The sequence below is a fragment of the Hevea brasiliensis genome, chromosome 4 (genome assembly GCF_030052815.1).
Source record: "Hevea brasiliensis isolate MT/VB/25A 57/8 chromosome 4, ASM3005281v1, whole genome shotgun sequence".
Taxonomy (NCBI): Eukaryota; Viridiplantae; Streptophyta; class Magnoliopsida; order Malpighiales; family Euphorbiaceae; genus Hevea; species Hevea brasiliensis.
In genome coordinates, this window is record NC_079496.1 from 21,820,951 (window position 1) to 21,893,039 (window position 72,089).

A 72,089-nucleotide genomic window follows, 5' to 3' on the forward strand; every position below is an offset into this window, starting at 1 on the left:
AAATGAGCTCTAAAAATTCTAATACTTTTTTCTCGTGGTCCTCAACAATATTATAAAGCTATTGCAAAAAGAATTATAATTTTCTAATAACCTCCGAATATTTTATGGATTTTTATTCTAAACCTGACACTAAATAACTGAAAAAACTTTGGGTTCGGGTTTACCTATGCCAATTCTAACTCTTGAAACGCGTCCGGGGCATCTGCAAATGGTAGGATAGCCTATAACTTTGACCCAGTTTCGAAATGGTTCCAGCAGCTTATTTGCTCGGTCCGAAATTGCAGATCCGGGCACGATCGAATTTCTACAAAATGAAAGTACTTACACAAAGTTCACAATACCAGGGTTAAAATAAAATATTTACATATAAAATAATTATTTGAAAATTAGGGATGTTACAAGTGCCCCACAAGGAACATTGGCCCTAGAAACAAGAAGAATCATAAAAACAGACCCATCAGGAACAAAAGGAATAACACAGGAAGCCACCCGATCAACGAACAATAAGTCAGGAAAAAAGAATGATCGAGACTTGGCGAAAAACTAGAGGAACAGTCAGACGAATCACAATGCCCACAGATTAACTAGGGATTGGTAATAGCATTACAGAAATACCAAAAATAAAATGAGGAAGAAGAAATCAGCTTGGGAGATGAATCTTCGTTGTCTAGACCAATCCAAGCCAAACAGTTCCTAAATAATTTCAAGTTGCCCACTCTCGATAAATATGATGGGACAACAAATCCAAGGAGCCACATAGCAAACTTTCGAACAACCATGATGCTCCAAAACATTAATAATTATCACCTGTGCAAAGTTTTCACAACAACACTGACCAGTTTGGCATAAAAATGGTACCAGTGCCTCAAGCTCGGATCGATCCAGAACTTCCATTAGCTCGCCACCAAATTAAGAATAAATTTGTCTCTTCCATACCTCCTAAAAAGCACTTTTCTGATATTCAAAAAGTAAAACAATATGAGGGAGAATCATTTCGAGATTATTTAGCTCATTTCAACACCGAAGTAATATAAATAGAGAACTTGAACCACGAGACAGCATGTGAAGCCTTGAAAAAGGAAAAAGAAATATAAAAATTTTCAGACTCACTCATTAAAAACCCTGCAACAGACTATTAATAATTAATGCAGAGAGCCAAGAAGTACATAAAGGAAGATGACGAGCGACAAGCCCTCACAGAAGAAAAAAGATCCAGGCAAAACAACGATAAACAGTAAAACAAAGGGAACTATAGTTCGGGTCATTCTTACCCTTTAGATAGAAGCGAAGAGCAGAACAGAACTAGATATCACAATTATACTCCTTTAAATGAGCCCAGATCCTGAGTATTTATGTGGATCCAAAAAAATGGAGAATAGGTCAAATGGCTGAGGAAATTGAACCCGAATACTACCGATAGAAGAGACAAGGGAAAATTTTATAGATTTCATAAAGACCATAGCCACACAACTGATGAATGCAAACAACTCAAGGATGAAATAGAACGACTCATTAGAGTTGGTCAACTCAAAAAATTCACCAGAAACAGCCAGAGTGAAAGAAGAACACCTACCCCTAGAAGTAAAGACACCATTCCAGACACAGATGATAGTCCGATTGGAGTGATCAACGTGATAGCTGGAGGACCAAACAAGGGTAAGATGAGCAATAAAAGGCCAGCCGAACCAAGTAGTAGCAGAGCAATCATCTCCATGGAAAAGAATCAATCAAGTCGAGTTATCACCATAAGATTGAGCGATAATGAGGTACATTAACCTCATACTGATCCTTTAGTTGTTTCGATGTAGATCAACAGGTACATAGTCCAATGAGTACTAATTGACATTGGTACCTCAGTTAATCTCTTGACAAAGAAAGTATTGAAGAAGCTCGAATACAAAATAGAAAATCTGACCTAAGTCATATACCCCTTGGTTAGTTTAGAAGACAAAACAGTTCGGTCTTAAGGACTATGAATCTCGTCATTGTACTGGGAAACGAAGGGCACAAGAAAGAAATATACTCAGAGTTTGCAGCAATTGACATTCCTTTATCCTACAACGTCATCATCGGTTAACCAATCTTAAATGACAATGACATAATAATTAGCATGAAGTGGCTATGCATGAAGCTGCAAGTGCCAGGAGGTATAGCAGTGGTACGAGAAAGCCAAAAATTAGCGCAGAAATGCTATAAAAAATCAATAAAGGTAGTAACAGAAGTGACCTTACCAATTGAATTGCTCAAAAATCCAGAAATCCAAATCTCACCCAAACCAGTTGATTCAATAACAAAAGAAGAGCTAGAGGAAGGAAAGAAAGTGCACCTCGGAACAACACTCAATGGAGCGAGCAGGGAGGCAGTCATCCAGACATTGAAAAATAGGATAACGACCTTTGCATGGAAGACAGAGGACATCAAAGGAGTGGACACAACAATAATAACCCACAGGTTGAACGTCGATTCAGAAGCTAAACCAGTCCAATAAAAAAAGAGGCGCTTCGCATTAGAACGATAATAGGTAATTGAAATAGAAATTAAGAAATTATTGGATGCAGGATTAATCCGTGAAGTAAAATACCTAACTTGGATCGCTAATGTTGTCCTGGTAAAAAAGGCAAATGGAAAATGACAAATGTGTATCAACTACATAGATCTCCCCAAAGAATGTCCAAAGGACCATTATCCATTGTTAAGCATCGAAAAACTTATAGACACAACAACAAGACATGCAGTAGTCTCGCTGGTCGATGCGATATTAGGATATCACCAAATATGGATAGACCTAGAAGACGAAGAAAAAATAACTTTCCTAATAGACTCAGGGGTGTATTGCTACAAAGTGATGCCCTTTGGATTAAAGAATGTTCGAGTAACATATCAGAGGCTCATAGGCTAGATGGTCAGGCAACAGAAGGGAAAAAGAGTTGAGGTCTACATTGACGATATGATCATCAAATCTAAGAAAGAAGAAGATTACGCTAATGACATAACTGAAGCATTTGACGTATTGGACAAAATTAGGATGAAGCTAAATCTAAACAAATGCACGTTCAGAGTAAAGGCGAGGAAATTCCTTGGCTATATGATTTTTAAGTGAGGAATTGAGGCAAATCCAGAGAAGATCCAAGAAATCCTCGATATGCAACCTCCATGCAATATCAAGAAAGTACAATGACTAAATGGATGGATCATCGCATTGGGGAGATTTATAAGCTACTCAGCCAAAAGATGCCTACCCTTCTTCCGAGCACTAAGAACAAGAAGAAACTTCAAATAGGTCGACGAATGCCAGGTAGCTTTTGAAGAAATTAAACAATTTTTATCTTCACCCCCATTACTTAATTCGCTAAAACTGGGTAAGGTTCTTTATCTTTATCTTGCAATTACAAAGGAAATAGTCAGTTCAGTCCTCGTAAAAGAAGAAGAAGGTGAGCAGTGACCTATATATTACACCAGTCAGGTGCTGAAGAGATCAGAACTCAATTGCCCAATGTTGGAAAAGCTCGCCTATGCAGTTCTGTCAGCAGCAACAAAATTGAAGCCATACTTCGAAGCACACACCATAGAGGTCCAGATGAATTACCCACTTAGAAAGATCTTACACATACTGTTGTCCCAAAATAGTCCAAGAGGGGGGTGAATTGGACTTTAATAATTTTTCGGCCCTTGCTTGTAACCTAATGAAAAATTGTGGCTTTGTTCAACTAGGTGCTTTTCAATATAAAATGAAAGTAATATGTGCTTCAACAATGTGTTCCTAAGTTACAATTCAAGTCTCAATCAATGTATATGGCAATATTTGACAAAGCATCCATCATACAATATACAACTAATTTTTCAAGTCACTCAATATGTCCACAAATTTATCAATTCAATCTATTCAACCAACATTCAATATCATGTATATAAGGAAAAATTTAAATTGCACAAAAGTAAAGAGGTCAAGGTTAGAGAGATCAAACACAATGATTTTATAGTGGTTCGGCTTAACTAGCCTACATCCACTCTCTCAAAGAACCCTATTTGAGTCTTCTCTCCACTATTTGCTCTTTTGAAGGCAAGAGACCAAAAGCCCTTTACAACTTTTCAACACCAAGCTTTTACCAAGGTAGCTTGAAACATTCACAAATGTTATCACAAGCACTTTCTCTCTCAAGCTTCAATAGGTGCTTGTACAACCTCTCTTAAATGCAATTTAATGTTTCAACACTCACTCTTACTCAATACAAATCAAACTATAAAGAAGAGATGAGTTGATTTGCCAATGGTAGCTCAAAATCTTTAAATCTCTTGAATAAAAGCAATAAATGAAAAATCAAAGTTGGAGTTCAAATGTAAGCTTTCATCAAGTGTAAATGAAGCAAAGAATGTGTATTTATAGTCCCAAATCATTTTAGACCGTTTGAAACCCTTTTGGAACGTTATACACACTGCCCAAGACAAAATGGCCGTTATTTTGTCCTTTTGTGCGAAGTTGAGCAGCTCTGATAAATTAACAAACTAATGAAATTTTAGGAGCAGTCAGTAAACTGGTTAGTAAACTAACTTTTTTAGCAAACTCATTAGCAAACTAAAAAATTTAGCAAACCAGTTAGCAAACTAAGTCAACAGCTGCATATCTCAACTTGCAATGTCAAATGATTTAGACCTTAAAAAATATTTCAATGGTAGTATCCAAGGTCATGATGAGAAAAAGTAATCAGAAAATAAAATTTCATTTTTGAGCTCCATATGACTCAATTCTCATCCATTCTTTTCACAAAAGACCTAAGACTCAATCTTTAATACTATGCCTTTCATACATTTTCTTTGAGTCTTGGCTTTTATAATTTTTTCTTTTTCTCATTTTGAATTTGTCTTGAAATGCCTTTGAGTATCCTTTCTCCTTATATGCAACTTCAAGAATTCTTTAGTAATAAGACAAAGAATCTACACATCACTTTAAAGTTGGGTTAGATAGATTCTCTTTGAGTTTTGTTATCATCAAAATCAATGCTTATTTTGAGCTACACGGGGTCAACAATCTCCCCCTTTTTGATGATGACAAAACTCAACTGAATCAACAATAAAAAATAAAAGTATGTGAAAGTTTATGTGAGTATGTGAATCCAAGCAGTATAGTATACCGAAAATGCTCCCCCTAAATATATGCACATAATTTCTAAGAAATCTATTTTTTGTACACAAGCTCCCCCTGAGTTTATGCTATAAAGCATATTCACAATTTTCTCAAAAAAAAGTTCCACAAATATCAACACAAGTATGAACACATATCCATCAATACAAGTATCAACACATTCATATCCATCAACACAAGTATCAACACATTCATATCCATCCTATAAACACATATTCACACACATATTCACATATTCATATCCATCCTATTCTCCCCCTTTTTGCCATCAATCAAAAAGGAAACAGGAGAAAATAACCAAAAAGAATCATGTTAGCCTAAATGTGAACGCAGTAAAGGGAATAGTAGCAAACTAAAAACCAATATTAGCAAACAGACTAGGAAACTAAATATGCAAATAGGAAACTAAAAATCCAGATTAGATGGGAATCATTTAAGTCTTTTGCTCCTTCGAGTGGACTTGGAAGGCACCAACTTCTTCCTAGTGATTTTGACAACAGGTGGCTGAGTTCCTTGGTCAGCCACTTGATCACCCTTCTGTGCCTCATCTTCATCAGAAGGTGGTTGAAGAGCAGCAGCTAGGGTTTGGTATGGATTTGACACGGTGGATTTAGTTCTTTTTCTCCCTTTCTTAGCTGCAGGAGCAGCAACTGCAGATAGCTGAGTTGGAGCACTTTCTTGGTGATCCTTGAGAGAAGCTTCCTTGTGCTGTGTAAGGGCTGCAGCAGTTTCAACAACTTTTTCAGATTCTAGAACCTTTTCACCATCCTTTGGTAGCTCACTTTCAGTTTCTACAATCTTTTCACCATCATGCTCAGTAGGTATATCAGCTGCAAGGCCAATTTCAGGTTCAATGACCTGTTCAGTAGCATGTTCAACAGGGGCTTCTACTGCAGGTTCAAGCTCAGGTTCAGCTACATGGTCACTTTCATGTGCCATAGCAGTAGGAGACTCACCAACCTTATTGCTTTCACCCTTGTCAGCAGAGACTTGAGTAGCAGCCTCAACTTTAGTTGGAACACTAGTTTCTTTGGCCTGCTGAAGATCCATAATTAGCCTCTTCAATTCCTCATTTTGAGTAAGCAGGTGACTCACTTTGTAGTCAACCACATCCACATATTTTCTCAGAATGTCAAGGGACTGATTGGTTGAACTAAATTGTTCATTGACAGTAGCTTTTATCCCTTGAATTTCACTCAAAAATTCACTAGCAGAATCAGAACCAACCTTAGCAGAGGAGGAACCACCCTTTTCAAACCTTTTCTTTCTCCCATCAGTGTCTGAGTGTATTTCTCTAAGCACCATCAAATCAGTCCTAGAGCTTTCCTTAGAGACATTCACATTCAGCTCTTTAAACACAGCAGACAAAAGATGTGCATACGGCAGTTTTCCAATCCCATAAGCTTTGCACATGTTCTTGAAAATCAAATAAGCCAAATTCATCCTAACTTTATTCACAATGTGCCACATAATACACATGTCCAAGTGACTCAAATAACCATAGCTTCTAGATTTAGGACAGAAAATGTAGTTCACCAAACTGTGAATGATTTTGATATGTTGAAGTGCTTTTGTGCTAGTGGACTTTTCATTTTTGGCAGTGTTAGCAGGGAACACCTCATTTTCAAACTCAACCAAATTGAATCCTGTTACCCTAGCAACATCCTTATGTGTGGAAATTTTATTTCCATCATTGGGCAATTTCAAAGCCATAGCTATCAGTTCAACAGAAACACCATATGTACTGTTATTCAAAATCACTTCAAATTTGTCCTCATCATCAACTGTTCTCAAGGTCCTGTAAAACTCTTGAACAAGCCTAGGGTAATACTCATTTGCACATTCACACACATCCAACCATCCTTGAAACTCAAAAAGCTCTTTGAATTGAAAGTTTACCTGATTGAAGTACTCCCATTTGATAAATTTGCAATCTAACAGTGCTTTATCCACTGGGCCTGAAGATTTTACGATAAGCATTGTTCGTTGGGTATCAATCCCTGACTTCTGCGGTTTCTTTTTCTGTTCTGGCGTCGATTTAGTGGGTTCGACACCCTTGGATGGATTTGAAGACTCACTAGCTGATTTCGATGCAGGTAAGGTTTTCTTCCCTTTCAATTTTTTTCGCAATGTGGCGACAGGGACATCGTCGGAGGCTGAGGAGGAAGATGAAGCAGCCGCAGCAACAGAGGACTTTCGTTTAGCGCGAGCCATAGAAAATGAAATCTGATAATGGCTTTTCGGTGAATGAAGAGTGGAAGAGGAAAGGAGAGTCGAGATAATTGATGGGTTAGGGTATATTTCGCCGGAAAGAGAGAATGGGTTTGTTTTGGGAGGTGTCGGGAATCGATGCAGAGGAGAGAGAGAGCGTGGGGGTTTCGTGTGGCAGAGGGTTTAAGTCCTCTTGAGTCCCGCGCTTTTCAGTTTCACTGTACTTTCAACTGAACCTGTTTTCTTACCTTTTTTTTATTTTATATTTCAAACAGGTCTATCTATCCCTAAATGCACAAGTAAACATTTCTACATGTCTAACACATCACTGAGAGTATGATATCAAATGTGAAAAGATAAATGCATTGGTGGACACACAAAAAATTTCAAGAACAATCACCTTTCGGTTTGAAATTTGAACAGTACATGATATAGCAAACTAATTTTAGTCACGCAATATTAGCATACAACATAGTAAACTAATTTCATGAGTACACAAACAAGTTAGCTAATATTCTTTAAAGATTTCTTAGCAAACTTATATTACAGCAGATCACTCACATATTAAACAAAATGTAAAACATGAAATTATTATGAATTAAATTTCAAACAAATGGTTCACACATACCAATTTCTCTTCTAATTCTGCAAAATGTTTCTTCATTAAGAGGTTTTGTAAAAATGTCAGCAAGTTGATTTTCAGAGGCAACAAACTCGATTTTGATATTTCCATTTTGAACATGATCTCTAATAAAATGATGTCTGATCTCAATATGTTTAGTTCTTGAATGTTGGACTGGATTTTTGACCAAGTTTATGGCACTTGTGTTGTCACACCTAATTGGAACAAGATTATATTTTAAACCAAAATCTTCCAATTGTTGTCTCATCCATAAAATTTGAGCAACACAACTACCAGCAGCTATATATTCTGCCTCAGCTGTAGATAAAAGCTACTGAAGTTTGTTTCTTACTGTGCTAAGAAACTAGTGCAAGACCAAGAAATTGACAAGTACCTGAAGTACTTTTTCTATCCAGTCTACTTCCAGCAAAATCAGAATCACTATAACCAACAAGATTAAATGATTCACATTTTGGATACCATAAACCAATTGAGTATGTGCCAATGAGATATCTAAAGATCCTTTTAACTGCACTTAAATGGGATTCTTTTGGACATAATTGAAATCTTGCACACAAGCAAACACTAAAGTGTATGTCTGGTCTAGATGCAGTAAGGTACAAAAGAGAGCCAATCATAGCTCTATAAAGCTTTGTATCCACTTCTTTACCTTTTTCATCATTGTCAATTTTGATTGTTGAACTCATAGGAGTGCCCATGCTCTTCAAATCTTCCATTTTAAATTTCTTTAGCATATCCTTGATGTACTTTGATTGATTTATGAAGATGCCATCATTCATTTGCTTAATTTGAAGTCCAAGGAAGAATGTGAGCTCACCCATCATGCTAATTTTAAATTCATTCTGCATAATCTTAGAAAATTTCTCGCAAAGAGATTCGTTAGTGGCACCAAAAATTATATCATCAACATAAATTTGCACAATGAGCATATCATTATGATGCTTCTCAACAAAAAGTGTTGTATCCACTTTGCCTCTTTGAAAATCATTTTGTAAAAGAAATTTACTAAGCCTTTCATACCATGCTTTAGGAGCTTGCTTTAAACCATATAAAGCTTTAGTAAGTTTATAAACATGATTTGGATGCTCATGATTTTCAAAGCCTGGAGGTTGTGCAACATACACTTCTTCATCAATATAACCATTTAAAAATGCACTCTTGACATCCATTTGATAAAGCATAAAATCCTTGTAACATGCAAAGGCACACAACATTCTAATAGCTTCAATTCTAGCAACCGGAGCAAAGGTTTCATCAAAATCAATCCCTTCCTCTTGATTGTAGCCTTGAGCCACTAGTCTAGCTTTGTTTCTAACAACATTGCCTTTTTCATCCATTTTATTTCTAAAAACCCATTTAGTACAAATAATTGAATGATCTTTTGGTTTAGGCACTAAATTCCAAACTTTATTTCTCTCAAATTGATTTAGTTCTTCTTGCATGGCAAGAATCCAACTTTCATCATTTTGAGCATCTTCAAAACATTTAGGTTCAATTTGTGAAACAAAAGCAACATTACCAAAATATCTCCTCAATTGAGCTCTAGTCATCATTCCTCTGAGATGGATCATCAATAATGTCTTCTTAGGGATGCTTTCTATGGAATCTCCATTCTTTAGGCAAATCTTCATGTTGAGGCTCATTTACTTGTAATTCTTCCAAATTTGGCATTTCTTCATTAATTTGATCTTCATTAGCATCATGGACATCTATTGTAGTTTCTCCTTGAGTTTATTCATCTTTGTCATCAATTTGTTCCATTTCTTAACTTGATATTATATTTTCTTTTCCAAAAACCTGCTCATTATTATCATCACAAACATTTTTCCTTCTAATAGAAGGGTTAGTCTTATCAAACAAAACATGAATAGTTTCCTCTATAACCAAAGTTCTTCTATTGAACACTCTATAGGCTTTACTCTTTGTTGAATACCCAAGAAAGATTCCTTCATCGGATTTAGCATCAAATTTCTTCAAGTTATCCTTCTTGTTATTTAAAATGTAGCACTTATAATCAAATGCTTTGAAATATGAGATATTTGGTTTCCTTCCTTTCCATAGCCCATAGGGGGTCTTTTTCAAAATTGGTCTAATCAAAACTCTATTCAACACATAGCGAGATGTATTAACAGCTTCAGCCCAAAAGTATTTTGGCAAATTATTTTCACTCAACATAGTTCTAGTCATTTCTTGCAAAGTCCTATTTTTCTTTTCCACTACCCCATTTTGTTGTGGTGTTCTAGGAGCTGAAAAATTATGATTGATTCCATGTTTATCACAATATTTCTCAAACAAATGATTTTCAAACTCAGTTCCATGGTCACTTCTTATAGATGAGATGCAAAAGCCTTTTTCATTTTGAACCATTTTACTAAAAGAGGTGAATTTTTCAAAAGTTTCATCTTTATGAGCAAGGGAAAATGTCCATGTATATCTTGAATAGTCATCAATAATAACTAAAGCATATGACTTTCCACCAAGACTAGTAGGAGTTACGGGTCCAAATAAATCAAGATGAAGCAATTCTAATGGCCTAGTGGTAGACACAATATTTTTAGATTTAAAAGATGCTCTAGTATGCTTTCCTAGTGCACATGCTCTACATTGAAATTCATTTTCATAATTAATCTTAGGAAGACCATTAACAAGTTCTTTCTTAGATAATTTTTAGAGTGTATGCATGCTTGCATGACCTAGTCTTCTATGCCATAAATAACTAGAGTTATCAAGAGATACTAGACATGTACCATGATTAGTTTTAAAATTATTCATGTCAAGCAAGTAAACATTATTGGATCTATTTGCAATGAACAATGTGTCATTATTTAAGTTATTGATTGTACATAGAGAAGAAGTAAACTTTACCTCAAAACCTTTATCACACAGTTAGCTTACACTTAGCAGGTTGTATTTCAAACCTTCAACAAGCGATACTTCTTCAATACAAGGTTTGGTTTCTATTGTGCCATTTCCAATTATTTTTCCTTTCCCTTTATCTCCAAATTTTACGTATCCTCCATCTTTCATTGTGATTTTTGAAAACTTGTCCTTTTCACCAGTCATGTGCTTTGAACAACCACTATCTATGTACCATTTTTCACTTTCCTTCATCCCTTTGAAACAAACCTGAAATTTAATCATTGAACTTTAGGTACCCAAGCAACTTTGGGTCCTTGGGAGTTAGTGACATTAGGTAAGGTTCCCTTTGGTACCCATACCTTCTTTACCTTAAGATGACCTTTCCTAAGTGCACAAGAACTAATCATATGACCTCTTTTATTGCAATAATAACATGTAACATTAGGCAAGGAGGATGTAGATGCTTTAATGAAATGATTCTTGTACTTGTCATAGTTCATGAAACCATCAAAACCAATTCCATATTTCTCATTTGAAATTCTTTGGTTTCCAAGAAGTACATCTAGAGTTTCTTTTCCTTTTGTAAATTTTGCCAAATCATTTGTCAAAGACTCTACTTTAGCTTCAAGAACTTTATTTTTCTCAATGAGCATTTCACAAGTTTCTTTTAAGGTTTTTAACTCTAAGTCTAGTTTTTTAAACAAAGTAATTTTTCCTTTGTAAAATTTATTTTCTTTATACACATTGGACATGGCAATATTTTGTGATCTTAATGATTCAATCTCTAAATTCATTTTACTGCATTTTCTCTTATAATTTCTATACTCATCATATACTCTAGCAAATGCAAGTTCAAGTTCTTCTACATTAGGAGATTCATAAGATTTTACCTCATTGTCACTTTCTTCTTCCTTTTGTGAACTCTCGACTTTCTCTTCAAGTGCCATCATACAAAGAAGAGCAGTCTCTTTGTCGCTTGATTCATCATTTGAAGATTCTTCACTGTTGCTCCATACTACTTTCATAGCTTTCTTGCTCCTATCTTATTTTCCTTTCTTCTTTTTGAGTAATGGACATTTGGGCTTGATATGTTCAGGTTTGTGACACTCATAACATACAATTTCTTCTTTTGAATCTTTGAAGTGTTTATCCTTGGGAGTATACTTTTTCAAGAATTTCTTGTATTTGCTTCCTCCCTTCTTGAAAGCTCTTTTGAATTTTCTTGCAAGCATAGCCATTTCATCATCATCATCACTTGAAGCATTTGAGTTGTCACTTGAGTCAACTTTGAATGCAACTCCTTTCTTCTTTTCTTCATCCTTATTTGACTTGAGAGCAATGCTTTTCTTCTTCTTTTGCTCATTTTCAACTTCATCTTTCTTGTATACCATCTCATGTGCAATGAGAGATCCAATGAGTTCATCATAAGTGAATGTTTTAAAATCTTTGGTATCTTGGATAACTGTTGTCTTTGCTTCCCAAGACTTTGGAAGTGATCTAAGAATTTTCTTCACAAGTTCAGCTTCCTCAAATCTTTTACCAAGTGCTTTGAGAAGATTTACAAGATCAGTAAATCTTGTACTCATATCCGCAATTGACTCCCCTAGCCTCATTTCAAACAGCTCATAATCTCGAATAAGAAGGTTTGCTTTGGACTCTTTAACAACATCAGTTCCTTCATAAGTCACTTCAAGCTTATCCCAAATTTCCTTAGCAGATTGACATCCTGAAACACGATTGTATTCATTAAGGTCAAGTGAGCAATGCAAAATATTAATAGCTTTAGCATTTATAGAAATTTTCTTCCAATCATTGTCATTATATTCATCTTCAAGTTTTGGAACCTTTGTAGTTCCTGGACCATTCTTTTGAGGAACATGTGGACCATTTTTAATAATTCTCCATGCATCAATATCTACAGATTGTATGAAATTTCTCATTCTTACTTTCCAAAATGAATAATTAGTGCCATTGAAGAGTGGTGGTCTAGTGATTGAGTAGCCTTCAACTAATGATGCGGGTATACCGGCAGAATTACTAGATGAACTAGCCATTGTGGATCACTCTAAGGTTGTAAGACCCTAAGCAAGAGAGACAAGCTCTGATACCAATTTGTTGTCCCAAAATAGTCCAAGAGGGTGGTGAATTGGACTTTAACAATTTTTCGGCCCTTGCTTGTAGCCTAATGAAAAATCGTGGCTTTGTTCAACTAGGTGCTTTTCAATATAAAATGAAAGTAATATGTGCTTCAACAATGTGTTCCTAAGTTGCAATTCAAGTCTCGATCAATGTATATGACAATATTTGACAAAGCATCCATCATACAATATACAACTAATTTTTCAAGTCACTCAATATGTCCACAAATTTATCAGTTCAATCTATTCAACCAACATTCAATATCATGTATATAAGGAAAAATTTAAATTGCACAAAAGTAAAGAGGTCAAGGTTAGAGAGATCAAACACAATGATTTTATAGTGGTTCGGCTTAACTAGCCTACATCCACTCTCTCAAAGAACCCTCTTTGAGTCTTCTCTCTACTATTTGCTCTTTTGAAGGCAAGAGACCAAAAGCCCTTTACAACTTTTCAACACCAAGCTTTTACCAAGGTAGCTTGAAACCTTCACAAATGCTATCACAAGCATTTTCTCTCTCAAGCTTCAATAGGTGCTTGTACAACCTCTCTTAAATGCAATTTAATGTTTCAACACTCACTCTTACTCAATACAAATCAAACTATAAAGAAGAGATGAGTTGATTTGCCAATGGTAGCTTAAAATCTTTAAAGCTCTTGAATGAAAGCAATAAATGAAAAATCAAAGTTGGAGTTCAAATGTAAGCTTTCATCAAGTGTAAATGAAGCAAAGAATGTGTATTTATAGTCCCAAATCATTTTAGACCGTTTGAAACCCTTTTGGAATGTTATACACACTACCCAAGACAAAATGGCCATTATTTTGTCCTTTTGTGCGAAGTTGAGCAGCTCTGATAAATTAGCAAACTAATGAAAGTTTAGGAGCAGTCAGTAAACTGGTTAGTAAACTAACGTTTTTAGCAAACTAATTAGCAAACTAAAACATTTAGCAAACCAGTTAGCAAACTAAGTCAACAGCTGCATATCTCAACTTGCAATGTCAAATGATTTAGACCTTAAAAAATATTTCAATGGTAGTATCCAAGGTCATGATGAGAAAAAGTAATCAGAAAATAAAATTTCATTTTTGAGCTCCATATGACTCAATTCTCAGCCATTCTTTTCACACAAGACTTAAGACTCAATCTTTAATACTATGCCTTTCATACCTTTTCTTTGAGTCTTGGCTTCTATAATTTTGTCCTTTTCTCATTTTGAATTTGTCTTGAAATGTCTTTGAGTATCCTTTCTCCTTAGATGCAACTTCAAGAATTCTTTAGTAATAAGACAAAGAATCTACACATCACTTTAAAGTTGGGTTAGATAGATTCTCTTTGAGTTTTGTTATCATCAAAATCAATGCTCATTTTGAGCTACACGGGGTCAACACATACCAGAAAATCTGAGCGATTGGTGACTTAGTCAGTCAGCTTGGGAGCATGCGACATCAGGTACATGCCAAGAATAACATTAAAGGCACAAGTACTCACCGACTTCATGGCCGAACTAACCCCAATACTCGAAAGGAAGGACAATATCAGAGAGTAATGGAATGTATGGACAGATGGAGGGTTAAGCTCTTCCAGTGTAGGAATTAGAATAACAATGGAAGGACTGTACAAAGTGAAGATGAGATACACGGCAAAACTAACTTTCTGAGCAATAAATAATGTAGTAGAATATGTGGCCATACTCATGGCCTTCTTAATCATCAAAGAGGTAAAAGCCCATAACATTAATCTTTATTATGATTCACAACTAGTTGTAAATCAAGTGCGAGGAAATTTCTAAGGACGAGATTCGAACTTAGGAAAATACAAACTCCGCATCCAAGAAATGTTGGCACCAATCAGGGCTAATGGGGGAGACGTCAACCTCAGCTAAGTACCAAGGGAAGAAAATAAAAAAGCTGATAGTCTGGCCAATGTAGCAACAACGAGCGAACAATATTTCTCACAACCTATCCCATTAGAAGAGATTGCCTTTCCAACCATTGACAGAGAAGAAATTCTTCCCATTAAATTAGGAGAAACATGGATGACACTAATCTTTTATCGCCTCGATCAAGGAACGCTTCCCAGAGGATCAACTTAAAGCCAAGAAAATTGTACAAAGATCGGCAAGATGCAACATTCTGGATGAATGTTTATACAGACAATCCTATCTCAAACCATGATTAATATGCATCAACAAAGAAGGCAGACTATTAGTACCACTAGAAATCCATAAAGGATTGTGTGGCGCCTACGAAGGAAGAAGAATAATCTCTAAGAAAGCATTCAGGCAAAGATATTTCTGGCCCATAGCAGTACAAGACGCCAAAGTGTTAGTCCAAAAATGTTAGAAATGCCAAGCACACAGCAACATCCCTTGATATCCAGTAGAGTTACTTTCAGCCATCAGTAGTCCCTGGCCCTTCTATCAATTGGGTGTAGACATACTCAACCCACTTCCCAAGGCATCAGGATCACGCAAATTCATCATCATTGCCATCGATCACTTAACCAAGTAGCCAGAAGCAAAATCATCATAGCATGTAACAGCCGACTGAGCTATTACCTTCATCATAGAAAACATCTTCTATAGATTTGGAGTTTCCAAAGTCATCATAATAGACAACGGTACACAGTTTGCCAGTGAAAAGTTTAGGAGGATGTGCACTAAGTGGCAAACAGACCTCAGATTCACTTTAACCTATCTCCCTCAAACCAATAGCATGACCGAAGTCACGAATCGAACAATTATTCAAGGACTTAAGAAGCAGTTAGGAGAAGCAAAAGGAGCATAACTGAACCATTTGCCAAATGTCCTGTGGACCTATCGAACCACACTAAGAACGACAATAGGCAAAACATCATTCTCATTCGCATACAAATCAGAACCAGTAATACTAGCGGAGATCAACATTCCATCAACTTGAATAGAACACCCTAAAGAGACTTCACAAGAAGAAAAACTATGGCTAAACTTTTATGCAGTTAAGGAGCTCAGAGAGATAGCTTTTATCCGGATGGCACAATACAAATAAAAAATAATGAACATGCATAACAAGAAAATTAAAAACCAAGCATTCATGGTAGGGGACCCAATGCTTAAGCGAGATGACATCACAGGAGGACTAGCAAAAGCTGGAAAATTAGGATGCAATTGGATCAGACTTTATGTAATTTCTAAAGTTGTACACCTAGGAACCTACAAGTTAGCAGAAACCGGTGGAAGAATACTCCCCCGAACTTGGAATATATGTAACCTTCGGAAATACTATCAATAAAGAAATCTTTTTTTTTTATTCAAAGATCTTGTAAAGGGTACTTAGCCCATCCATGGTGATAGTCCACCAAGCTAAAACAATTTCAAGGGTGCTTAGCCCATTTACAATGATAGTCCACCAAGCTAAAATAGGGCGCTTAGTTCATCCATGGCGATAGTCTGCCAAGCTAAAATAAGGTACTTAGCCTATCCACTATAATAGTCTATCAGGCTAAAACAATCCGTAAGGATAAATAGACGATCCTCAGAGAAAGCCTACCAAAATGAAATAGTTCACCTACAAACCTAAGTACGTTTTGCTTGAAACTATGTGTCTAGGATAATGCGATGGCAGTAAATCTAATGGAAGTAAAACGCAATTATTTAAGTTCCATTTTCATCCACACAATTTGAGTTGACTATATGATCGGATTATAAATAAATTATAATAATCTTATGCCTATAAAATCAACCCGGTCGATGGGTCCGAGTGATAAAAATTCAACATAGAAGAGAATGAGCAAAAGTAACTTCATTTATAAAAATCTTAAAATTCTTTACAAGGTTTTAGGCAAAAGGGCTTACATCATAACCTTTGCCCTTCTGCCCGGCCTCTTTATCTTTTTCCTCTCACTCCCCCCCCCCTCCCCCAAGTTCCTCTACCCAGGAGAAATCATCTCTCAGGTAGCGCTTCTGTAATTAGACGACCGTGTCATTTTGAGACTTGATATAAATATTAGCTATCTGATCATCGATTGTATAAGCTCTCCCTCCAGAACTTCAATCTTCTTATTTAAACTTTCTTGCATAGACGAGTGACTCTTCCAAGTAGTAGCTAGTTCATCTTAGAGAGTAGCAATTTGATCCTTCATTTGTTGCAGCTTACCTTCCAAGTCCTTGGCTCTCTTATTAGAAGTAGCTGCAACTTCTGCTAATAAAGGAAGACCTGTCTCCTGTGAACCAACTTGGTTGCACAAAGCTCGATTCTTCTCGTGTAAAATTTAAGTGCAAGCTAGTAGTTCCATAAGAAGTGACAGCAGAGCCAGATCGTCATCATGCTCCCCCTCTAGTCTTGCACGATCAAGTGACAGAGTATATTTCTTCACAAACCAGTTGGCCAACTTAAGATTATCCACCATGGATTCACTCGCCAGAGCCTATTCGACTGACTATTTATGCAATAGAGGAGGGGGAGGAACAGTTTCATTTTTCTCAATCTTTGGCTATGAGGTTTGAGTATCTGGAGGAAGAGCACTCGAAGGAGAGGAAGGAGGCGGGTTAACCCTCACCCATTTAGGATCTATCGGGGATGCATCCTTAACTAGTTGAGCAGCTTTCTTTTTTTGCCTAATCAATAAATCTATATTCTTTGCCTGGCTCCCCATATCTGCAAAAAGAAAATAATTTTAGTAAGTAAAAATAAATCAAGAGAAATAGCAGAAGTTTTTACCCTCTTGAGGCAAGTTATTGAAATGTTCAGCTGCCACAGGATCCTCACATAAATCGATTCCCACCATCTGGATTTGACTTCTAGCAGAGCTTTTATTGATATTTTGTCATCTCGGACTAAGGCTTTTATTTCTCTTACTATCGCTTTCTCCTCAACATCTAGTTTCAACTTGCTAGACCTTTTGTCTGCCAAACAATTCCATGAAGTCTGGATCCCACCCTAATTTTTATCAATGACGTCCTCCACAAAAAAGAACCTGTCTTTCCACTTCTTCAAAGAAGATGGAAGCTCGAAAAAAAACCCATTCCTTTCTGAGCATGGAAATGCTAGTACTTTTCCTTCTGCCAAACATTAAGCTGAAAGAAAGCCAAAAAAATACGTGCCAAAGAGTGCAACCTCTTCCTTCGACATTAAGCTTGAAACCCAAAAAGGAGCTTTTAGGAGTTCGGGTGCATTTGGGAGATTGGCACTTGGTAGTACTTCAGAATTTCCATGTTTAAAGGATCCAGAGGTAGGTGTAAACTAGACTTGAACTGTTCTTCATATATTGCTATTCTTATGGGATGAAGAAACATATTGTCAGCTTGGCTACTTGCTCCAAGTTGTGAGAGCCAGAACCATTCGGTAAGTATCCAGTAAGTTTTTAGATATTCAAGGAGGTCCCACCTGTTTAGGGATGACACCATCTTAGAGACGCCTCTCGAACTCGTTTCGATATCAGGGATTGAACAGTCCTGGGACCTATGACCTCTGGCGATACTACTTCTTTTGTCAGATTCTTATTTGAAAATAAGTAGCTAGTACTAGAATCATTACTGTAAATGATCGCCAATGTCGAGGAGTGGCATTCGAGTCCCCATTATTGCTCAAACCACTCAGTTCTTCAGCAGAAATAGGAAAGAAAGCACAAAAAAGTGAAAAAAAAATAACAACTACCTTCGAAATCAAGCTGTAAAGAAGGATCATATAGAGCAAAGCCAACACCGCCAGAGAAGAAGAAACACTACTGGATTTCGCAGAAAGAAATAGTGAAGAAAGGAAACAGATGAAAGGAGGGAAGGAAGGGCTTTTAAAGGGGAAGAAATTAATAACTTCAAAAAACGAACTGCTGCCCTTTCAAAAACCAAGCAAAATTTAATAATAACAGCCCACGCCAAACCAAAGACAGTAAGACAATTGTCCCCAAACACAAATGAATTATGCATATGATCATATCCCACTTACAGTAGGACAAGCAAACAGGGCGAACATAAATGTACGCAATACTGGTGGAAGCACTAATGATACCACCCTCCTAGAATAAAGTCAAAAAGTCAAAGATATTTCTAGCATGGATAGTCAAAGCAAGAAATACTTTCAAACGTGACAAGCCTAAACAGAGACTCAACAAGCCGAATAAGAAGAAAGAACAGAACAATAGTTTTGTTGGCCCAAAATGGTGAGCAAAACCCTTACCGAGCAAACACCTAGTAACGGATACAATGCAAATTTCTTGGACTGAGCGATAATCTCGCATATAATCCAATACAAGCATATATCACATAGATCCATAAATATCTAACCATAATCACCGCTTTAAATAGAACAACTATTTCCTCTAAAAGCCTATAAATACCAGCCAAAAGGGAGATTAAGGTACGCTTACTATCTCCATTATTCTCCGTTACAAAAGAATACCTTAATCTCTCTCTAAAAAGATCAAGAACACTAACTTGAGTGTCGGAGTGGCCCACCAAAAGGCCATCCTCCTCATCACCTTTCCTCATTACAGGTCTACGCTGTCAACTGAGTCAAGATCAAAAAGACTACCTGCAACATCAAATATTAAAACCAAACTAATAATTTCCACATAAAAAAACAAGACAAAATATCCATATTAAGTCATAATATTTCCATTCAAATTATAAAATAATATTCCATTCAAAACATCCTTGGCTACCTTAGATAAAATTTGACACCTAACTGAATTCACCTTCCACTATAATAATAGGTTAAAATCCATAGTGAATTTCTCAATAAGTTCTTCCAAATACCTATCAAACTTAGATTGGAAAGCCAACTTAATTTTACTACACCATTTGAATAAATTAATCATTAATCTCTTCATCTTCTTTCATCATTGCATTATCACATTTTTTAACATTAGCATCCTTACTAGAACCGCTATCAGCTGTACATACTTTATCATATTTAATCATTATCTTTCATACATTCATTTAACATTTCTTTTAAAACATTTATCACTCTATCAATCAAGAGTTTGACCTCACTTTTAGGATAGTAAATAATGTATTTGACTTTAATATAATTCAATTTATATCATGGTCTAGGACAATTACTACAAATAGCATCACATTCATTTTGTTTAATGAACTTTGCTCTCATTTATTTACCCATTTCAATTATTCTATTGTCTTTATTATTTTCAACTGTGCAATTCCTTTAAAATTTTCATTATTTTATGGAAGTAAATGCTAAATGTAAAATACAAACATCTAGACAATAATTTTTAGTATTTAAAAATAATAAGTATTAAAAATAAATTTAATTTTAATATAGTAAACGTTGTTATAAAAATTTTGTAAATTATAATTAAAACTATTTTAAAATAAAAATAAGATAGCCAATGTAATTTTAAATTTAATAAATTCAATTATTAACATTCACTCCAAAATGTTAGTTTGGCTTGTACTCTCTGACTCTTCGTTGCCATCACAAACTTCACAAAATATTTTATTCAGATCGCAAATCCATAAATTAAGTATTTTTTATTTTAAACAACAAATTAAATCACTCCATAACATATAACAAATTATACATATTTTTCAATTATATGATTTTTAACTAGAAAGTATACTACATGACTTCAAGGTGATTTAATCGTATAATTAATGACTATAAAGTGATTTAATGTGTTTATGATTAAAAATAATAAAAGTTAATATTAAGTTATATATATACACTTATAATTAAAGACAAATTAGGTTTATATATATATATATATATAATCGATTTTTTCATTTGATTTTAGTTCGGTCTAGTTCTAATTTATTTCATGATAAAGAAATAAAACCGAGCCAAAGTGGTAAAATAAGTTCAGTATAGTTTCTGCAGTGATGGTTCTTTTTTCAGTTTCAATTCAGTTCAGTTCATTTCAAGTCTCCTGGAAACCGTGTACAACCCTAATCAACAATCAACTAATAGTAACAGTCATCAGCTATATCTAATAGTTAAACCAAATAGGACCTATGTCAAAATTCACATACAAATTTCTAATTTTCAACAAACAATGATTTAACATTTGTGTTTTGATATTTTTTGACATAATTAAAATACACATACTAAATCATTGATTTTTAAGAAACTGAAAGATATATGTGCCAATTTTAACATAATATCTTTAAAAATATTTTGATTGTTTCTCAAAAGTTTAATAGAAAATTGATGAAAAATTGAATAGGGTGTTTTTTTTTTTTTTAATTTGACGGAGTCAATTAATTTTAAAAATTAAAAGATATATGTGTCAGTTTTCATATAATTTAAAAATGAAAAAGTAAATTATCTTAATCATTATTTTGTTTTATTAACGTGTTTAATTTTATAAATTTTTTTGCAAAAAATAATTATTCTATTTTAAATTTATATTTTTTGTAAAATAAATAATTTAAAGGATATTTAAATGCTATTTTAAAAATTAAAAGATTAATAATTAATAAATATAAAAGCTAATAGAATTATATTTACGATTTTAAATTTATCAATTTTGAAAATTTTCAAAATATCATGTGTATTAGATATTTTAAATAGAAACCACAAATCAAAAATTCATTTTTAATCATTCAACAATATATATATATATATTTACAAACGAAATAATGACATAAAAAATATATGCACCATAAAAAGACAGCTAGTGTGAGATGAGTTAAAACTTGTTTAGTTTAATTATTAGATACAATTGATAATTAATACTTAGGGGTGACAATTTTAGATGCAACTCGCGAACACAATACGAATACGACACGAAAATAAATGGTTAATATTAGGTTTATTCGTGTTCGTGTCGAATTCGTGTCGATCCATTTATAACACGTTTATAATCGTGTCGTATCACTGGTTAACCCGCTAACCCGACTTGACACGTTTATGACACAATTTAATATTCGTGTCACGTATTGACCTATGACCCACTAATCCATTTGACCCACTATGAACCATGAACCCACTTATATAGCATGTTAAATGGGTTAAGTTATATCAAACCGTATTAAATGAGTTATTTCGTGTTAAATGGGTCATGTCATGTTGAATACACCTAATACAAGTTAATATTAATCGTGTCGTATCGTGTAACTTATTTGTGTTTAAATTTTTGACACAATTTATTAATCGCGTCGTGTGATAACATGACCTTAATAGTATTCGTGTCGCGTGATGACACGACACGAACATAAACATCAACTTGAATTGCCACCCTTATTACTACCTACCTGATAACTATTACTGTTAGTTGATTACTAATTATTAATAGCTACTAGTAAATGATTTACGTTAAGGATATATTTGGTTCACCAAATAACTCCTGAATGGAAATAAATAAAAATTCTTTTTTTTTTTAATTTTCATTTCTATAAATTAGATAATCTGATTTTCATAGCTAAGGAAATCATAATTATCCTTTCGAACCTAAAAATCAAAACGTATGAATAATAATTGTTATCTTGTTAAAGACTATATGCCCATATAGTTATTTTTACGTTTTAATTTTTATATTTTTCTATTATTAATTAAAATAATATTTTAAAATAATATTTTGTGTTTTCATATAATTAATTAAAATTAAATTGAAATAATAATTATAATGACAAAAAATATTACTTTTATACTTTCATATAATTAATTAAAGGTAACAAATTATAATAAAAAATATAAAAATAAATATTTTTAATTTTATATAATTAATTAAGAATTAAAATGAATTATAGTAATTAAAAACATAAAAATAATTAATTAAATTTAAAATTATGCTTATAACTAATTTAAATTAAAAAAATGTAAAAATATTTTATTTTCATACGTCTATAATTTTATATAGGACATATATATAATTTTGTTTTCTTTTCTCCCATTTTGCCCTGTCTTTATGCTTTTTTTATTATTAATATAATATTATTTTTTAAAAAATAATATTTATATTACTACATAAAGATAATATTTGAATACATTATATTTTTTAATATATTAAGAGAATATTTAAAAATCATGAAAATGATTATATAATTTAATCAACCTTAATTATTCAATATATTTAATAAATATTTATATTATATTATTTTTTATTATTTTAATTATAAAATATTTATTAAAAAAATTTGAGAGATAAAAAATTTAGTTTACATAAAAAGTAATTTAGATAAAATATAGAGTAATTAATAATAAATTTAAAGTGTTATTTTATCTTCATATATTAAAATTAAAAAAAATATATAATGAAAATTATTTATATATTAAAATTATTATTAAATTGATCTCAATTTTTTTTAAATGAAAGTATATTTTTCTATTTTTATTTTGCTTTTTTTATTTATAATATTTTTATTGCCTGAAAAATTAAAGTAAGTTTATGCTAATAATTATTTCATTAACATTTTATATATTCTTAATTTATTTTATAAATATGCATTTTAATAATTTGTGTAATTTTAAATTTATAATTATTGTATTATAATTAGTCAATTTTAAGTTTAAATATAAATATATTCATAATTAAATACTAAAATTTAAAAATTAGTAAATCCATGTGCTTTTTGCACAGGTATTTGGCTAATTTTAATTAAATCAAATGTGAAATTTATTGATCTTACTCCAAACTTGGACCAATTAATTTAGTTTTCGTACCATGTAGGCTCAAGTGACTAGATTTTTTAGGACATACTTACTTGTCAAAAATAATTTTATTTTTTAATTTTCTAAGTAAATCAAAATTTTATTTTCTATAGAAAGCAAAGGGAAACATAGAAAATACTTTTATTTATATATAAAAAAATTCTAATAAAAAATTTAAAAAATTATTAATATCTTTCATAAGGGTGTGCAATTAGTAAAAACTATCAATAAATTTAATTTAATATAATTGACATGTGTGAAAAGAAGAAAATATTGCTAGTAATAAATTCAATTTAATATTGTCACTTGACATTGCCACTTAGCACAGGATAAAATTTGACTATTTTAAATATTGTCACGTGGCATAAATATAATAGTTTAGAATCCTATGTGGTAGCATTAGGGGAACACCACTCTGCTTTATATATAATATTTTAACTTTATTTTCAAAGAATATAAGAAATCTTCCTTACTAAGAAGATTTTTTTTTTTTTTGGCTTGTTCTTTTACAAAAACATGATCATTTTATTCTAATGTCAGTTAAATAAAATTGCTTTTATTTATTTATTTATTTATTTTTAATACTGGAAGACATATTTTATTTATTGAGGTAAATCTTATGATGGATCTTCCTAGTGTTTAATTTGTAAATTTGATATTGTAGTGCTGATCTAATAATATGTTTATGGTACAACCTCCAAATGAAGACACATGATCTGCAGTGACTTTTTTGCCTCACTTCAAGTCTAAAGAATCATTACAATTCACAAATGATAGAATTTGGATCATAGAGAATAGAATATTATTCTCTTAATTTATTGTACTCAAGAAATTGAACTTTGATATTGATAAAAAGAAAATATGTGTATTTAGGCATATTAAATATCTTTTTTATATGTAGTTAGGCAGTAAAAAGTTAAATTTTGATTATAACTTAAAAATTAATTAAGGAAAAAAATTGCTATCAATAAAATTAATAAATGAGGTTAGAGAAAAAATTGCTAGCAATAAATTCAATTTAATATAATTGGCATATGTGGGAAGAAGAAAATATTGTTAGCAATAAATTCAATTTAATATTGTCACTTGGCATTGTCACTTAGCACAGGAAAAAATTTGACTACTTTAAATATTGCCACGTGGCATAAATATAATAGTTTTAGAATCTTATGTGGCAATACCAAGGGAACACTACTCTACTTTATATATATATATATATGTAGGAAAAAAATTTAACTACTTTAAATATTGTCATATGGCATAAATATAATAATTTTAAAATCCTATGTGGCATCACCAGGAAAACACTACTCTGCTTTATATATATATATATATATATATATATATATATATATATATATATATATATATATATATATATATAGATGAAAATCGAAATTAATGAATTTTAAAAACTAAGCCAATTTTATTAAAGAGTTTCGATTAACCGAAATATTCAATTCGGTTATGCAATTACTGATTTAAGAACAAATTAGACTAGATTAAGCAAATTCAGGTCATATCATTCAAGACATAGGACATATTAGAACAACAAATTTTCATAGCAAATTAGAATAGATTCAACAAATTGAATAGATCCAATAAAAAAGCAAATTTGAATCACAAACTTGAACAAAACTACAATAGAAAAGCATAATCACGCATTGCAAATTTACAAAAATAGAAACTAAAATCACAATGCAAATACAGATTGAAATGGCAAATCACAGTACAAATTTTATCCAGAAGGCTCGATGAGTTGATGATGACTTCTTGTGTTGCTAGAGAATCAACACGAATGACAATTTTGCTTCTTGGCATGTCGAGCAGAGAGTGAGGAAGATGATAGATCATATAAGAATTTTGATTTTTTTTTTTGAGGTTTCTTAATTAGATAAAAATTAATAATTTAATAATTAACGGCTTGTTAAAAAAATTTATAATTTAATCTCTAAATTTTGTTTTATATTATATTTTAATTCTTAAATTTTAAAAAATTAATTATTTAACTTTAAATTTTATTTTATATTACATTTTACTTCTTAAATTTTAAAAAATTAATTATTTAATCTTTAATTTTTAATTTTTTCATTATATCATATTTTAATTTATTTAATTTAATATATAAAATAATTAAATATTTATATCAATTAATGAAATTATTATAAATATTAAAATTATAAAAATTAAATTATTTTATATATTAAAATTAAAAAACTAAATTATTCGTTGTAAAATTTAAATATTAAAATTTAATATAATAAAACATTAAATAATTATTTTTTTAAAATTTAAATATTAAAATATAATATAAATAAAATTTACGGACTAAATTGTAAATTTTCCGAATAAATTCTCATTCTGGTTCCGTTTTTGGCTCTACTCGTTTACGGCCCCGCTTAAAAAAAAAAATAAACAAAATCCGCGTAGCGTAAGGCTTAGGCCAGAGATGCTGAAGAAGGCATAAAGGGAGCAAGTGGGTCCCACTGAATTTCCCCTAAGCCACAAACACACACTGGTCTCTCGACTCTCATTTCATTTTCATTCGCAGAAGCAGAAACGAAAAGAAAAGAAAAGAAAAGGAAAATCCAACTTTTTGAACTCCCCCTTTCACGAGCTCTTCAGAAAAAGCTAGGGTTTCTCCGCCCCAAAACCCAAGTTTTCAAGGTTGTATCTCTCTCTTTTCTATCCACCAGCTCTCGTTCTCTCTCGTTATTTGATCCTCCTCTTCATCTGATCGATTCATTGATCTTTTGGTGTTCTAGAGACCAGACGCAGCAGCTACTGTTTGTTTCCAATTTTCCTTCCTTTTTTTTCCCACTCTTTAAATAAAGAGAAGACATTAGTTAGTGTAAAGAGAGCACATTTTGGAAACTTCCATGTGAAGCAATTTGCGTTGAATGTGATCCAACTATGCTTTTGACACTTCACTGACTGTAATTGTAATTCTATCACATGGGAACTCTGTCTCTGTCTCTGTTTCTCTACTCTCTCCTACAAGTGGGTGCTTCATTTCCTTGATCTCCTTTTTCTTGGGTATTTCATTCCCGAGTAACCCGTGAATTTTGTGGGTTTTCTTTTTTTTAATAGGAAATTGTCCCTAACCTCTCAAGGCTTTTGGGTAATTTTGAGAGATTAAGAGCTCTCTCAGGATGGAAGGCATTGATGCTTTTGCTTCGCATTTTCTAAGATTCAGGGAATGTCCTAGCGTTGACATCGAAGGATATTTATAGCATTTTTTATGTTTGAAGATCGGGGCATCTCGTCAAGTTTCTGGGTTTATTTATTTAGTTGTTTGTATTTAGTTAGTGATGGAGGATATTGGATTGGTCAAGCAAGGATGGAAATGGCTGCAAACACAGAAAAATGCCTACTCGCGTGTGAAAAATGCAGCGTTATGTTTGAGGGACAAGATTGGTGTATTCATAGAGCGCCATTGGCCGATGGTGTGCAGGGGATTTCTGAGATTTGGTCAATTAATGAGTTTCCTTTTGATTTGTTGGAAGGACTGCCTTTTAAGGGGTTTCCAGTCAGTTATCACACTGGGTTCAGCAGCTTTGCTTCTTATAATGTGGAGTTGCTTTCTTAGTCTCACTTCAATGTCTTGTGTGCTTTATGTCTTGCTTAGTATGGTAAGTTTTCTGAGTTTTGCCCATATCTTCATTTATTTTCTGTTGATTTCTTTTTAATATGATATTCTTGAGCTTGCGTTCCATTTCCTTATGTTTGTGGACAACCAATGGCAATAAGTGAGTTGAGTTATACCAATGGCATCACAGTTTTAATGTGTTATTTTCTAGCTGCAAATAATTTTAGTCGCATTAGTCTGATAATTAGCTGCAGCAAAAATAATTATACTTGGAATCTGGGTTTGGGAGAAAGGAAGATTTGGGGGGAACTATGGGTATGCTCATGCTCAATATTGCTCAATACACATGACAATCTTGATATGTTTCAATGAAGAAGTAATGGCATGAAATTGCAACCTGCGTGCTTGGGGAGTAATTCAGGAGCTTAAAGTTTGGACATGGAATTTAATTTTCCACCTTTTCTGTATCTTCAATTCTTATTCCATAATTTGCCAATTTAGTGCTCTATAAAGAAAAGGAAAGAAAAAGAATAGAATCTTTTCTTTTTTGGACCTTAATATTGCATGATAGTGTATTTCATATTGTATCTTTCTTTTTGACAACTTTTCAGATGTTCACATCGTATGTTGCTTTGATCCTTTTTTTATGCCTTTGCACTTTTGACCATTAGCGATTGTTTCTTCATTGATGATTGTGGATCTGCAACTTACCATGAGCAGGTCACAGTTTTCTTGCAATTCAGCCTGACTGTTGTTACATTAGATTTATAGAGTAGCATCAATCTAATTGAACAGTCTACTTTTGTGTAAATTTCACCAACAGTCACTCCAATATTTCAGGGAGCTGCAGGAGCTGCTGTTCAGTATTTGGGTTATACTCCTGGACTTTTTATTGTTGGACTCTTTGCTATTTTAATTCTGTGGATGTATGCTAACTTCTGGATAACTGGAACATTGTTTATAGTTGGAGGTATGGCTTGGTTTCATTTTACATATAGTTTGAATTTCAACATCAGTAACATGATATTCAATTCTTGTGTTTTCTCCTTGCTGTTATTGTTTACGCAAGATAGGATGATATTCATCATCCATTGGCTTCTTTGCTAGCACCTGATGTTCAATAATTAATTTAGAATATAGATTTCCCAAATCAAATTTTCTTCTATTCTGTAGTCTCCTTTAATTGGGCCAAACAATGTGGATTATATTTTTGTTACTCTTCGTTGTCTATTATATATTTTTCTAATGTTTTATCAGAATTTGAATTATGTTTTCCATCAGCATAGTTAAAGTTATTGATTTAAAGCTTTGCTTCTGCAACAACCTTAAGATGTTGAATCACTTTGTTATTTAGACATTAGTAACTCCAGAAGTGGCAACACAAAAATGAAATGGGAAATTTAAATGAGTGATTCTGCAGTTTGGGATCCTTTGTGCTATTGTTGCCATTTCACTTGATCCCTTTTTGATGTACCCCTTAGGTAGTACTGCTGTAAAATTTGTGCTCATGCATATTCATTATCATTTCTGATGAAAATTAGCATATTATCGGTTTGATTGGCTTGCATAAACTGGAATTTTTTAGATGGCAACTCTTGTGTGGGCATTGACAAATATTGTGCTTGTACATTATTAAGTATCCCAATTCTGTTAGGTATGTGGGTAATGTGCCCCTTATAAAGACTTGTGCATCCTTCCCCTGAAGCTTTGGGGGTGAGTTAGGCCCGGTCCTTTTTATTATCTTACATAATGACAGTCCTTTTGCATTTGCTAAAAGGGAATCTTTAAAGAACGAATTAAGCTTCTTTGATATCAGGATTATAGACATCTGACACCTTTACCATTGGTATCATACTGTGAAACCAAGTTAACTAAATCATATGAGTGATATAGTGAAATAGATGATATGTACAATCTGAAGTTAGCTATGATAGCTACTTTGATAAAACAATTGACTAGAACATATGTTGCTGTTAAGTATGGAGGATGAACCACCTTAGGAGTCTCCAGTTATAAACTAACTGGAACAGCCGATGAAGCCATCCTGTTACAGGGCCTAACTGGTAGTGGGACTAATGCAAAGGAAGGACATAAGCAACAAAAATAAAGCCTTTTAATAATATCTGAAGTATTCTGGTTGTAATATAAATACTCATATGGTTTCTGTAAATTACTGTCTATATCCTCCTGATGTGGATATCTGCAACCTGTCTGTGCTAATATCTATGTGCATCTGTGTGTGCGCTTGCTTTTTTTTTTTTTTTTTGTGGTACCTTGTGACCTTGGATTTTCTACATGATCAAAGAGTGCATCATTGCTATTATATTGTGCATCGCTTTGAACTAATTTGGCTAAACACTTTGAAAGATGTCTGGTGATTTCAAACTCTTCATAGAAGTGAATGATTGTTTTGTTCTTCTATATTTCTGTAGATTTTAGGGAATTTAGTTGTCTAAATTATGAAAATGCAGGTTACCTCTTCTCTCTGAATCATGCACGTTTGGTGGTCTTCATGGCGACTGTATATGCTATTTATTGTGTGAAAGTTCGAGTTGGATGGCATGGTGTTTTTCTATCAATAAACCTTACATTTTTATCAAATGATGCATTAAATTATTTGCTCCAATGGTGTGATAATATCAATGAAAGTACACACTTTGAAGAGCATAAGGAATCCGAAACAGTTATGCAAGATGAGTTTTCTCCGGAGTGTGAATACTCAGTTCCTACTGATGAATCTGAAAAGTTGCAGTCATGCAAGTCATCGAGCAAACCAGCTGTTACTTCATCTGTTATCAGTAACCAAAATGAGTCTTCCAATAGAAAGGTAGTTAGAGAAGAAACAAGCTCTGTTGATGAGATAAGAAGGATATCAAATAGTGTAGATCATTATGAAGCACTAGGATTTCCTCGTCATAAACGAATTGATACTACAATTTTGAGAAGGGAATATCGGAAGAAGGTATGTTTAAAATTTATTGATAGGAGTTTGAGTACTAGGTTCATTTGAACTTCTGTGTGGCTGTACTTTGTGAGGCACAAAGTGGTCTAAAAATTGCTTTGTTTAGGTCATATTTCCCTCCCCCCTCAAAATCCATATTTTGCTTCTCCTCTATACAAGAATATATACTTATTGATTGTTTCTGCTCGTGGTAACTGAAAATATGACCAGTTGGAATACCTTCCAATGCCTGTGTCAAAGGTGTTGGCAATGTGATGTTCTCTCCAAATACACCTTTCCCCAGCCCTCCTAAAGGTGGAAGAGGAGGGGGGGGGGGGGGTGGGGGTGGGGTATAAGAAAACTCACGCACAAAGAATTAGAAAAAGAAAGGATGAAAAGGGAGTGTGGACTTACTGGTTCCCATTTATAATTTCTTGTGTCTAGGCCATGCTTGTTCATCCTGATAAAAATATGGGAAGTCCTTTGGCGAGCGAGTCATTTAAGAAACTTCATTGCGCTTATGAGGTAGGCATATAAATTCAATAGGAATCTCTCTCTTTCAAAGTTAAAGGATCTATTGGTTTCAATTCTTTTGACTGATCACAACTTTTTAATTAATAGGTTCTTTCTGATTCATTTAAAAAGAGGGACTACGATGAGCAATTGAGGAAGGAAGAATCAAAGACTAGGAGTGTATGTCAAAAGTCGCACGGTGCTCCTCGTCAGGTAATTTTGGGGTTTCTTTGTTCATAATTTCTCCGCCATTGTGGTCATTTTGTTCAGAGTCTCTGTTTTATAATTCATTACTGGTGTTACTTTTATGATAAAAAGTGAGAATGAAATGGTCACTTTGACATGGGACAGCTTTGAAATAAGTTTTTAACAAGAATTTCAAAGTTTCTACACAGCAAAGTTGATTTAATTATTATCTAGGAATTATATCTAAAGCTTGAGGTTATGTGGGTAAAGTATTTTGAGTGAAAATCAAGCAATAAATAAGATATGCTTAGCTATGTGCCATTGGTGTCATGCCTAGGTTGGTGTTGCTGCACACGGTCCCAATGAAAGCACAATTGCTAGATATTTTCTGAAAATATTCCTCATTCAATTGATATAAAAAGAAGAGATTGTATGGACCATGCACTACTGAACAACTTCTAGACCTTAAGTATAAGCTGATAAGAATGACAAACTGAAAATAAGGAAAATACAAGAAATTATAAAGGCAACGGTTAGTTTGCTAGTATGTCTCCTCCTATCCTTTTAGCTTTTTGCTATTTCAAAACAAAAGGCAAAATGTAGCTGTTAGTTATCCGGTGTACACTCCTTCGTTCTTTCTACATAAAATTTCTTTTCTAAAAAAGAGAGTCAAAAAGAAACTAGCAATATTTTTGTGGATGACAAAGAATAATTTTTGAGGGAATACAAATTTCTTTCTACAAAAATAGAAAATTTAATTAATTTTTAAAGTTGCTTTTTGCTTTTCTCATGTGAGGAATTATTAACTACTGCACTGGCTGTACCTTAGCAATCACTTCTCATATAAAGTGATTTCACATATTTACCAAGTGTGCTTTCTTTCATTACCTTTATTTCAAAAGAAATAGAATTTTTTCTCCTTTTTTTTAATAAAGCAAAGAAGCAAAAGTTTAACCAAATGGTACCTGAAACTCCCAAAAGTCGCTGTGTAATTTAACTGTCTTTAAACATCACCTAAGATTCATATATCTGTTTGTAAATTTTGTAATGCATAATTGTTTGGTTCAACTTATTTATTTATTATTTTAAAATATTTATTTGGTTTTGCTTATACATTAATTAAAAATTATAGAAAAGGAAAAAAAAAGGGAAAAAAAATCTAAATAGTTGTAAGTTGTAACTTACAAGGGAGTCTCCCACTCGCCACATTAGCACCTCCTTCCCTCTGCCTCTCTCATGATAATCTGATTTGCGTTGAAATAAAGGATGTGACAAGTAATGTCCACCCACCCCCATTTATGTCTTTTTTTTTTACAGGTGTGTTGATCAAAGGCTGACATGTGTCTGTTACTCTGTTGAACCTTGTTTTTGTTTGTATTCACTATTATGCCTATTCTGTAATTTTCAATTTATTCTCTGCTATAGATTTAAATCACAACCATGGTTGTTGTCGCGTGTAATGGAAATGGGGTTGTCATGACCGTAATGAACAATATATATATATATATATATATATATATATATAGTTAATTAGTTAGTTAGTTAGTTAGTTAGATAAAATTAAAAAATGCAACTAACTTAGTTACATCAGATAAGGGCATTGGAACACCTCTTTCAAGGAAAGTTTGCACTAATTATAAGTAAAATCAAGCATTAATTTCAACTTTCAAGTGCTAACATCTTTGAAGTATTTTTTAAGTGGAAGAAAAACCTAAGCGGAGGCTTCACTGGAAGGGTTGGATTCATCAATGGTTCATATATTTGGCAGAAGAAAAAAATTCTGTTATTTTTGCATCCCATTGCTGTAAGTGGAGGCTCTATAGTCGCTGGATGGGTTGGATTCATCAGTGGTTCATATATTTGTCAGAAAAAAAAATTCTGCTAGTTTTGCATCCCATTGCTGTAATGGTAGCAACTTTAATGGTAGTTGTCCAATAAAGGCCATGGCTTTCATTGACTTTTCAGAAAGAAAGTTCCCTGTTATACATAGGGGGTAATGGCAATGACACCCCTAAAACTGTTAAATAGCAGCTATTACCTTGTGTAAAATCCGATGTTTTAATCCATGATCTTCAGCCTTTTTGGTTTTATTCCCTTTGAAATATATGAAGGGACGTGGTCTTCTTGAAAGAAGCAGAAGGCAAGTTTTCTTTTTGGTACGTTGGAAATTATTAAAAGGAAGGGGGATGATTGGGATTGACTTGACATTTTACGTTATGATATAGGCACTTATTCACTGAGCTTCTAGCAATCCATTAATGTATAGTGAAGCACTTGTGATGCACTCTAACTATTTAGTTTAGTTTTGATTTTTAATGTTGCTTTTCCCAAGTTCCTCATTTGATGCATATCATGCGTTGTTCTCCTGGTTGGAGAAAAGTTGCCCTTGAGTCTTAAAATGCCTAATAACAAAGGTTCTGATTCCTTTGCTGCATCGCAATATCAGAAATCTGCTTTCTGTCTCATGCCTTTGTCTTTGTGCGTGAACAGTCCTTCAGATCAACAACTTGCCAACTTCTGACCTTCAACCATGCATGATGTAAGATATGGAGGGGAAACTTTAGGGTTAGGATTTCATTGGATTTATAGAAATTAGGGAACCTCACAAATTTTATGGGTGAACAACTTGCCCTTCTGACCTTCAAGCATGCATGATGTAGGTAGTCAATTAGTCTTAATATTTGATGGAATTTGAAGAACTTAGGGTAGCAGATCTGATTATCATCTTAAATGCAGATGAAAAATGAACTGAACAAAATAAATTACTAGCCTCACACGTGCAGTATCTGGAATCACTCCTAGCAAGAAAGCCTCATGGCCATGCTTTCTAGTGTTAGAATTGCATTACAAAATTCTAGAAACATAATTACGGGGATTTTTTTTTTCATTGGATTTGAAGAGTAAAGGATTACAATTAAGTATTTATAGCCGCAAAAGTAATTCTGAACTCTTAATAAGTGCTTGGACTCCTAATTGAAGACCCCCTTTTTATTTTACTGCTAGACTAATCAAGTTTCTAACATAACTTCAAAACGAAATAAACTGACTTTTAAGTTGTAAGACTTAAAAGTAATAACTCAGTCCATCTCACCATAACTTTGAGATCACTGAAATACCCCTGCTACTGAAATGTGGATAATGAAATGCAGCAATAATTATTTTACTTCCATATGTGATCTCCTGCTCCGTTATCATGCAAAATGAAAGCTTAAGTTTGGTGAATTGAATAATTATAAGTACCTTAAAAATAAGAAACAAGTTAAAGTTATGTCAATTGCCACTCTGTAAGAATGAACATGTGGTTCCGTTGACATTAGAAATTTGTGAACTTTAAACATGGATGGTGGCATAAGGTTTATACAACTTCCACCATCAATTATAAGCTTTTTAATATGATCAGCACAGCAAGCTAATATTTGAAATATAGATGTATGCCACCAGTGTTCAATCTTCTGATTAGATACATATAAAATGCATCTAGCACCACCAGTGTTCAATCTTCTGATTAGATACATATAAAATGCATCTAGCACCTGGGACTGGAGAAGTATCTACTTCATCCTTTTTCAAGTGATTGCTATCATAAACCCCATGTTCATACTGTATCTCTATATCATCTTTAAGTTGTAGCAACCCTTCTCGATCTCTCATCGAAAGTGGGTTTGATACCTAACTGATGTAGAATGGATTTGAAATAATTCTTTGTAAAAGATTTTCAGAGAGTCTCCTGAAGTTAATGGATGAAATTATTGTTTAATAATTGTGTCCAGAAGCTTGTGGATATGTTCAATATGTGTGGTAACCAAGCAAGATAATTAGTATTACTGTTGCTGCTAACATATTCAGATCAGTGGTTAGAATATAGGCTATTAATAGTGATGTGAATAGTAGTTACCCTTGATGCATTTATTTGTATTTGACTGTAGTAGAATGTTTTGTAACCATTTTGATATTATAAGCAGGGCAACCAAGACTATTGCTCTGAGGAGTCGAGGCGTATACAATGCACAAAGTGTGGCAATTCACATATATGGGTGTGCACCAATAGGAGCAAGGCAAAGGCCAGATGGTGTCAGGTTGGTCTGCTAATTGAACTCTCCCTCATTTATCAATTCTGCATTTTATTTAATTTATTATAAGACTAGTTTTGGCTTTAGGATTGCTGCCAATACCATCAAGCCAAAGATGGAGATGGGTGGGTTGAATACAAAGGCTCGTTGGTCTTTGATAGGCCTCAAAAGGTATGTTCCTCCTAGGGAAGTCATTTTATATGAAACTATTATGAATATAACTTGGATTTAATTTAGTTCTTGACACATTACAATTCTAAAAATGAAGGTTTGGGAAATCGGAAACTCCGGACGCTTTTTCCGTTATATCTTGAGCTTTTATTTTTATTGATTTGTTCATAGTTTTTTAATATTATTTCAAATATATCCAATGGGATGTCTATCCATGTTGACATGGCCCTGGGTAGACTTTTGACATGGACAAAAATTATTGACTCAGTTGATGGGTCTTTATTGACCTAAACAATTATGTTTTGAAAAATGTAGACATGAAAAAGCATTTTAAGCAGCTTCATGAATGAGAGATATAAGGCTTAAAAGATAGAATCCTTTATGCTTAATCTTATAAGGCTTAAAAGATGGAATCCTTTATGCTTAATCTTATTGTTTCATCTTTGGTTCAGTGAGTAAATGTGTCCTTTATTCCATTAAATGATTCAATTTTATTTCATTTGGAGTGATTTGAGATTTGATCATTATGCTTATCAGTTTGGGTTTCTTTTCTAGGTGGAAATACCCTGTGCTTTTGTCTGTGCTGAAAGCAAAATCTTTGATGTGTCAGAATGGGCTATTTGTCAGGTCAGTAGTTCTTTTTTGCGGTTGTCTTAATGCTTAAGATTCATTGCCTGCCAATAACTCATTTTGACTACTTTTCAAGATTGAGTGCACACATTGAATTGAGCTCTATGACCTTGATAATACATAGGCAAATAACTAATCAAGCTTTTATGTTTTACTAAATTACTATTTAGGCCCTGTGGTATGTTGACATTCATTAGTCGGTCCTCGTATTTTTAAAATCGAAGTAAACATCCATGGATTTAAGTTCTATTAACAACTTGGTCCTTTTGTTAATATTTCTGGAGTATTCAGTTAGTCAAAAAGAATAAAGTGAACCAAAACCCTAAAATAACAATAAAACTAGGGTTGAGCACTATTTGATTCAAAATGAATTATTGTATTGAACTGCCTTAATTCGAAAATTCAGTTTGATTTATTAAATAATTTGGTTCAGCTTGGTTTTTAGAGACAAAAAATCAGAATAACCAAAACAAACCATGGTTACTAGATTCGTTCACCTCCTTTGGGTACCACGATTTGGGTCTTGCGTTCCAATTCGTTGAACGTTTGCGTTCCAAATCACTAAGGGACACGATCTGAGACGTTCAAATTGTGCTTCCGGTGAGAAAGTAAAGGAAGAAATGAAAAAAGAGAAGAAGAAAGAGAAAGGCAGACATAGATGAATAAATCAGCAGCCTATGCAGGAGAAGAGAAAGCAGCAGCAGAAGTAGTGATGCAACGAGAAGAAATAAAAATCACGGGCTGATGCAAGAGGAAGAAGAAAGGGCGCTAGAGACAAAATGCGGCTCTTTTGACTTTTTCCTTTCTGTGGCTGCATGAAAGATTGGCCTTTCCTCTTTTAGTGGGCAGGTAGGACTGTGGGTTTTGAGAAAGTTTTAATATATAATAAATATTCGTGACTAAATTATTATTGGAAAGGGAAGAGTGTTTAGAAAATTTAAATATTAGTAATTACTAATTAAATTTTTAAATATTTAAAATTATATTATTTTAATAGTGAATCATAATAATAAAATGACTTTTAAATTTTGAATGGATGATATTTGAATTTTATTAAAAATATTATGTTAATTACTTATTTTTATTAAATTAATATTTTAATTTTTTATAACACATTATGCTAAGTAAATTTTTTTTTTAGAAGTTGTCATATAAATATATTTTACATATTAAACAATATAATTTGCATACTACGAACTGAATTAGCGTACCACGAACTCAATTAGCGTACTAATTAAGCTTACCCCTTACATATTCTATATTTCATAAAATAGCGTATCACGTATCCTATACCCATACCACGACTCGAGAGTACTGTGATCCAGGTAAATTTACTAAATGCTGTGTTTTCATTTTTAGGTTTAGGGTTACTTTAACTTTTCTTTTCTCATCTGCCTACAGCCTCCATCTCTCTCTATTTCTGTCTTCTCCTCCCAATTTCTTGCCCTTCTCAAGTCTTAATCATTTTCTTTCCCTTCTCAATTTCCTGCAAGTTACCTCCCACTTGTTTGCTTCTCTCCACCTCAACAACTCCATCAACATCCTCCTTATTCTGACCCAGTTATTAGAGTGAGTCTCATGATTATCAGACTGTACAATGGAGGCATCAGAAGCTGCAGGTCTTGGTTTGCCGTTGGCTTTCTTTAGGCCTTCCTTTTTAGCATGGCTGCATTTGTTAGGTCGCACAGTGCTTCCATGGCTGCAAGTTTCTATCTCAGTGAGAGTGAACCTGCTACACGGGTATATATGTTTTATTAGAAAAAAAAAAGGTATATGTTTTTCTTTGAATCTTAAATGCCTATTCTTGTAAGTTTCTATCTCAGTGAGAGTGAACCTGCTACACGGGTATATATGTTTTATTAGAAAAAAAAAGTTATTTGTCTCACTTGCTCATTAGTTTCTTTGAATCTTAAATGCCTATTCTTTTTTCTGTTTTCTAGGTTCAACTTTTGAATTACTAAGAAAGTTCAATCTTTCAAATATTTCTATTATGATTTGCGAGAATTCTGGGCTTTAAGTGAACCAACTGCTTTTATTCTCTTTATTAGTGATTTGGGAAGGCTTTTTATTTTGGGTGATTTCTTAAGGAAGCTATATTTGTTAGTTTGTCATTTAGTGTTATGTGTATCCAGATTTGAGCAAATCGGTAGTCTTTCTAGATTCAATTGATTGGGGTTGTGGTTTTATTTATATTCAATGTTAGATCAGTTGCATTTTTGGGCTTTGAAGGGTAGAGTTCCTACCATCTTTGATAAACTCTTATTTCTATGGTAATTTTTTTAATATATATATTTTTTTTAATCTAAAATTTTTGTTTTACCTGAAATCATAAATGACATAGGATTGCAGGTTGTTTCTTTTGCCTTGTTTTGACTGTGGAGTTGATTTCTGTTCCTGATGATCATTGAGTTTCTTCTCATCAATAAATTTATTTCTCCATTGCTATAACTTCTCATGGGAACCAACTGAACGGACCGAATTGAACTGAACGGAACCAAATTGGTTCAATTCCGGCTCCCTTCTTAATTTTATTTTTTCAGTTCCGAACCTAACTGACCGTTTGCACCCCCCAATGCAAAACTATCATTCACTTGGAAAATTTAGAAAAAATGGAGAAACTTCTCTCTTTCGTTCACACCTGCCCATCCTCCCTAACCCAAAAGTCACAGCCACACATTCTCAGCTTGATTAGATTGAATGGTGGATTCTCCTTGCAAATCCATTTTTGCCACAAATAGCATGCCCCGACACTGCCCCAAATGACTAATCACCATATTGCTGCCGTCTATTTCGTCATCTGATCAACTTGACTAATTTGTACGTGCTTTTGGGTGGAGAGGCTTCTAGGCTTCATAAGCAATGCAGAGAAGCATGACATGGAGGATTTGCGGGAGTGGTGAATAGTTGAACAATAATGATGGGTTGGCAAGACAGCAAGGCTTATCCCAGATGACATCTTCTCCACATTGTGGCTTTGACGGCTTTGCACGTAGTACACCAGCCTCTGCAGTGGCAATCGTGTTGGCTATGAGGTGTTGTCATTGTTCCCTCAGAGTCTGTCTTGTTGTGCATATTCCCTCTGATAGGAAAGGAGAGTGAGAGGTATTGCCAAGAAAGGAACGGAAGGAGAATGAGAGGTATTGCCAAGAAAGTAAGGGATATGCACAGTTGAGGAAGGAAGCACAGAAACAAAGAGCGGGTATTAAAAATTATTTTATAAAAAGGAGAAAAATTGACAGTTGCTTATTGGTTCTGAGATTTTGATGAAATGCCAACTTGTTAATTGGACTGACGCAAACCAAGTAACAACAAGAGGATAAGGCTATGAACAGAAGACTCAATTTAAAGTTTTAAACCTGAATCAAAATCCTGCATAATATCAAATTCGTAGAAATCTAAAGAACAATTTTTCATTTTGATCAAATCAAAAAAGCTTCCCTTAAAAAAAAAAAGCGCAAAGGGGACTCCAAAAGCAAATCCTCTCTACCAAACCCCCAAACCCAAGGAAATAAAATCTCCCAAATTCTGAAACAAACGAATATTTGAAGCCACCAAGAGACTAGCCATAACTATATAAACAGAAATTTTATGAATATATGGGACAAGCTATTTATTGTTGGGGTACATGGGAGACAACCAAGGAGAAGCTCAAGGACTACCATGCTCAATATGGTGACTGATGTGTGGTAGTGCAGGACTAAAATGTGAGACAAGAATGTGAGAGAGAGAATAGGCAATCCCATAGGATGTGTTTGTGTGTGTGTGTGTGAGAGAGAGAAGAAAGGACCAACTTTCAGCTTTAAATTTACAGGGATCATTTGTAATTTAATAGTGGCATACCATTTGTAATTTACTGTTTAATAAATATTGTAATTTCACTACTCTTGATATACTTGATATACTTGATAGGCAATTCTAGTGATACTTTAGAATTGATATGATTTCCTGTCAGAGAAGATGGAAATAATGCTCTGGAATTTTTTTTAGCTGTCTTTTAGTATTGGTTTCTATGGAACAAGATGGGAATAGAATAGCTATTCTTAGCTTTGGTTCAAAATTTAAATGTGGAATCATTATTCCATGGAATAACTATTCTAAAGTCTCATCTTTTAATTAAAATTTTGGATATGCAATCATTATTTTGTGGAGAACATATTATCCAAATTTGCAGAATGCAGGTTTTACACGTAAGTGGAGATAGCTATTCCATGGCCATTTTATTCTATGAACCAAACAGTGTTACTGTGGACAAATGATTAAAAGAAAAGTGTCTTGACATATGGAATTTCATATCCAGAATCTTACATGCTGAGGACTTTTTTGCAGGGAATGGCATGTAGGCCTAATACCCATAGGCCTAGCTTCCATGTAAACATGGTCGGTTTGGAGAAGACGCAACGCTCCAAATCAAGCAGATACCCGTGGGATCTGGATGCTGAGATGATGGATGAGGATGAAGAATTTGAGCTATGGCTTCAGCAGGCCTTGGCGTCTGGGCTCTTTTGTGAGACCTCCACACGTAGAAAGAGCTGGAGTCCGTTCAAATTGCATCAAAAGAAAGGGAAGAAGCAATGGCGAAGATCATCTACTTGAATGATTGAAAGGATTAATGGAGTACAGAAATTTTCACGGCCCTTCCAAGTAAAATGGAACTTTGTTTTAGGTGATTAGTCTCGATCAGATCAACCAAATGTGGTTTGATGATCCCAGCCAAGACAGGTTTACAGGTAAGCTGGCTTTGAGAGCAGCAAATGTTTAACTAACATTTCGCCCATATTTGAGCATATAAAATCTGAAACCTCATTGCAATGTCCGTACAGCAAGGAACCACCCACCCATCTGAAAATGAAAAACAAAGAAAATCATCTCAATGAGATGCATGTTGGGTGTGTTGTTTTCTCATCTTCTGTACATATTCTTTTCAATAAAATTCTCATTTTGACGCATATAATTACTTTTCTTTTAGATATAATCAGCAAATGCTTGCTTGAAAATTTGGTAAATAATGCAGAGTTCTGTTATTGGGGATGCTGTTTTCTCTGTAATGTGACAGTCCCAAGGATAAAACCCCAATACACACACCATTTTACTGAACTCAAGCCCCAGTACACTTGCTTCATATGACTGAACTTCATCCATTTACGAGAGAGAATACATGCGGGCAAAACTTGCGTAGCCAAAAGAAATTAAATAAAATGAAGGGGAAAACAAGAAAGGAACATGGTTCCAGAATTTACACAATTAAAAGCCTAAAATGGGATAAAAGAAAAAAAAAAAAAATTAAGTGGATACGTTTTCTCACACTGATGTTTAAATACTTCCGTCATAAGACGCAGTTAACGTCGTAGCTGCACTTGTCGTGTTTCCAGATGTCCAGGTTGACTCACCCAGTTTCTCAGAGTCAGTTGACATATTAGATCCTGTCTTTATTTCAGATTTGGCTTTAGGGGGGGGTCGTACTTTTAGGTCCATGAAATCGCTAATTAAACCTGGTTTTGTTATCTTACTGTTATCAACGTCCTTCTTACCAGTTAGCAGCTTGACCACTGTAGACATGGAAGGACGAAGCTTTGGAGTATCTTGGGTGCAGAGTAAACCAATCTTTAGAAACTTACAAGCCTCCTCAGCATCAAAGTCACCATTTAGTGATGTATCCACCAGCCCTACCAGCTCCTTTCGCTCATAAAGTTCCCAGGTCTGCAACAGGAGAACACAAATATGATGAGCAGTGCCGAAATGATCTATTTTGCTATAAGCATGAATTCTATGCAGCTTAATACAACGTAACAAAATGTGACCATTTTCCTGATATCCACCATATTATCCAAGGATGATAAATATGGTAAAAAAAAAAAAAATGCAAGAATTGTGTATCAACCTACATGAAAACATCTGATTGACCTCCTTCCACACCTTTGGTAGCAAATTTCCAGAAGCAGTTAGCTGCCGCTTGGTTGGATGCATAGGTTGGAAATTGTGTTGCAGAGTTTGATTGGTTTTGGCAACTTCAGAAATGAAAATTTTAGATAAAAGTTGATGGGAAGAAGGCATGATAAGGACTGAACTTTGCACGACCTCTATAAATTTATTTGAAAGCAAAGGAAGTGTTTAGTCAAAATTAAAATGGATTAGATAAATGGACCAGATATCCAAGTCAGTTAGGACTGAAATTTAAAAAATATATTAAACTAATAGATTGATTGAATTTAGTATTTCATTTAGTACATTGAATTAGTATATAAATTGATCTAGTTCAAATCTGACCCTCATGCCTACTGTTTCGATAGAAATATGGCGATAGTATGCAATAGGATAATCTGTGACAGTTGAAATTGTCTTTCTTTCTTTACAAATATTTTATTCCCATTTCTCTTGCCTCATATTGAAAAAGTTTGTACCTAGTAATATTCTTGATCATGTTGGGCATCATAAGAGTTAGTGAGATCAACATTTTTGCTTGTCTTTTCGAGTGCGAATTCTGATTATGCATTCACACAATTATTACACATAAAAGAAAAAGTTTGAAGAAAACATGTCTCAAACTTGGAAACATAATATATTTGTCATTTTACCTATGCAATTGCCAGTTCAATTATCATGATAGTGAGGATTTGAGAAATTCATACCCTTTCTAAGAGATGTTGTTCATCAATAGGTAATCGTGTGTTTGTGTTGCATCTCCCACTGACAATTTCCACAAGGAGGACACCAAAACTATAAATATCTGCTTTCCTTGTCAGCTGGCCCCTTATTGCATACTCTGGTGCCAAATAACCTCTAAAACAGCAAATGCAGATATTAATACAGGATACTAAATGCTTGTTGAAACAAACACAAATGTGGATGCACTCGTGTGCACGAGCACATAAGAAATGGAATTTAAGAATTAGGCTTGAAAAGATGACGCACATGTAATCTTAAACATTTAACAACAGCAAAACAGCACCAGAATATGATACTATGCTTTTAAAAGCAGCTTATTGGAAATTGGTACATTATTCAAGACCTATAAGTTACAATGACAACCATACGTAAGAGAGGAGTATCAACTACTCTAGACCTCCCAATAGTATATTCTACACGATTTCAACAAAATCACCACTTCCTATAACCTTAGTCCAAAAAGTAGTGCGGAGAGAGGAAAAAAATCAGCTGCAATGCAGTGATATCAGCTTTGTACAGGATGATGGATTTGAGTTATGCAAATTCACCATCCAAATTTATCACAATTCCAAACAAAGAAATGATATGGAATGGAACATTTTCTATTATAATATTCTCCATGAATGATGAAACTATATTACAATTTTAAAAAAATGCACAAATGTGACTGATTGTCGCTGACAGCATGCTGGAAAAAGAATTTACAAATCAATGAAGACAACAGAAAGGGTGAAACTTACATTGTTCCAGCCACACGTGTACTGACATGTGTCATGTTGGGAGGGATAAGCTTGGCTAGACCAAAATCTGAAATTTTGGGAGTTAAGTCTTTGTCAAGGAGAATATTGCTTGCTTTGATATCTCTGTGAACAATGTATGGTCGTAAATCCTCATGAAGAAAGGCAAGCCCTCGTGCTACACCAATGCAGATTTTAGATCGTGTTCTCCAACTAAACTGGATGTTACTGTGACTTTCTCCTGAAAAGGAAAAGATAGGCGAGCGCTCAGATTCAGCTTGATTAAACAAAATCAAAGCAAGCACTAAGTAAATGTTATTAATATAGATGTATATGCCTAAAATATTTACTATCTTAAGGTTTTGAGGGTGATGAGAAACAGACGACAAAGCACTGAGAAAAAGTTTAGCAAATTTCTAGATAATATCCATGAAACTCAAACAACAGAACAATCTTTTTTATAGTAAAAACTACCAAAAGCAGAATGAATAAGGCAATTATAAAGGGATCCAAATGAAGAAAAGCACTCTATATTACCAAGAAGAGTTTGTGCAAGACTATTATTCTCAAGGTAGTTGTAGACTAAAATTCTGTGATTTCCTTCCACACAACAGCCATATAGCTTAACTAAATTCTCATGCTCTATTTCTGAGATCACATTAATCTCTGTTAAGAATTCTTTCACTCCTTGTCTTGATTCAGCAGAAAGAACTTTTATAGCAGCAATTCTCCCATCTTTAAGCTTTCCCTGATGACATCCACAATATTTCTTTAGGGATGCACCACTCACAGGAAAAAGAAAGGAAAAAGAAATACCATGCTTTAATAAAAATAAAGGCATATTTTTTAATAATAATTATACAATTACCTTGTACACTGAACCAAAACCACCCTCACCAATTTTATTGGCCGTACTAAAATCTTCAGTAGCATTTCTTAATTCCTTGTAAGTGTAAAGTTTAACATTGTGAATGCCTGCAACTTCTGTTCAGATGTAGAACATAATAAGAAGCTTTATTGTTGGTATTAGTCAAAATAGTTGTGGGTTATATAATATAGAAGTCTTTACTGCACGTATATAACCATGTTGAACAATAAATATCTCAGAAGGCTTTTCTTGTCAAAATACATGAAAATCTATACAAATGTAATGATCAAACCAGCCACTTGCTCACTTATAAAAACACATAAAAAAAAAAATACTTTGTTTGCATCTTACCTTCATCAACTCCAAAAGAATTTTTTGTTGAAGAATCACTCTGACCAAATAAGAAAGAAAAACAATTCATAATTTTATAATAGACCAGTCTTCAATACCAACTGTCAACAAATGATTAAATGAACTTCTTCCAGGACCAGCTAACCTGAATCATCAGAAATATTCATTAAGTACAAAGTCTTGAAGCATTAAAAATAAAAAAATAAATAATCACAATAGTAACTTTGAAATTTTTTTTATTTAGTTGGCATTCTGCACAAATAAAATGAGGCTAGTTTGGCATAAAGAAAAGATATTCAACACAATAATTTTCTAATCAGTTGTTTTATACAGAAAAAAGACACAAACAAATTGGATGCAATAAAATTCAGAGGACCTTTTTTTTTTTTTGCTTCTAATTCACAATTTATCTCATTTGGCTGTTTGTTCAATGCAAAAGAACTTTCATAAAATTGATCATACTAGTAAATATCAAAATGAAATAGACTTCCTACTGCTTCACAAATAAGAAAATCCAAGCTATAAAGTAATATAAAATTCCAAAAGATAACAAAAATAACAAGAATATCATTATCAAAATTTCTCAGTACTGATACCCATTGTCGAAATTGCCAAGTAATTGAAAAATATATATATTTTTTCCTTGATTGCATCTGGCATATAAGTTGTTCATAAATGAATTGCTCCACCTATTTATCCTATACTTACGCAAGCTTTTCTTACTTATGACGGCATCTTTTATGTTAATTCACTTGCTGGTTTAATGATTCCAGCACTACTGAACTAATATGACTTCTTTCATAAAAAAATGAACTTACCCACAAATTGAAATATATAAGTAAAACCAAAACAGAAACTAAGACCAGAAACACCCGCTGGAAGAAGAAGAAGAAGAAGAAGAATTAGTACAGTAGGGGAAGTATTGAGTAAACCCACAAGAGATTGGCTAAAAAATTAGATAAAGAAAAGTATTAAGAAGCTGAATTATAAATTGAAGCGTCCAAATGGTACAGCGAAGCATCATAAACGAAAAAAAAAATTCAAAATCAAAAGGAAAACAAGAAAAATCAAAAGAAGAAGAAGAAAAAGAAGAGATGGCTCACCTGAGAAAAACCCAGAGAGCAGAAGACGAGGATTGATCATTAAGAAGAGAGAAAGATAGAGTTTTAAAGGTTTAGAAGGATTGGAGGACAGGTGTGAAATAGAATGGTATAAGCAGTCTTGGCAAAGTCCATGAAGGAACTTGGACGTCCTTTGAATTGTCTGGTTCTCAGCTGTGACTTGACTTTTTGCAAACTTTGTCTGTTTTTTTTTTTGAAAAAATCTAATATTCACTCAATTTTTTTTAGGAATTCACTCTCAAAATTAGACAATTAGGGATTCTTAATAGCATTCTTTTTAATTTAACTTTTAATATAAAAAACACTGAATTTTCTTAATTTTTTTATGAAGTAATTTCATTTATTTCATGTTAATTGTGTTATTTTTTTAATTTTAATTAATTCTCCTATTTAAATTTTATAAAAATTTAAAAAAAATATGCTCATACCTCATAATATTAACTGTTTAGTTATTTTAATAGTCAATGACTATTTTAATTACTAATAGTTAATAGGTAAATATTAATTATTTATATATAATTTAAAATAAAAATATTTAGTAAAAATAATTATTAAATTAACTTATAAATATAAAAATAATTGTATAATTTTGTTAGCCTTAATTAAAATACACGTTTAACTACTAAAATCCTAAAAAAATAATTTTTCATAAATCACTTATAAGTTTATAAATGTTATTATAAATATTATGTCATCAAATAATATAAATAAGAGATATAATATTTTAATTCTAATTAAATTATTCAATATTACATTAAAATCTGTTGTGGAATAACGTTTTTAATATATTATTTTTATATTTTATTATACATTTCAATTTTTCTTATTAAATTTTTAGGTAAAAATTTCTATTCATTTTCATTTTGAAAAATGGATTTTAATATTTTTTCACTAAAATTTCAGCTTTAATTTCTGATATTATTATTATTATTATTATTATTATTATTATTATAGGAGTATTTTAAATGAGCTTTAGTCAAATAATAAAAAATTTATTCAAAAGTCAACGATGAGATGATTTTGAAGGTAAATATATTATATTTCATAATATATATATATATATATATATATATATATATATATATGATTAAAGATTAAAAAAATAAATAGAAAATTAAGTGATGTGAATGGTGGCTGAAGAGGCATAGTTTAAATGTCAACGTGATCTTATGGAGCGAATTAAGCAAATACAAGGAAGTGAAGATCTCTCATCTTTTCTTAATTAATTTTTCTTTTAACCACAATTTTCACTAATAATAAGCATTATTTAAAATAATGTGTATTTTCTTTTTCATTATTTATAGTTAATTATTTCTCATTATTTCATTATTTATGACTTAAAAATTACGACTTCAAGTTATCAATTAAATCTCTTTATATAATAAAAATAAAATTGCATACACCAATCAGTCTTAAAATTTATAAGATGAGCTATTATTTTATAATTAATTGTTACTTTCTTCTTATCGGTCAAAGTATTATAAATTCCAAAGAATTTATGTATTGTGTAATGCTATAAGTAATTATTATGAAAAATTTATAATTTAGTTCTTAGATTTTATCTTATATTATACTTTAGTCTTTAGATTTTAAGAAATTAATTATTTAGTCTATAAATTTTATATTATATTTGTAACACCCCAAAATTTTAAAACTTTATTATTTTATGAGTATTATGAATATTTTAATTTTATTAAATTTTAAGAAATTATTTGAGATTTTTCTGATTTTAAAAAACCGGTTCGATTTTTCCTAAAATATAAATTTAGATGATTTTTAAAAATTAATTTAAAGACCACGTGGCAAAACTAAAAATATATTTGGAGTCTACAAATTTTTCTGAGTTTTCTGAAATTTTTTTCGGAATTTTTGGACCTCGTTTTAGGTCCCGAAGCAAAGTAAAAATTCAAAATTTTGTATCCCGAATCGAACCGACCGAATCGAACCGGATCGGATCGGACCGATCGAATCGGACCGGCATTTTCTTTTTCTTCTTTCCCCTTCCCCGCGTGCGTCCGACCTCCCTCCCTTTCTCTCTCTTTTGCTCTCTCCTCCCTCCTCTCCTTACCGCGCCGCCGCCTCCCCTGCCACCCCAGCTCGCCGGCGCCCACACTCAGCCGTCCCAGCCCACCGGCCGCCGCTTGGAACGCCGGAAAACGGCACTCGAAGTGGAGTGACGCGCGCGCGCGACTGTTCGACTTCCCGACCAAAATCCGGCCGATCCGGCCACCAATCGGACCGGGTCTTATGTCTAAACTCATCTACTCGTTGAGAGCTTTCCATAGACATCAAGAACACCGAAATCCAAATAGCGGTTTGTCCAATTTTTGCCCGGGAAGTTTTAGCCCATTTTGACTTTCGGGCTAAATTTCTCGCAAACCGTGAACCCCACGAGAAAACCGAGAGTACCAGAGCACCCCACTCGTCGAGAGCTTCGCGGGGATATAAATTTCAAAATTTTTCGACACCGTTTTTCGGTGGGTCCCACGGAACTTCGCAGTATTTTTCCGAGCATTAAATGAGCTTAGAAAATTCTGAAAAATTTATGTACTAACCCCCGTGTTGTGGGCTTCGTGTAGGTATCCTCAATTAGCGGAAATTTGACAGTTGACCGGGTTTGTGAATTTCCGGCCAGACAGACCCGTTACCGGAAAAGTCTCTGAATTGGACCGAGATTTTGGCTACCCCCCATTGTCAGACGTCCCGAGCGCGTCCCCGAAGTCAGAATCGGCAAAGGTAAACCCGAACCTTGCTTTTTCGTAATTTTCTAGTCCTTAAATAGGATTAAAAATCCATAAAATATTCATGATAGCTCAGAAAATTATGATTCTTTTTGCAATAGCCTAGTAATATCATTAAGGACCGCAGGGCAAAGTTTTAGAATTTTTAGAGCTTATTTGGGTAGTTTTTGCAAAAATGATAAATTATAAGGACTAAATTGAAATTTTACATATTGTGATGGATAACTAATTTGATGGGCCCAGGAGGGGCTGTGTGATGTGATTGAGTTGCGGATATATGGGTTGTGAATATAGAAGTGTGTTTTGAGCCCTTTTGCAGGTTGGGTACGTCCTAGGTATAGGGGAGACTCTGCCGGATTTTCGGCACGACTTAGGACGTATTTGGTCTTTTCTTGATTTGTATTGAGTCATTTGTATTAAATAATTGTAATGTAATTGTCAGGTGAGCCGGGACAGCCTTCTTCCTCCGCCCAGCCGCCCCAGTGACCGTTGTCAAGTCTGTGAGTAAAATATTTATTTTAATTGTAATTTCACTATTATTATATGTTCAAGCATGCTCATGCATCACTTATATGCATATATCTATGTAGATAAACTTTAGGCACGATTTATGTTACATTCATAACTGTGAAAGTGCCATGTATGTTGTTGTGGTAATTTGGAGCAGTGTGCGTGCGTTGGCGTGCGTGTGATGTGGTGTGGACTATGGATAGGACGGGTAGACACGGCTTGAGATCTTCACTGGGACTCGGTCCTTCTGGGTAGACACGGTTTGAGTTCTTCGCTGGGACCCCGATTTGGCTTATTAAGCGAAAGTCCGGCTTGAGTTCTTCGCTGGCACCAGGTTGGATTTAAGAGAGCTGTATAGGGGATCAGCTCCCATATATTACGATTGATACTACTGAGTGTGTGAGTGCTCCAAATTACCTTTTTGATGTTATGATGTGATATTATTGCTGATGTTGCATTTCACTCTACAGGGTGCATTAGTTCTAGATAGTTATAGAGATTATGGTTAAAATTGATATTTTACTCTCTGAGTCGAACGCTCACTCCTGTTCAATATTTTTCCAGGCCACAGGAGGATATTTTTGAGGTTAACCTGCTTTCTTCCTCGCAGGTCGATTATTAATGTTTGTATAAAATTGTTAAATCTTAGAATTTCCGCATGTGTTAGAAATATTTATTTGATATGGGTCTGTAAACTAAATTATTATTTTGGACCTGTAAACTTAATATTCTATGCATGTTTGATGGATTGGATGAGGGAGCTGAGCTCCCATTTATTTTTATGCTGATGAGTATGTGGAGGGTGAGCTGAGCTCCCCAATTGAATATTTATTGTGTTTACAGGTCGGGTGAGTCAAAAACTCCCCGTTGAAAGGTCCATTTTATGGTCGGACTCTGTCCGGTTGATTTCTTGAAATTGGGCCCAAATGGGCCTTAGAGTTGGGTTAAGTGAATAGTTAGGCTTACTACGGGCCTCGGGGGCTTTAGGCTGGCCTAGGTCCTAGTGCCGGTCCGGCCCATAGGTTGGGTCATGACAAATGTGGTATCAGAGCTTAGGCTCTAGATTCTTAGGGATTGATTGTCTAAAGTGTTAGAAAGAGTCTATTAGGAGTCACATGCGGAAAATAGGGTCCACATTCGTCTTGTATTGTCATCTTTGCTTCTAGTTTCTGCTTTATATATTGTGTGTAAACATGAGTCTATAGAGCTATGTAATGTGCAGTTTTGAATTTTGTGGGCTAATGCTGCTAAATTTCAGGAAAATGCGTAGAAGCAGGAGAGCTGCCATCGCACTGTAACTGATGTGCCTGACGAGGTGTCAGCACAGGATGAGGCGCCTGCCCCGAGGAGGCAGGGTAGGAGGCCAAGAGCTGCTCAAGTAGAAGAGCAGCTGCCAATAGTTCAGGATCAGTCTTTCATGGCACAGGGTCCCATGGACCCCATGGCAGCTACTCTAGCTGGGTTACAGAGAACCATCGATATGATGGCGCAATATATGGTCCACCCTATACAGTAGCAGCAGTCCACTGCACCAAGAGGGGAACCTTACAAACAGATCATCAATTTCAAGAAGTTGGTGCCTGGTACTTATGATGTGTCAGACGATGCATATCGGTTTTTGGATTTCTGCAGATAGGCAGGAACAGAATTACAGTTGACTGATGGAAGACTAATAGAGTGTATGCAGTATGTCATGGGGCCTATGCCTAGACAATGGATGAATGACTACATATTACCTCGGATGGAGGGTTTGTCGTGGACTCAGTTTGTGGAACTGTTCATCAATCGGTTTGTGCCAGAAAGTTTTAGGGATCAAAAGTAGTGGGCCTTTGAGGCCTTAAGACAGAATGGCAGGTCTGTAGATGAATATGCTACAGAATTTCTTGAGTTGAGCAGGTATGCCCCTACAGCAGTTGCTACAGAAACTATGAAGGTGAAGAGGTTCCTAAAGGGGCTGGACACGAGGTATGCAAACCTGGCCATGATGTCGGATCAGTCGTTTGATGTGATAGTTGATCAAGCCAGACAGATAGAGATTAGCTATGCTGCGGATGACAGCGGAAGAGCAAAGAAAAACAAAGCAGAGGGTTCTTCAGGTCTTCCCCATATGGGTGCTCCAGATAGTGGTGGCCAGAGTAATTTCAGAGGAAGAAGTAGGAACAAGAAGAGTGGTTTTAGACACAAATCCCGAGGGTTCAGACCAGGGTATGGATCCAGCAGTGGTCACAGTTCAGGGTACAACAGTTCTGGGTCTGGTTCAGGATCCTCCTTGGCACCTTGTGCACAGTGTGGAAGAGGACATTCAGGACCTTGTATGATGGGTTCAGGAGTATGCTTCAGGTGTGGCCAACCAGGTCACTTTGCTAGGGAATGCCCCGTGTTCAGTGAGCCACAGATGGGGTCACAGGGTTCTGTTGCAAATGTTCCTCGTCAGTTGTATCCGGGTGCTTCCAGCATGGCAGGCAGTCAGTTTAGTGGCCAACAGGGCCGAGGACAAGGGGGACGTGGATTTGGAGGCAGATCAGGAGGGAGAAGTCAGTATCAGGGTTCTGCCACTCAGGGTAGGGGTTAAGCTCGGGTTTTCACCCTGACCCACCAGGATGCTCAAGCTTCAAATGCAGTTGTGGCAGGTATTCTTCTGGTCTGTTCCTATGAGGCTCGTGTTTTAATAGATCCGAGTGCTACGCACTCATTTGTTTCCCCTGTGTTTGCCATGAGATTGGGTAGAAACCCTACCACTTTAGAATGCCCTTTGTCTGTAGCTACCCCACTTAGTGACAACATAGAGGTAGACATGGTTTTTCTGGGTAGCCCAGTAGTAGTGGATGGAAAGATTCTCCCAGCAGACTTGGTTCCTCTACCAGTAATGGATTTCGATGTAATCTTGGGGATGGATTGGTTGGCAACTCATTATACCACTTTAGACTGCAGGAACAAAAAGGTGCATTTCCACATACCTGGTGTGGAAGAGTTTAGCTTTGATAGTGACAGGAGCGTAGCTCCATATAATTTGGTGTCAGCAGTTAGTGCTAGAAAAATGTTGAGGCGTGGATGCCAAGGGTATTTGGCATTGGTGAGAGATACATCTGTAGAAGGTGTCAACATGGAAAATGTTCCTGTTGTCAGAGAATTCATGGATGTCTTCCCTGAAGAGCTTCCAGGGTTGCCACCAGAAAGGGGAATAGAGTTCTGCATTGATGTTGTTCCGGGTACAAACCCCATATCAATGCCACCTTACAGGATGGCCCCAGCAGAATTGAAAGAGTTAAAGGACCAACTATAGGAGCTTTTGGACAAGGGTTTCATACGTCCGAGCACTTCACCCTGGGGTGCTCCTGTTCTATTTGTGAGAAAGAAGGATGGGTCATTGAGGTTGTGTATTTACTATAGACAGCTGAACAAGGTGACTGTGAAGAACAAGTATCTACTTCCTCGGATCGATGACCTGTTTGATCAGCTCCAAGGGGCTAAATTCTTTTCCAAGATAGACCTGCGATCAGGCTACCATCAGTTGAGAATCAGGAATGAGGACGTGTCCAAAACGACATTCAGGACAAGATATGGTCATTATGAGTTCTTGGTGATGTCTTTTGGACTCACTAATGCACCAGCAGCCTTCATGGACTTGATGAACAGGGTGTTCCAGCCATTTTTGGATCGTTTTGTCATCGTATTCAGAGATGACATTCTGGTATACTCTCGGACCGAGGAAGAGCACGTGTGGCACTTGAGAATGGTGTTGCAGACTTTGAGGGAGCACCAGTTGTATGCCAAATTTTTAAAATGTGAATTTTGGCTAGAAAGCATCTCATTCTTGGGACACGTGGTTTCTAATGAAGGTATTCAAGTGGATCCCAAGAAAATTGAAGTCAGAATCGATTGGCTTAGGCCTACAAATACCACGAGGTGCAAAGTTTTCTGGTCTAGCTACTATAGGCGTTTTGTGCAAGATTTTTCCAGGATAGCAGCTCCCTTAACTAAGTTAACTCGGAAGAATGTTCCATTCATTTGGACAGATGACTGTGAGAAGAGCTTCCAGAAGCTTAAGGAGTGTCTAACCACGCCCCTGTGTTGACACTACCTATGAGTGGTGAAGGATACACCGTGTACTGTGATGCCTCTAGAGTTGGCTTAGGGTGTGTTTTGATGCAGAATGGAAAGGTAGTGGCTTATGCTTCAAGGCAGCTGAAGAGGCATGAGCAGAACTACCCCACCCATGATTTGGAAATGGCAGCTGTAGTCTTTGCACTAAAAATCTGGAGACACTACCTGTATGGTGAAGTGTGCGAGATATACACCGATCACAAGAGTTTGAAGTACATCTTGCAACAGAGGGATTTAAACTTGAGACAGAGGAGATGGATGGAGCTTCTGAAAGACTATGATTGCACCATCCAGTACCACCCTGGGAAGGCCAATGTAGTGGCAGATACTTTGAGCAGGAAGTCTTCCGCGCTTTGCGCACATTTCAGTGGAGAAGAGACCGTTGATTCGGGAAGTACATGAGTTAATGGATCAAGGTTTAATCCTAGATCTTTCAGATGAGGGGGTATTGTTGGCTCATTTTTCAGTGAGGCCAGACTTGCGGAACAGAGTTAGAGTTTCCCAGCACAGGGACCAACAATTGATGAAAATCATAGAAAGAGTACAGCAGGGTGAAGGTGGTGAGTTTGGATTTGCTAATGATGGCTCCCTTATGCAAGGTTCTAGGATATGTGTGCCCGATGTGGACAATCTCAGAAATGAAATCATGCAAGAGGCACACTATACACTGTACAATGTCCACCCAGGCTCCACCAAGATGTACCATGATGTGAAGGATAGCTATTGGTGGAATGGCATGAAGAGAGACATAGCAGACTTCGTGTCCAAGTGCTTGACTTGTCAGAAGGTGAAGTTTGAACATCAGAGACCGTCAGGGAAGCTGCAAGAGCTCCCTATCCCAGAATGGAAGTGGGAAATGATCACTATGGATTTTGCGACTGGGTTGCCTCATACCACGCGAGGATATGATTCGATATGGATAATTGTAGACCATCTAACCAAATCAGCTCACTTTTTGCCTGTGAAGACTACATATTCTGTGGCACAGTACGCCCGACTCTACATTCAAGAAATAGTCAGATTGCATGGAGTTCCAGCTTCCATAATATCTGACAGAGGGCCCCAGTTCACTTCTCGATTTTGGAGAAAGTTACAGGAGGCACTTGGCACACAGTTGAACTTCAGTACGGCCTTCCACCCTCGCATGCATGGACAGTTGAAGGACAATCCAAACACTGGAAGACATGCTTCGCATGAGTGTTTTGGATTTTGGAGGTCAATGGGATGATCAGCTAGTTTTGGTGGAGTTTGCCTACAACGACAGTTACCATTCTAGCATAGGGATGGCACCCTATGAGGCACTATATGGAAGAAAGTGTAGGTCTCCTCTGTGTTGGACGGAAATGGGAGAAGCGAAGGTGCATGATGTAGACCTAGTGCAGTACACTTCAGAGATAGTTCCTTTAATCAGGGAACGATTGAAAACAGCTTTCAGCAAGTAGAAGAGTTATGCAGACCCCAGACGGAGGGATGTGGAGTTTGCAGTAGGCGACTATGTATTCCTGAAGGTTTCTCCGATGAAGGGAGTGATGAGATTTGGAAAGAAGGGCAAGTTGACACTTTGGTACATTGGACCTTTTGAGGTTACTGATAGAGTTGGAGCAGTTGCCTACCGGTTGGAGCTACCACCCAACCTTTCTCATGTTCATCCTGTGTTTCACATCTCCATGCTCAGGAAATACATTTCAGATCCTTCTCATGTACTACAACCGGATGTAATAGAGCTAAAAGAGAACTTGACATTTGAGGAGCAACCTGTAGCCATAGTGGACTACCAAGTGAGACAACTAAGATCAAAACAGATCCCTATGGTTAAGGTTTTTTGGAGGAGTCAGTCAGTGGAAGAGTGCACCTGTGAGTCAGAACGGGACATGCGTAGCAAGTATCCTTATCTGTTCAATATGTAATCTTGTACTTTATTCTGCCTTGTGTAAAATTCGAGGACGAATTTTGTGTAAGGGGGGAAGAATGTAACACCCCAAAATTTTAAAACTTTATTATTTTATGAGTATTATGGATATTTGAATTTTATTAAATTTTAAGAAATTATTTGAGATTTTTTCGGATTTTAAAAATCGGGTTCAATTTTTTCGAAAATATAAATTTAGATGATTTTTAAAAATTAATTTAAAGACCACGTGGCAAAACTAAAAATATATTTGGAGTCTACGAATTTTTCTGAGTTTTCTGAAATTTTTTTTGGAATTTTTGGACCTCGTTTTCGGTCCCGAGGCAGAGTAAAAATTCAAAATTTTGTATCCTAAATCGAACCGACCGAATCGAACCGGACCGGATCGGACCGGTCGAATCGGACCGGCCTTTTCTTTTTCTTCTTTCCCCTTCCCCGGGCGTGTCCGACCTCCCTCCCTTTCTCTCTCTTTTTCTCTCTCCTCCCTCCTCCCCTTACAGAATCGCCGCCTCCCCTGCCACCCTGTGTCGCGGCACCACCCCACCGGGCCCCACCACCGACAATACCGAACGCCGAAAACTGGCTGGAGTGGACGCCGCACGCGACCGTTCGACTTTCAGACCAAAATCCGGCCGATCCGGCCACCAATCGGACCGGGTCTTGTATCTAAACTCATCTACTCGTCGAGAGCTTTCCATAGACACCAAGAACACCGAAATCCATCAAGCGGTTTGTCCAATTTTTGCCCGGGAAGTTTTAACCCATTTTGACTTTTGGGCTAGATTTCTCGCAAACCGTGAACCCCACGAGAAAACCGAGAGTACCAGAGCGCTCCACTCGTCGAGAGCTTCGCGGGGATATAAATTTCAAAATTTTTCGACACCGTTTTTCGGTGGGTCCCACGGAACTTCGCAGTGTTTTTCCGAGCATTAAATGAGCTTAGAAAATTCTGAAAAATTTATGTACTAACCCCCGTGTTGTGGGCTTCGTGTAGGTATCCTCAATTCGCGGAAATTCGATTGGCTGACTGGTCTGCGGAATTTCCGGCGCATGCACTGCTATCGGAAAAGTCTCTGAATTGGACCGAGGTTTTGGCTACCCTCCCATTGTCAGATGTCCCAAGCGCGTCCCCAGAGTCGGAATCAGCAAAGGTAAACCCGAACCTTGCTTTTTCGTAATTTTCTAGTCCTTAAATAGGATTAAAAATCCATAAAATATTCGTGGTAGCTCAGAAAATTATGATTCTTTTTGCAATAGCCTAGTAATATCGTTAAGGACCGCGGGGCAAAGTTTTAGAATTTTTAGAACTTATTTGGGTAGTTTTTGCAAAAATGATAAATTATAAGGACTAAATTGAAATTTTACATATTATGATGGATGACTTATTTGATGGGCCCAGGAGGGGCTGTGTGATGTGATTGAGTTGCGGATATATAGGCTGTGTGTTTTGAGCCCTTTTGCAAACTTGGGTACGTCCTAGGTATAGGGGAGACTGCCGGATTTTCGGCACGACTTAGGACGTATTTGGTCTTTTCTTGATTTGTATTGAGTCATTTGTATTAAATAATTGTAATGTAATTGTCGTGAGTCGATGACCTTCTTCCTCCGCTCACCGCCCCAAAGGACCGTTGTCAAGTCTGTGAGTAAAATATTAATTTTAATTGTAATTTCACTATTATTATATGTTCAAGCATGCCCATGCATCACTTATATGCATATATCTATGTAGATAAACTTTAGGCATGATTTATGTTGCATTCATAACTGTGAAAGTGCCATGTATGTTGTTGTGGTAATTTGGAGCAGTGTGCGTGCGTTGGTGTGCGTGTGATGTGGTGTGGACTATAGATAGGACGGGTAGACACGGCTTGAGATCTTCGCTGGGACCCGGTCCTTCGGGGTAGACACGGCTTGAGTTCTTCGCTGGGACCCCGATTTGGTTTATTAAGCGAAAGTCCGGCTTGAGTTCTTCGCTGGCACCAGGTTGGATTTAAGAGAGCTGTATAGGGGATTAGCTCCCATATATTAGGATTGATACTACTCGGTGTGTGATTGCTCCAAATTACCTTTTTGATGTTATGATGTGATATTATTGCTGATGTTGCATTTCACTCTACATGGTGCATTAGTTCTAGATAGTTATAGAGATTATGGTTAAAATTGATATTTTACTCTCTGAGTCGAACGCTCACTCCTGTTCAATATTTTTCTAGGCCACAGGAGGATATTTTTGAGGTTAACCTGCTTTCTTCCTCGCAGGTCGATTATTAATGTTTGTATAAACTTGTTAAATCTTAGAATTTTCGCATGTGTTAGAAATGTTTATTTGATATGGGTCTGTAAACTAAATTATTATTTTTGACCTGTAAACTTAATATTCTATGCATGTTTGATGGATTGGATGAGGGAGCTAAGCTCCCATTTATTTTTATGCTGATGAGTATGTGGAGGGTGAGCTGAGCTCCCCAATTGAGTATTTATTGTGTTTACAGGTCGGGTGAGTCAAAAACTCCCCGTTGAAAGGTCCATTTTATGGTCGGACTCTGTCCAGTTGATTTCTTGAATTTGGGCCTAAATGGGCTTTAGAGTTGGGTTAAGTGAATAGTTAGGCTTACTACGGGCCTCGGGGTCTTTAGGTTGGCCCAGGTCCTAGTGCCGGTCCGGCCCATAGGTTGGGTCGTGACAATATTTCACTTTAATTCTTAGATTTTGAGAAATAAATTATTTAATTTTTTTAATTTTAATATATAAAATAATTTAGTTTCTGTAATTTTAATATTTACAATAATTTCATCTATTAATAACAGAACTAAATTATTTTATATATTAAAATTATAGGGATTAAAATATAATATAATATAATATTTAGAGACTAAATAATTTATTTTTTAAAATTTAAGAATTAAAATTAAATATCATACAAATTTAAAAATTAAATAATTAATTTTTTAAAATTTAAAAACTAAAATACAATAAAATAAGGCAAAGTCTAAAGAAAAAATTATAAATTCCCCATGCATTATTGATAAAAAAAACTTTTTAGCATAAAGAAATATCCTATTTACTCCTATGCTTTAAAAGAAAATAAAATATGTGAATAATACAAAAATACGAATAATTATTAAATTTGCTCAACATCTTATCGTATGGCAAATGGTCAAAGAAATTTTTGTGAAAAGGTCAAAGAAACTTAAATCTTTTTACATTAAATGGGCTCAGTGCCTGGTCGTACTAACATGATTGTTATATTTATCCTCACCATTAATTACAAGAGAGAAGATATTCTTTGTCAATTGAATCATTCGCTTTTCATATTCTATTAGAGATTAAAATGTTATAAGAATTTAATTTAATTAATTTTTATATTTAAAATAAAAAAAAATTCATTCTTTTAATTTAAAAAAGTTTAATTTTTAAAAAATAAAAATTATATATTATTATACCAGAATTTCTTGCAAATGATTGAGGATTATTTCATTTTCATTACTAAATTTAAAATTGTTTTATTTTTTTTTTCTGAACTTTAATTTATTATAATTAAATTTTTTTTACTCTCTCTTTTAAAAATAAAATTATAATTTTATCCCTTCTCATTCTCCTTTTCTCTCTCAACTTTATATTTAAATTAATTAATAATTATTTATCAATACAATTATTAATCACATATATTATTTATTAATTTTATTAGTATTATCAAATAAAATATGTAAAATTATTTTAATAAAATATTATAATAATAACCAAGTAATTTTAATTAATAATTTAATTATATTTTGTAAATATAAATAGAAATTATCATGTGTCTTGGAAGGACTAGAAGAACTATAGGATATAATCTAAATGTTTCATTCACCTCAACATTGTAGACATGGCAGAGAATTATCCATGTCTCTCAAATTCAACATTTCTATTTTTTCCAATAATTACATTGACTTTTTAACCTTTTTCATAGATTCAGAGTTTATTGTCTCAGACCCAGCAAAAAAAATCTCCTAAAATATCAAAGGCAATCAATAAATAATTAATTTCAATCCAAAACATATTGTTTATACTTTGATTGTTTATGGAATTTTTTTTCAGAGAATGTTTTTTATTATTTTATTGTAATATTAAATTAATAATATATGTATTTAAACCATGCATTAGTGTTTTACATAACTTAGGAAAGGGTCTATGTCACACCCCGGCTTAGTGGGCCCCAGCTCAAGCCCCTCTATGGGTGGTCATCTTGCCTTCCCTCTCTCTGAGGGAGGCTGCTCAAACTCAATGTCTTGTCCGCTTTTGAGAGGGTCATCCCTTCGCTGCGAGCTAGGATTCGAACCCATATCACCTTGTTTTGCTTCGCCTCTTACCCTACAGATTGGATTTGTTTTTTGCTTTCCTACCAATTGAGGCTCAATTGGTAAGAGAGGAAGCAAAACCGTGAGGTGATATGGGTTGAATCCTAGCTCACAGGCGAAGGGATTGAACTCCACCAAAACCCATGAGGGGCTTGAGCCCACTGTGCCGGTCTACATTATTTTTGTTTTTTCTTTAAAATTCTTATTCTAATAATATTGGAAATAATATTTTATTAAAATATTTCAGCTACCCATCATTAAATAAAATAAGTTTATATATTTTATTTGATAATAATAATAATAATAATTAATTATATAATTAATAATTATATTAATAAATAAAATAAAATATTTTTCTTTGATAACAAATTATAAATTAATCTATATTTTATACAAATATATGAAGGGAAAATATTAGCTTTACTCAAATTGTCATTCATTTTTAAAATTAATTACAATTATATTTATTATTATTTAAATTAATTTAAAATTTATATAAATTTAAAATTCTTAATCATACTTATACTTAATTTCAATTAAATATAAAATTTTATAAGAAATAATTAACTAAAATAAAAAATTAATAAATAAAAATAAAAAATTATTAACTTATTATTATTTACAAAAAAAAAAAAAAAAAAAACGTATTGTCGTAAGGTATTTTGCGGTCGCCTGGTCGAACACTCACCGAAGTGGAAAAGAGTGAGGAGTCGCCACTTTAATTTTGAGAGAAATTAAAGAAAACCATTTGTGAAAATAAATTAAAATGAAACCACTTCAAAAACAGATATTCTAGGTTCGGCGTCCGTAAACGGGCGGGGAAGGTGTTAGGCACCCTACCTCGTCCCTCAATGAGGGTGAGCAGATTTAACCTTACGCTCTTTATAAATTAAAATCGATAGTTAGGGGGTTAGAATGAAGATGTTAATCCCTTAGATAAAGGGAATATTTGATTTTTCACTAATTCGGGTTACCCAGATACATAAATAAATGAGACAACCCTTAGTGGGTTGGTGTTGCGTATCAGTTTTATTTAGGGGGTTACTTTGCGTATTGTGCTATCTTAGTTTGGATTTGAGAAAATCCGGGTAAAAGCTTTTCCGATGTCTGGGGATACTCTATTTAAAGTTTGAATGAAGGGTCTCGGATAAGAACTCTCCTCTGATCTCCACATATTTATTAAAATTTTGGTTGAGAATCGGATAAGAACTCTCCTCCGATCTCTTTAAATGATTATTAAAAGTTTTGATTGAAGATTGGATAAGAACTCTCTTCCGATCTTTTAAATATTTATTAAAACTTTTAATTGAGAATCGGATAAGAACTCTCCTCCGATCTCTTTAAATGATTATTAAAAATTTTGATTGAAGATCGGATAAGAACTCTCCTCCGATCTTTTTTAAATATTTATTAAAATTTTAGTTGAGAATCGGATAAGAACTTTCCTCCGATCTCTTTTAATATTTATTAAAATTTTGGTTGAGAATCGGATAAGAACTCTCCTCCGATCTCCTATTTGATTTGGATGAGGATCAGATAAGAACTCTCCCCCGACCTCTTGAAATTTAATTACAATCGTATCACGCAAGGACCTTAGGCTAAGGGTTCTGGCATCCGAAGACACTGGGAACCCGGATTAGGCTTCTTTTAACTCATTGGTACCTTGTGACTAGATAGGGGAAACCAGACTGAATTTTTACCGATCTCTTATGTGATCGCCTTACCAGTACCTTTCGGCAAGCAATATTTGCTCTATTTCATTTGCTAGTCTGAAATTCGATTTTACTCCGACTCCCCACCTTACCCAGTCATCTTCTTGAGCTAGTCTAGTGGCTCGTCTTTATAATTTTCTCTGATTTATTATTCGAACTTTTATTTAAAGAAACTCTTGTGTTAAGATACAGCTACCAACATTTTATCAAACTACCTATACGCTACCCGTAACTAGAACACCTACATTAGGAGATAATAAAAGACCAAGAGCAAATAAATAAGATTAACTGATGTATCAAAAGATAAACTCAAGAGAATAATCACCTACGTGGGACCTTCTAACATAAGACAAACTTTAACGAAAATTACGAGCATAAAAAAAAGAAAATAAAGACAAACACTGGATGGGGCAACGGTTCAGACACTCACCTGTAGGAAGTTGAACCTATTGAACTATGGAGTCACGAATGTTACAGAGTTGCGTGCTAATAGTATGGGGACTAATGCTTGCCTTGAAATGAAGAATACCAAGTTAGAATGTAATCGAACCGGAATGACAATGAATGAGATTGAGCTCGGAAAATAAAAGTGGATATAAAAGTGATGAAAACAGAACTGAAACTAAGAAAGGGTATCGTAGAGCAATGAACAAACTGAAAATCAAGAGTTCCAATATCCAACACTCCTTCAAAGAAAAATACTTTAGAAAACTGGTTTCTGAAGTTTTTCTAGCTTAAAAATAGCAGAGTAGCAAAACTGAATCAATTTTCAGAGCCTTTCCACTATAATCACCACCCTTTTTTTTTCGTCCCCCTTCAACAGTTTTCATGCAGGTATTTATAGGGAACGGGTGCTCCAAATGAAGGGTCAGGATTTTCTCTGAGGGAGATGGAAGGTTAGGATTTTAAAGGACATGATCTGATGCTTGGGAATTAAGGAGAATCAAGATGAATGGCTGAGATCCTTTTCAGAATATTTGTCCTTTCTCCTTTCTAATCCAACGGTTCTAAAACTTTCTTGTCAAGGGAGATCCGAGGGCTGGGAATAAAAGGCGCTGGTCTTGTCGCTTTCTCTTTGATCCAAGGGCTCCGGACTCGTCCTTACAAGTTAGATCAACGGTGGAAATCGAGATGTACAGGACTATCATGACATGTCCTGGCACCTGTCAGTAATGCGGGCGATTCTGCAGATGAGGCGTGCGGTGGAGATTTGATCTCGTCTGCAATGCTTTAACTACCTCGGCTCTGATTATGACGGCAGTTATTGAAAGTTGTCTCATCCTCTTCTTACTTTCTGATCTCTCAACCCTTCTGATCTTTCCATTATAGCCTTTTTCCGATCTCTCATGCCGGGCCCCTCTCCCGATCTCTCCCATTTCAGCTCCTTCTCCTCCATCCGAGCTGATCCGGTCAAAGCATTTATTACTTCGATTACCGAGGCACCCGCTTCGATTTCCGCTAGTAATAAATGCTCAAACCCTTCCTATATATATGCCTTCGATCAGAAATTTCTCCCACATTCCATTTCTTCCTATTTCCATCCCTCTCTCCTGCTGTTCTAATTTTTCGGTAACATTATGACCATGGCGACTGCTTTTGATCTTTTTTCGGCTATTTTCTCTGCTTTCCAATTGAAGATTTACGATCTCGGTGATCAGAAAATCACAATAACCGCTTTTGATGACAATGAGAGAATTGGACTAATTTACCGATCCAGATCGAGAATGTCGATCGTGTTGATATCGAGTCAGGCGACCGATCTAATCGGCGAACCAATTTCGAGCGAGAAGACCGCTAATTTCCCTCTTATCATTGGTGACTGCCCTACAAAGTTCATTTGGCTCCTCACCACATCGGGAGTCCTGACCGCGGCTCGGTTCCGAGCAATAACATTGACGGTGACCTCTTTTATCCTCATGAGAGTCATAGTCACCCCATTTGAGCTGTACATCTATCCGGTGTCGATGGCTGGTTTCCTGCTCAAACACATCTTTTGATTCAGCCACGAGACTAGGCTTTGACATAGGTCTTTACTAGGTAGGATGTACTGCTGATCTCTAGAGATTGCCCAAATGATGTAATCTGACCTTTAATGTAACTCGATCTCTAGAGATCGCCCAAATGATGTGATCTGACCTTTAATGTAATCCGATCTCTTGAGATCGCCCAAATGATGTAATCCGACCTTTTGGAAATGAAATCTTATTTTGACAATTATCGTTTTATTATTATTGCATTGGTTATTTTCCGATCTCTGATGTGTTTATCTGATCCGATTCCTAACAGACTAGCCCTTAGCCGATCTATAATTCTAAACATCTACCTTTATTTGTCGGTATTTAACTAGCCGATCTCTCCTTATTTAATTATGGAGTTTCCGGAATATTCATGAGACGTGTCAGAAAAAGCTGGCAAATCCCACTAACCGATGCGACGCTTGGGGCACTGTGAGCATTAAATGCTCAGACGGGTATAAATAGGGGATGGGTCAGCCATTTGCTCCTTTATGTCATTTTCAGCGTCCAGCGAGCGATTCCAAAATTCTCTCGTTTTTCAAGTTCCTCCGACATCGATCACACTCCGGTAAAGGTTTCGATCTTTCTTTTTAGTTAAATATTCTCTTTTCTTTGAAAATGAGCGGTGCTGACGGTCAGAGAGCGGCGAGCCCCCCTTCCGTTCACATCTCGTGGTCATCAGATGAAGTCGAGGTGGTCAGACCGAGTGAGCGGTCTGAACCTCCTACATCCTCCGTTCCAGCCCGTGGTCAAGCGGGACCCTCAATATGAACGCATCCCTCAGGGAGAGAAAACCTTCCCGTGGATGAGCTGCCGTCAATCCTTCAAGAAACCGATCTGCAAACGTTTAGCCAAGAATATAACCTTCGGCCCAATTCATACGAACTTATCAGGTGTCATGGCGACCTCCGAGCTGATCACTTCTTCGAAGAAAATGATATGATCATGGTATAAGAAGAGCAATTAAAAGCCGGGCTGCGGTTTCCCCTTGATGACTTCTTCAAGGAAGTTCTGAAATTCCACCAAGTATGTATAGCCCAAGTACATCCGAATTCATGGCAGATCCTGGTAGCATTCAGAGGCCTCTGACGAGCTAAGGGACTCAGTCCTACAGCGAAGGTGTTCGCGGAGCTATATAGGCTAACTCATCGAAAGGACGACGAGTACTGGTTCTTTTAGGCGAAACCGCATTGTGGGCTCTTTACCGATCTGCCCTCCTCACTAAAGAATTGGAAGAATCGCTTCTTTATTCTGAGGAGCAAGATTCCGAATGGTTTTGAGGGTTTCCCAAGTAGCTGGCTGCATCTGGGCCCCTCACTTCCGAAGCGCATCACCTTGAATAGGGAAGAGGGCATAATGGTGATGGAGCTGAAAGACCAGGCGGCCACTCAGAAGTTCTCTTGTTTAGATGCGGTGACGGCCGAACTGCATCATTGGACAATGTAGCTGATTACCGGTGAATAATGCGGGCTTCAGCTCTATGACCTCGGTCTCGGTATTTTCTATATCTCTGATCTTTGGGCCTTAGCAAACTCACTGACTTTTTCTTTGTGCAGGCATGGCGAGCGGCGAGGCTTCCAAGGAGAGCCGAAAGCGAAAGAGAGAGGTTTCTAGAAAAGTGCGGGAGATGAAGTACGCGGAGGCCTCTCAGACGCCAAGGCACGATCCAGGGGAGATGCAGGGAGGTTCGTCTCGACCCTCGGGACCGCTGATCCCTGAAGTAGAAGTGGTTCGGTCTCTTCCTCGATAAGAAGAGCCGCCACCACCTCCTCCAGTTGCTTTGAGTGCGGAAGGGGGTCCTTCTCAACCCACTTCGAGGACCTTTTCCCGGGGCGCTCAGGTCCTAATCCACTCCCTGGAGAAGAACCGGACTGTTCGGGAGAATCCAGGTTTTGCTAAGGTTTTGGGGGCCTCCGTCTGCCTTCAGGAACATTGGAATAGGCTGACCCCGAACAGTCTCGACGATATCCTGACCCAGACTATGAGCCTGAGCGTGGAGAGTTTGGTGAATCAACATATCATCCGAGAAAAGGTTCATCATTTAAAGCAGGAGATCCAGAAGGTGGGTCAAGAAGCGGCTTCAGCCCGAGCCCAACTTTCATCCGCCTAAAACTACATAGCTGAAATTGAGGGGCAGATGAAGTTCTACGAGGATAAATTGGCCGAATAGGCTCATGTTCTTGAGGAAGCTCGGGCGCTCCGAGCCGCTGATGTTGCACGCCTCAATGAAGAGCTCAGACCAAAAGAAGAAGAGGCAGTGATGAGGGAGGCCGGGGCTTATGTGAACACCCATGGGGATCTTTTGGCCGAGCTCAAGAAGCGTTATCCCGAGAAGGACTTCTCCTGGATGGTGGATCTGGCTCCCCAAGACGAAGAGGATAGCGAGGAGGAGGCTGAGGGTGATAGAGAGGGTGAACACAATGTAGAACAGGCTGGGGGTGATCCTCCAGCCGAATGACTTGTATTTTTTATTTTGAAATGAAATGAAGTTCTTACTTTTATTCAATGACTTGATGAGATCGGAAAGAATCTAAGTTGTACAAGCGCCTAACTGTCTGAACCAATTAGAACATCAAACTTAAAAGTGATTATTAATCCAAGTATAAGAGGTCAGAAAAACATTGTAAGCATGAGATCGGTTGAGAACAAACACCGAACGGGACTTAAGATTATTAAAATTGGAAACCTGATTTGAACACTTAGGATCGGAAGCATCATTAAACCGGATTAAAGCCTTAACTTTATTAAACCATTATCCATAAAATTTTAAAAGGGGGATCGGAAATAAAACAGGATGGCACGAAGACCTAATGTTGGTTTGATTTCGTTTGACAAAAGATCAGAAATGTGACTAATTGGCCAAGAGGCTTAATAATTGATTCAAGAGATCGGTAAGGATTTGAGCGATACGGAAACTTGGTATTAGTTCGGTTTCTTTGGAGAGAGATCGGAAATGTGATCATCTGGCAAGGAGACTTGGTGTCGATTTAGATCCCCATGAAGAGAGACCGGAAATGAATGGAGACTTGGTGATGGGGATCGATTTCACAGTTTATTGATTTCGGGGATCGACCAAATTATGGTGTCGACAGCTGCCCCTCTTTACATAATTTCTATCGAAGGGAAAAAAAATTCCGTGTAGGAATTATGTAAAGATTCAGACCCATATTTTGGACGATTTAAAATTTTGAAACTCAAATTTAAAGTTAGGAAACTAAAACCCACTCAGGTAGGCGACCCAGAGGTTGGTAACAGGAATTTAAACGCTGAAAAACTAAAATTAACTTAGATCAAAGAACTAGAGATTGATAACAGGAATTTAAATGCTAAAAAATTAAAATCAACTTAGATCAAGGAACCAGAGGTTGATAACAGGAATTTAAATGCTGAAAAATTAAAATCAACTTAGATCAAGGAACCAGAGGTTGATAACAGGAATTTAAATGCTGGAAAATTAAAATCAACTTTGATCAAGGAACCAGAGGTTGATAACAGGAATTTAAATGCTGAAAAATTAAAATCAACTTGGATCAAGGAACCAGAGGTTGATAACAGAAATTTAAATGCTGGATAATTAAAATCAACTTGGATCAAGGAACCAGAGGTTGATAACAGAAATTTAAATGCTAAAAAATTAAAATCAACTTAGATCAAGGAACCAGAGGTTGATAACTGGAATTTAAATGCTGGAAAATTAAAATCAACTTAGATTAAGGAACCAGAGGTTAATAACAGAAATTTAAATGCTGAAAAATTAAAATCAACTTAGATCAAGGAATCAGAGGTTGATAACGAAAATTTAAATGTTGAAAATTAAAAATGCTCACAAAATAAGCCTAACTTGATACAAGAAGTTCTTCCGCGATAGAGTGTACTTAACAGGATCCCGAAGGTCAACGATTAATGGAGGACGAGTTACAAGACTTGACCTACAACTTCCCTTTCCTTACTCACTTCTCCGGATGCCCCTTTTCTGCTCTCGACTTTCTTCCGATTTTGTGGAAAGCGCCCTTGTGGGTTTTCACTTTCCCTTCCATTCATCCAACTAGAAGCGCCCTTCCGGGTTTTCACCTCTAGTTTTTTTTTTTTTTTGGCTATCAATCATCTCCTGCAAGTTTCTTAGCAAAATACACGAGGTTATCAATATCCAAATCCTAATCTTATAACAAAATTTTAACAAATTAATAGCGCATAGAAAATAGCATTAGAGTGTGAATATATGAGAAAGACAAAGCAAAAAGATAAATTAAAATGCGAAGAAGATAGATCGAAGTGAAAGGATGACTTTATCATGGCTTTGAGAAACAAAGGTACAATTTCAAAGAAAAAGGGTACAAGGATAAATCTCACAGATTCCTTGTAGTTAGCTTTGAAGTCTTTTAACTGCCATTATTTCAAGTACTCTATTAACAAAGATTCATGCCGTGATGGTTTATTTTTCGTTCCTTGGTCCCATGTCTTCTTCCTTATTCTTCCACTTTCTGGTTCTAAGGGCGCCCTTTCGGGTTTTCACCTTTCACTCATTTTACAGAAAGTGCCCTTCCGAGTTTTCGCCTCTTCATGCATTTTGCTAGGGGCGCCCTTTCGGGTTTTCACCCCTACCCTTTTTTTTTTTTTTAGGCATAATATCTCCGGACAGTGTCGGCATTCATGGGTCTTGGGAATTCTTCACTATCCATACGGGACAAGATTAGGGCCCTACCAGAAAATGCCCTTTTGACCACATAGGGTCCTTCATATGTTGGTGTCCATTTACCCCAAGCATTGTTTTGATTCGGAAGCACCTTTTTCAGGACTAGATCCCCGGGTTGAAATTCACGTGGGCGAACGCCTTTGTTAAATGCCCGAGCCATTCTTCTCTGGTATAACTGCCCATGACATGCTGCCGCTAGCCTTTTCTCGTATAGCAAATTTAATTGGTCGAACCTTGACTGGATCCACTCTGACTCATCAATCCCTGATTCCTTCAGAATTCTTAAGGAAGGAATTTCCACTTCAATAGGTAATACAACTTCCATCCCGTAAACTAGTGAGTATGGGGTTGCCCCAGTTATTGTCCTTATGGAAGTTCGGTATGCGTGAAGGGCGTAGGAAAGCATATCATGCCAATCTCTATAGGTGACTGTCATTTTCTGAATTATTCTCTTGAGATTTTTATTTGCAGCTTCTACTGCTCCATTCATCTGGGGGCGATAAGGTGAGGAATTGAGATGTCGGATCTTGTATTGATCACATAATCTTTGGATCTTCGGACCATTCAAATTCTTGGCATTGTCAGTGACGATCTCACTGGGGAGGCCGTGTCGATAGATAATATTATTTCGGAGAAACTTGAGAAATGTGTTCTGTATGATGTGGGCATATGATGTCGCTTCGACCCATTTAGAAAAATAGTCAATAGCTACCAAGATAAATCTATGCCCATTAGATGCCTTGGGGTTGATGAGACCAATCACGCTGATTCCCCACATTGCGAAAGGCCATGGTGAGACGAGGTTGAACAATTAGTGAGGCAAAACATTTATCGGATCCACGTAGATTTGACATTTGTGACACTTCCAAAAGTATTCGATGCAATCCTTCTCCATAGTAGTCCAGAAGTATCCTCATCGCAAGATTTGCTTAGCCATCATATGTCCATTAGCATGGGTAGCACAGTTCCCCTCATGAGTTTCGAAAAGGATCCTCTTTGCCTCTTTTGCATCCACGCATCTCAACAATTCACCGTTGGAGCTCTTTTTGTATAGAATTTCTCCACTGGGGAAGTACCCCAAAGCTAATCTCCGGATCATTCTTCTTTCATTTCTACTTGCCCCTGGAGTAAATTTTCTGGTTTTGATGTAGACTTGGATGTCATGATACCAAGGTTTACCATCTGTTTCCTCCTCGATCATGAAGTAGTACGCCGGCTCACTCCTTGCTTTGATCTGCAATTCCTGAGTCGTCTGCCCTTCTTCTATTTGAGCCATAACAGCCAGGGTGGCTAAGGCATCCGCGAATTGATTTTTGTCTGGACTGAGGTGAGTGAAAGAATTTTCTTCGAATTTCTTAATCAATTCCAGTAGGTACTTCTGATATGGGATTAACTTCGGATCCTTGGTTTGCCATTCTCCCTTGACTTAATAAATGATCAAGGCTGAATCTCCATATACCTCCAACTTTCTGACTTTCATTTCGATGGCGGCCTGTAAACCCATCACACAAGCTTCGTATTCTTTAACATTATTGGTACATTCAAACCTTAACTTGATGGCTATTGGGAAGTGTTTCCCATCGGGTGATACCAGTACTGCTCCAATTCTATTACCAGACAAATTAATAGCTCCGTCGAAATACATTTCCCACACATCAGCTGGCTCTTTTTCTTCGCAGTCGACTTCATTAACATGCTCATCAGGGAACTCAAAATCCAAGGCTTCATAATCCTGGATTGGGTTTTCTGCTAGGAGATCAGCGATTACGCTGCCTTTCATAGCTTTTCGGGTCATATAGACAATGTCATATTGAGAGAGTATGACTTGCCACTTGGCTATCCTTCCCGGCACAAATGGGCTTTCGAACACATACTTAATAGGATCCATCCTAGAGATGAGCCATGTCTTATGATTCAACATGTAGTGTTTAAGTCGATTTGCCGCCCAGGCTAATGCGCAACAAGTTTTCTCTAGAAATGAGTACCTTGACTCGCAATCATTGAACTTCTTGCTCAGGTAATAGATAGCCCTTTCTCTTCGACCAGTATCATCATGTTGTCCTAAAACACATCCCATTGAATTCTGTTGGACAGCCATGTATAGAATCAACGGTCTTCCTGCCACCAGAGAAACCAATATCGGCGGGTTTGACAGGTACTGTTTAATTTTCTCGAAAGCCTATTGACAAACTGAATCCCATTGAGTGGTGTTGTTCTTTCGGAGTAGTCTAAAGATAAGCTCAGCTTTAGCGGTGAGGTTGGAAATAAATCTCGAGATGTAGTTCAGCTTCCCCAGGAAACTGCGTACCTCCCTTTCTGTCTTTGGGGATGGCATCTCTTGAATAGCTCGAACTTTGTCTGGATCTACTTCTATTCCCTTCTCACTCACTATGAATCCCAACAACTTCCCAGATTTAGCTTTGAACACACATTTGGCAGGGTTCAATTTTAGCTGATACTTCCTGAGTCTCTCGAATACTTTTCTTAGCACCTGCACATGGCTTTCTCCTTCCCTGGATTTGATGATCATATCATCCACGTACACCTCCACTTCTTTGTGCATCATATCATGGAATAATGTGACCATAGCACATTGGTAGGTAGCGCCTGCATTCTTTAAGCCAAATGGCATGACTCGATAACAGAATACCCCCTACTGAGTGACAAAAGCTGTTTTTTCCTTATCCTGTTCATCCATGAGGATTTGATTGTACCCGAACACTCCATCGATACATGAACATCTGCCCAATCCTACGGCATTGTCTACTAGCACGTCTATGTGCGGGAGAGGGAAATCATCCTTCAGGCTTGCTTTATTAAGATCCCTATAATCAACGCACACCCTGACTCTTCCGTCTTTCTTCATTACCGGGACAATGTTAGCTATCCATTGAGGATATTTGACTGCTTCCAGAAACCCAGCATCATACTGCTTTTTGACTTCATCCCTGACTTTGAGCAGCGTGTCAGGGTTCATTCTTCTCAGCTTTTACTTTATCGGGATCGTTATGGGAATTAGGGGAATCTTGTGTGTCACAATCTGGGGGTCTAAGTCGGTCATATCGTCATAGCTCCATGAAAATACGTCCAGGAATTCTTTGAGCAGACTGACCATATCTTCTAATTCTGCACTCTCCACAACTTTAAGTTCCCTTTTTATTTCTTCTGTGCCTAAATTCACGGTGTGCGTTTCGTCCCCACAAGGCACTAGGGAAGGTTCATCTCTTTCATCCATTTCTTCTACGAGTTCCTCCTCAGAATCACTTGAAGTAATGGCAGTTATGGGGTTTTCAAAATTAACCAGAGGAATTTCTGAGTCTATTGGATTATTAGGTGTTAATTGATGAATGGTCCTGAAGAAATGAAAGTGGAATATATTACGAAAATGGCAAAACAAGGAAAAGAGAATTGAATGTAAAAATGCGCTATTAATCCATTAATATTTGCATCATAAGAAAAGGGTCCATTTACAGTATTACACTTGTCACCATGGACAAAATGATCAGGTATTGATAACCAAAAGTACTTTACTCGAAATTGAGTACAGGAATGTCCTCTGCCATCCAGTTGTCCAGTTCTTGCCCTTCAGCTATTGGCGAGACTAGAGCTTCATACAAGGAATCGAGATGGATGACATCAATGGATGGTTCATCGGGTGATTCTTCAGTTTCTGCCGGATTTTCAATAACCGGCTTGGTGAAGACCTCTGTGATTTTCAGGACTACCTTCATTTTCTCGATCTTCTGATCAAATCTCTGACCTGAAGCATACTTCTCATCCAGAATCGTCCATCCATGAGGGCGTCTTCCTCATAACCCAAACCGCAACAACCAACCCTTTGGATAGCTGGTATAGGTTCGACAATCCCCTATAATGTAGCGCCTAACCCTTTGCCCATCTCATACCCATTCTTCAGCATCACCTTCGCTACCATAGCCGTAGCCCCTTCATTTCTGGAGGTGGTTTCTTGTAATTCAAGAGTCTGGAAAGAGCTTTCCAATGATTCCTCAGCTGCTTCCACATAAGGAAGTGATTGCGGCTTGGTGACCAGCATGGCCTCCTCCCCCTTCACAGTGATGATCCTGCCATCCATGAAGTACTTAATTTTCTAATGCAGGGTTGAAGGTACGGCATTTGCTGAATGGATCCAAGGTCTTCCTAGCAACATAGTGTATGCAGGTTCAATGTTCATCACTTGGAACGTGACATTGAAAGTGCATGCGCTGATTTGGAGTGGTAGGTCAATGTCTCCCAGTACCTCTCTTCTCGTGCCGTCAAAAGCTCTTACCACCATAGCACTTTGACGCATGTTCGACCGGTCGACTGGCAGCCTGGCCAAGGTGGCATTAGGCAAGACGTTGAGCGCGGATCCATTGTCAATGAAGACCTTGGCAACTATGCAACCTTTATACTTCACCGTTACATGCAGAGCTTTAGTGTGCTTTAAGCTTGTAGGGTCTATTTCTTCTTCTGAGAAAATGACAAAACTGGATGCCTGAATTTGCCCCACTATCTTCTCGAATTGCCCCGGTGTGATGTCGGGGTTTACGAAGGCCTTACCCAGGATCCTCTGTAAGGCTTGGCGATGCACCTCCAAACTCAAAATCAGTGACAGCAGTGAAATTCGAGCAGGTGTCTTTCTTAACTGT

At 35.8% G+C, this 72,089-nt stretch overlaps 2 protein-coding genes across 4 annotated transcripts; one reads left to right on the top strand and one right to left on the bottom strand.

Moving 5' to 3' along the window:
• The first annotated feature begins 26,060 nt into the window (after nt 1-26,060).
• LOC110641893 (uncharacterized) lies at nt 26,061-40,627 on the top strand. Of its 2 annotated transcripts, XM_021793780.2 has the most exons (10): nt 26,061-26,576; nt 26,667-27,208; nt 28,006-28,135; nt 29,637-30,127; nt 30,551-30,631; nt 30,728-30,832; nt 34,768-34,881; nt 34,963-35,046; nt 35,602-35,673; nt 40,003-40,627. In XM_021793780.2, exons 2-10 carry the CDS (start codon nt 26,888-26,890, stop codon nt 40,267-40,269), a joined length of 1,665 nt encoding a protein of 554 aa, XP_021649472.2. In that variant the 5' UTR covers nt 26,061-26,576; nt 26,667-26,887; the 3' UTR covers nt 40,270-40,627. The 2 variants fall into 2 exon arrangements, with proteins under 2 accessions (XP_021649472.2, XP_021649457.2); XM_021793765.2 differs by having other exon boundaries at nt 26,061-27,208.
• A 133-nt stretch (nt 40,628-40,760) lies between these two features.
• On the bottom strand, nt 40,761-45,559 carry LOC110641905 (cold-responsive protein kinase 1). Of its 2 annotated transcripts, XM_058145589.1 has the most exons (8): nt 45,399-45,535; nt 45,114-45,170; nt 44,296-44,440; nt 43,945-44,060; nt 43,614-43,824; nt 43,080-43,317; nt 42,303-42,453; nt 40,761-41,373 (listed from the first exon to the last, which is right to left on the bottom strand). In XM_058145589.1, exons 3-8 carry the CDS (start codon nt 44,363-44,365, stop codon nt 40,987-40,989), a joined length of 1,173 nt encoding a protein of 390 aa, XP_058001572.1. In that variant the 5' UTR covers nt 44,366-44,440; nt 45,114-45,170; nt 45,399-45,535; the 3' UTR covers nt 40,761-40,986. The 2 variants fall into 2 exon arrangements, with proteins under 2 accessions (XP_058001572.1, XP_021649496.2); XM_021793804.2 differs by lacking the exon at nt 45,114-45,170 and having other exon boundaries at nt 45,399-45,559.
• Between the last annotated feature and the right edge of the window lie 26,530 nt (nt 45,560-72,089).

Coding starts and splice junctions, on each gene's coding strand:
- LOC110641893 (XM_021793765.2), top strand. CDS start 26,888: ATGGAGGATATTGGATTGGTCAAGCAAGGATGGAAATGGCTGCAAACA. Junction 30,833..34,767: donor CGCACGGTGCTCCTCGTCAG/GTAATTTTGGGG, acceptor TATTATAAGCAG/GGCAACCAAGACTATTGCTC. Junction 35,047..35,601: donor TCTTTGATAGGCCTCAAAAG/GTATGTTCCTCC, acceptor TTTCTTTTCTAG/GTGGAAATACCCTGTGCTTT.
- LOC110641905 (XM_021793804.2), bottom strand. CDS start 44,365: ATGAATTGTTTTTCTTTCTTATTTGGTCAGAGTGATTCTTCAACAAAA. Junction 44,061..44,295: donor TTCTTTTGGAGTTGATGAAG/GTAAGATGCAAA, acceptor ACATCTGAACAG/AAGTTGCAGGCATTCACAAT. Junction 42,454..43,079: donor ACACGTGTGGCTGGAACAAT/GTAAGTTTCACC, acceptor TTGCTGTTTTAG/AGGTTATTTGGCACCAGAGT.